At 43.9% G+C, this 72,089-nt stretch overlaps 2 protein-coding genes and 1 pseudogene across 2 annotated transcripts; 1 reads left to right on the forward strand and 2 right to left on the reverse strand.

Moving 5' to 3' along the window:
- Positions 1–1,708: 1,708 nt before the first annotated feature.
- On the reverse strand, positions 1,709–15,469 carry Sft2d2 (SFT2 domain containing 2). The gene is given in 9 exon segments (XM_051147757.1): positions 1,709–2,071; positions 2,904–2,933; positions 4,650–4,708; positions 4,795–4,830; positions 5,863–5,944; positions 8,659–8,678; positions 8,680–8,745; positions 8,908–8,994; positions 15,303–15,469. Coding segments are annotated over 9 exon segments (483 nt in total). The 5' UTR covers positions 15,366–15,469; the 3' UTR covers positions 1,709–2,031.
- Positions 15,470–24,654: 9,185 nt separating this feature from the next.
- Positions 24,655–49,368, reverse strand: Tiprl (TOR signaling pathway regulator). The gene is made up of 7 exons (XM_051147758.1): positions 49,135–49,368; positions 39,510–39,689; positions 38,580–38,679; positions 31,680–31,811; positions 29,810–29,905; positions 26,361–26,423; positions 24,655–25,197 (listed from the first exon to the last, which is right to left on the reverse strand). The coding sequence occupies exons 1-7, from the start codon at positions 49,236–49,238 to the stop codon at positions 25,057–25,059; spliced, it is 816 nt and encodes a 271-aa protein (XP_051003715.1). The 5' UTR covers positions 49,239–49,368; the 3' UTR covers positions 24,655–25,056.
- Positions 32,087–33,080, forward strand: LOC127190890 (malate dehydrogenase, cytoplasmic-like; annotated as a pseudogene).
- Positions 49,369–72,089: the final 22,721 nt, after the last annotated feature.

Genomic DNA, 72,089 nt, shown 5'->3' on the forward strand with positions numbered 1-72,089 from the left:
TTCACCCTTCTCCAAGACAAGATGCCTGGAGCTGGGGTCTGAGCAGCAGCCCCTCTCACAGCATCCCAACAGTCAGCCTGGAGGCCAAGAGGACCAGAGGCTACTCTCCTGGTCCAGAAGGTACAACGGTCCTCCGTATAGCAGCACTCCACAGACTGCAGGTCAGGGAAGGCAGCACTCAAGCCAGAGGCCCCACACACCTGGAAACAGAGCCTGATTGAGTACCACATTGCCCTCCACAATGGTTATTCGATAGGTTCCGTTACTCTGCAAATACCAGTGATGCCCCCTCACCAGGCAGTGAACTGCTTAAATGTGTCCAGACTCAAGCTGTTGAAGCAAACTGGCCACAGGCTGGAGGAACTAGGCCAAAGCCTCTGATCTAAGACTTGCTCTCCCACCTAGAGCCTCCTCTCTGATGGCCGCTGGTGGGAGCTTCTTCAACACCTCAACAGCACGGACAGAATCTGGAAAGGCTGAGCTGCCCTTTGCCCTAGTCCTGGTCAGCTTACCCATGCTTCTTTGTCTCAGAAGAAAAGACAGTTATCAGACACAGTTCAGCAACTGGCCACCACCAAAGAGATGAGTGCTCACTGCCTGTGGCCTGGAGGTGGCAAAGCAGCCGCCAGAGCAGAGCAGCTGGCCCTGCACAAAGAGCAAAGGGAAAACCTAGACTGCCAAGAACTCAAGCTGTCAAGACAGGTGCTGATGATGCCCAGGAAGCACAAAGCAGTGAACAGGGGATGGTGACCATGCAGCGGGAAGAAGCAATGCATGATGGGGGAGCAGGTAGAAGACAGCACAAGAGACATAGCGATTCTGGACTGAGAAAAGGTACAGGCCTGGATGATGAAAACAAGGAAGGAACAGGGTCACGAGACATGATGGCAGCTTTGGCCAGAGAGCCATGCCGGGAAACACAGCGTAATGACGGAGTCTGAGAGTAAGGCCCCCAGACTCTGGCTTGACCCTGTCACAGCTGAGCTTCAGGAAACCAATCTGAGGCTCAGGTCCTTGACTGCGGTGAGACAACAACCCTGTTCCCTCACACGGCTCTCACGAGGACGGGATGAGACCCACAACACAAGAACACTGTATGTGTGGTCAGGCATCAGGGTGAGACATGGCCACCTGCAGGCTAGTGTCTTTCCAGTGTCCAGCACAGGCTGAGTGCTTGCGTGGCACGCATGCCTACTTCCTGCTGGCCTCAAAAGAGATCTGTTTTACCACGGGCTTCCCTTGGCCCAACTCCAGCAGAGAACGGAATATGAAATCAATAAAAGTAAACATTTGTAAATAAGGAAGAAAAATAAACAGAGCAGGGACCGTGAAGGGTGCTTTCACTTTCTGGTGGCTCTCGGCCAAAAGGAAATAGTATTTAGGCCACTATTTCACTATCAGTCAACCAGTGTCCCAAGGTCACAAGACAGGGCATGGGAGCGTGAGGGCAAGAGAAAGAGTCCACACGGGACACGAGAAATACATCGTATAGCCAGTTGTGACTGAGAACGGCAGGAAGGGGCCACCCAGGGAAGGAGCACTGTGCCCAGGGCAGGCTCTCTGGGGTCTTAGAGGGGCAGAACCATTTGTTCTCAAACAGCAGGGAAGACGCCGTGTGGAGCAGTGACAATGGTTTCCTTGGTGAAAGGCAAATCTTCAAAATTCTGTACTTCCTGCTGCACCACTATGATCTCTGCCTGAGAAAATCAGTGGCTCACAAGCTTGAGGCTTGTCTGCTGCCATTAGACAAAGAACGCCCTGTGAGAACCTGGTGCGACACCCCTGTGAGGAAAACGGCTATGGCAAGAGTCGTCTATGTGCCCTAGACCCCCAGTGGTGCTACAGACATCAGGCTGTAGGACTCACGACTACTCCCACAGACAACCCTCAAAAAAATGTCAAAATTACAAGCAACAAGCAACACCTTGCTGCAAGTGAAAGGCACGCGTCCGTGAGACAGAGGTTTAGCGGGTATTTACAAAGCTGTCCACCAGCGTCCGCCCATGGTGCGCTCTGCAGACTGGCAGCGCGTTATGCAAGGCACACAGCGAAGCACTTCTTCACAGCATCCCTAGGAAGGAGAAACACAAAGATGAATGGGGCACTGTCACTCCAAAGGCTCCCAGTGGCAAAGACCTTCCGTCAGAGTTTCCCAGGGCACCACGCTGCTGAAGGGGCAAACAATGAGGTCAGATCAGCTACATCAAACCGTGGCACCAGCACGTCTTAGCAGTTTGCTCTTGGGCAAATTACTGGTCATGTTGGAGTTTTTTTTTAGATTAATTTAAATTAAAATTAAAATGCAGGCCAGTCACCCTGCAGACTGGTCATGTGGGGTAGTACATGACAGACTGCGGCATTTTCACATCAGCCAATCACAGAGCATGCTGACGTCATGAAGGTGTAATCATGGGGCTGTTCTTGGTTGCCAATAAGTAGCAGAAGTCTTTGAAGGACACCTCCAGGAACTCCCAAGCACAGGGAGTGTGTGCAGGCACTGAGCATCCCTAACAGGTTGCACTTACTGCCCAGGACTCCATAAGCCAGAGTGGGTGCTCAACAGACAGCTGACTGTCCACGCAAACCCCGTCTCTTCCACCACTACACCTGGCTGAGTAAGAGGGAACACCTAAGCTCTCACCCTCGCCCCACTCCAGGTTTGATACTGTTCTTGACGTATAGGAACTAAGGACTCGGGGGTGGGGGTTCCTGGCACATCACATGAGGTCAGATCTCTGTAAGTTCAAGGCCAGCCTGGTCTATAAAATGAGTCCAGGACTGCCAGGACTGTTACACAGAGGAAACCCTGTCATGAAAAGCCAAAATAAATAAATAAATGCCCTATGTAAACACATTATGGTTCACAAACCAAAGAATCCTTATGTCCAAACACGCAGTCTTACCTTGCAAATGGTATGAAGGAAAGGCTATACCTACAAAGAAAAACAAACCAATGATCAATGGAGGCGTGGTAAACCCCGTCAGGAGCACAAAGCTCCTGAGGCTCTGAGAGCACCCAGTGATTCACCCCGACCCGTGTGTCCGTGTGTACCCACACGTTACATAAACACTGTGCCCTTGTGGCAGAGAAGAGGGGAAAAGGCCCATATAACCATAACCGCTCTGACCGCAGCCTTGCTTGTGGTACTGCTCAACCACACGAGCCAGCAGTGACCACCTTTAATAAAACAGGAAGACTCCAGATGTCCATACGGCATCAGAGTCCTATTTACAGAAACTGCAATAAAATCCTCAACAGTTGTGTTCTAATGCATCATAAGTTCTCAAGAAAACTGAACTTCAACCCAGGTGAGATCAATTTTCTATCCTGCTCCCACTAATAAGAAAAAAAAAAAAGCTTCTATAGATGATGACGTACCCTGGAACAATGCTTCAGAACCCAAGCCACACTGCCTGTAAGAAAACTATGCAGCGCAGAGACACCTGCCCTGTGTGTTAGCCAGGATCTAAGTAGGTCAGACTTAAGACAAGCAAGTACCAACATCAGTTCAAAGGGAATATCATTTTCCTGAGCCCAGAAGAACCGAGATTCCTTGGAACTGGATTGAACAAGAGCCATGTACATGTAGGTACCAATTTCTGCACCCAGAAGAAGGCCAGAGTATAAACACAAGCTATCAAGCCAAGCCTTTGTCCACTGTTCTCCTATACACCTCCTCCTTCCCAGGTGCACAGGCTTATTTACTTGTGCACATGGTAAATTCTGAAAGACAGTTTGAGAGAGTATTTCTTCAGAAGCTCAAAGTTCTGAAGAGAAGATGGGATCATGTTTCTATTCTCAAGATCCATTTCTACTGCTTGGGTGGCTGGGAGAAGTTTATTTAGAATGCCCACTGGCCTCTCTTTTCTCTGTATCCTAGCAGACATTTTATGCCAAAGAGAATAGCCACACTGTATGGAAGCTATTTTGCCAGACATTATGGATTAAACTTTGAAAGCAACACAGACATACCTCAGATCAGATGCATACCACTACCTCCTTCCTTGGATATTATACTCAGGTTTAAATAACCAAGAATCTACAGTTCCATTCATGGCTTTAAAAAGCCATGTCTCTGGTCATCCTTTTATTATACTTGCCTTGATAATTTCCTACTATTTGCCCAAAATTGCCCAAAACTAGCTGGCCTCCATGAGTACAATACTGCTACATCCACATGGGTTTTCATTTCCTGGCCACTGCTCCCTCAGCGCAGCTGACAATGCCCTCTTTGTCTTTCCACGGAATGGTCATTCCATCACAATCACCGATTTTCTCCCCAGCACCCTGCTCTGGTGGTGTCTGTTTGACCCCTAGCAGCTTATTACAAGCCTCTATAATACTTTCACTGTTTAGGCACTTGCCGGACAGGAGTAGTTGAGTAATATTTGGGCATCTCACAAAGGACCGTGAGCTCAGCAAAAATTCTGTGGCCACAAAGGGGCGGGTGGCCTCTAGTGACCACTCAGGACCACTAATGCCATCTACTGGCAGTTGGCTGAGTCAACTGGCTTCTGGTACGTGAGCCACAACTCTTCAACTAAAGAGCTTCCAGGTTTTCCTGACTCTCCCACCCACAACACACGTGCTTTCCCTCCATTAGTCAGAGGCAGAGCTGGGGATGGGGAGGGACACTGACGTCACTTACCACGTCAAGGCCAAAGACTGCAAAATGCAGAAGATGAGTGCAAGTCCATTTTTACGCCACTAAAGAAAAATGGCACAGTTAGTAGGAAGTGTGTGACAAGGGATATAAGCCAAAAAGGTCACAGAAGACTTTAGTTCACACTTACCCAAAAGGCAGAACACAGGGTAAGTGCAAAACACAACTAGAAGAAAAGAGGAAACAGGAGTGAATTACAGAGTGTGGTTCAAAGTGCTCAACCCATCAATACAACCATGTCAGGAAAAGAAATCCACCTCAACAATAAAAATGGATGTGGATTGGAAAAGAAAGAAAGAAAGATAGATAGAAAGATAGATAGATAGATAGATAGATAGATAGATAGATAGATAGATATGCTTCTTCATTTAAAATTTCCCTAAATGTTGGCAAATAAAAACACCTTTCTGGACCAGTCACTCAATCAGCAACCTTTTCATTCAAGACACAAAAGTCAGCTGAGCACAAACCCGTGTGACGGAGCCCTGGTCAGTTCCAGCCTCTGGAGGATAAAGGTGTGTGAGACAAAGGCCAGCCGGGACATCAGCCTCACAGGCAGACAGAAAGCCTGTATCTGGTTACCTGTCATCTGTCGCCTGTCACCTGACACCGCCCTCTGTCCTTTCTTAGAGAGTCTTTCCACAACAGACTTGTCAGGCCATCTACATCTGACGCTGGGGGAAAATAAACAGTAGGTGCTCCAGCTACTGACCAATCCTTTCCCGTCACTCACCTACAATTCCTTAACCAGCGTGCCCTAAACATTCTCTGTGTCCAGGACTATACTGTGAGAAACATAAATAGCAAACATAACCATGGCTTTAGACAACACTCTTGTATGAATGATGAGAGATGTAGAAAACTAATCTAAAATTACAAGTATGCCAATCAAGATCAAAATCTCACAATACTGATTATTATGCTAGGAATCTAGAGAATGGGGTCTGGAAAGATTATGACAGCTATATGAGTAACTGGGTGGAAAAAAAGAAAAAGATAGTCTGTGTTGATGGGGCAGAAATAAAACCATCCAGCCATACATGGTAGTACACCAAGACCCAACTTAAATAGAAAAAGTAAAACTGTGCAGCTTGGTGGTAGAGCATCTGCCTGGTATGTATGGGAGTGGGCTTAATTCCCAGGGTGGAAAAGGAAAGGCTCCCATCTACAAAGCCTAGGGGGAAAGGCCAGTCCTTACCAGCATCAGGATTGTGGCAATCAGACGCGTAGGCTCAAACATGCGCTTCAGCTGCTTCACGGGACCCATGAGGAAGACGGTACTAAGAGGCAAACACACAAGCCATTAGGGCATAACAGAGCCACAGGAGGCATGCAGCCACCTCCCCAGGGGCTCCTGTGGCGGTAACAGGGAATAGCATCAGTACCAACAGCTCTTGCCCAGCACTGGAGTTACAGGGCTTTTGTGCAGGGCTCTCACTGAATCCATCAAGGACCTATGAAGTAGGGACAATTAAAACCAAGGTCACCCCATCACTAATATGAGAGCAGGGCCATACTTGCATGTGTGTCCGATTGTAAAGGCACTCTCTCTACACCACTGTGTACCACCCTCCTTGCCTGCCTACCCATAGAAGCAAAGCAACAGCTCAGACTTAAAAAAACAAAAAACACGACTTAAAGGTTCAGACTGGTTACATTACAAAGAACACTTCTTTCATACCCCCAGGAATGTTAATGATAAGAGTAACATCCGCTACAGCCGAAAGCTTGCTAAATGCCAGGTGTTAGATACAGTGCTCATCTCATCCCTCAACAACTAGGAGACGGGTGTTTCTGTACCTACTTCAGAGATGTGAAAATGAGAGGTTAGTTCACCAGTCTGAGATCACATAGAGCTAGAGTTCAGGTCGCATCTACCCTAAGGGCACCCGTAGCGTGAGTGTGTGTGTGACGGAAACATGAGAGCTAGCTAACGGAAGAGAGTGGTCACAAGGGAAGCCGAGACACAGGCCCCACACATCAAGTACAGGTACCAGGCTTCAGTCATACTTCCCGGATCCCAAACAAGTGCCCAAGCAACAAACAGCGGACATTCCTTACAGATGACGCTCCATCCAAGTGTCAGCAGATGACATTAACTAAGGAGCACTCAATAAAAGCCATAGATTTTGCTGTTGCTGTTGTTGCTGTTTATAATATGTCTACCTCTCTTTGAAGTTAAGCTGTTTTCTGAGCTCAAGTGTCCAAGCTCAGAGACTTCTTTCCCTAACAGCATAAGAAGCAGATGCAAGGCACACGTGTGTAAATAGATTCTGTGTGAAGTAAAACTCTTCATAACACCAAGAAATAACAATGTGCCCCTTCACTGCTTCCCTCCGTTGCACTATGGAGTCTGTCCCATTACGAACTGCTAAAGAGCTGGTATTAGTGGCACACCCTTATAATCCCAGCACTCAGCGAGGCAGACACAGGTGATCTCTGTGAGTTCAAAGGCAGCTTGGTCTACAAAGTGAGTCCAGGACAGCCAAGGCTACACAGAGAAATCCCGTCTTGAAAAACCAATGAGATAAAATAAAAAACTGCTAAAGAGCTCTTTTGGAGTAAGCAGCATATCTGCATAATTCTGCCCACTGTAGACTATACATTTAATCCACACTGTAGGCCCAAAGCAAACCCACAAAGCCAGTATCTGAGAAAGTTTCAAGAGCAACATCCCTGAGGGCCAGCATCTTACTAAAAAACTCAAAGCTTGAGAAGGTAAGACCAGCTGGATGTGGTGGAACACCTTTAATCCCAGCACTCAGGGAGGCAGAGACAGGCAGATCTCTGTGAATTTTCAGGCCAGCCAAATCTAAGTAGTGAGTTCTGGGGGAGGGAGGGCAAGGGGGAATGGGAGAGGAGGGGAAGGAGAAGGGAGGAGAGGAGAGGAGGGGAGGGGAGAGGAGGGGAGGGGAGAGGAGAGGAGAGGAGAGGAGAGGAGAGGAGAGGAGAGGAGAGGAGAGGAGAGGAGATACATTCCAGCATCTACTTAACTCTGCTAGGCAGAAACAGTGCTGGGGTTTGGGGACAAGTGAGGTACAAATGCAGGCAGCACTTGTCAAGTGTTTTAGACAGTGTTAATAAAAATATAGACAGAACAGAAGGAGCCCCAGAGGAAGAGGAGGAGGAGGTGGTGATGGTGGTCACCAGTTCCAGGAAGGAGGCGGTAATCAGCAAAGCTTCACTCACACAGGGACAAGGAAGGAAGCCAGGTAAGGACAGACAACAGCAACTGAGTAATTACGGCTGAGCAACTATGACATGCAGGAAAACTTGGACTCCTGGACCCCCTTCTCTACAGGACTCTGAAGCTATTTACAGAAGCATGGGGGAGAGACAGGGAAGGGGAAGGAAAGATGGCCCCGTCAAGTCCCTGAAGTCCATTCTGATAGGGCCAGACCAACCTTTCCCACCAGGGGCAGGACTGTTATTATCTGCGCAGGTGTAGTTGAAGCATCAGAGTGAACAAGGTCAACCCAGGGTATCTGCGCCCTTGAAGTGAGCTGAATGGCTGATCATCAGATGCTCTGCCACAGGAGCCCCATGTCAAGCCCAGGATGGTCTGGCACACATAATAACCAGTTACCAGCCTCCCAGCCACTCGTCTCGTCTGGAAAGCCCTTTGAGGCGCAGCAGGTGCATCTCAGTCTCTGAGGGCAATGCAACCAACATGGGAGGGCTGGCCATACCGTGTGCCTTGGAGGAAATCATCCCAAGGCTTCATGCATAGTTCCCTCACAGGTGAAATGCTGGTGACACAGCTCCTGCTTACTCCCAGGGGTGTCACAGGGATAAACTAAGAATTAAGATGTTTTAAAACAAGAGGATGTGAATGTGATACATGCCAACCAACCACCTTTCTCTTCCTTCTTTCCAAATCCTTAAAAATATGGCTCATCCTTCTCCCCCACTCCCTCAAATATGATGGACATTTTATCATCTAATAAATAACAAGGTTGAAAAAAAAAAAAGAGAGAGAAAAGGAAAAGGTTACCTCCCAATTGATGCGATGTTTACCCAGGGTGTAAAACACCGCGAAGAGGCTGAGTCCCTTCCTGGGCACCCACAGCAGAAAAGTACCCTAGAAGGGGAATCACAGGACATGTGCACGTGAGCTCAGGCACCCCCCCTCCAGAGGCACACAGCTGCCCTCCCTGCCTCCTGTCTCCCTCCCCCTTATCCACTCAAAGAGAAAAGTGTAGCAGAGAATTAGGAAAAGGCAGCGGATGGACGGGAATCTTACCAGCAGCGAGCAGAGGATTCCTATGGCAAAACACGCGACGAAGCCTTTTATCCTGGTGCCCCAGCTTAGCGACGAAGCCTCCGCAACCTGCAGTTTCAAAACAACAATTACATACGTACATGTGTGCACATTTATTTCAGACAAAGAAAACTCAGAATTAATTTAGAAACGGTCTTAAGGGCCAAGAGACATGGTGCTTAGAGATGGTGAGCAAACCTGATGATCTGAGGTCCATCCCTGGAGACGACATACAGTTAGTAAAGGAGGAGTCCTACAGGTTGACCCCTGACCCCGCATGAATGCTGTCCACCTGCACTCATAAACACATACATTATGACGGGCGGATCTGGGCCCAGGGGTCCTGCTCAAACTGTGACACCAGCCAAGGACAACACGTGCAGTAAACTTCGAACCCCTACCCAGATCTAGCCAACGGACAGGACATTCTCCACCATTGAGTGGAGAGTGGGGACTGACTTTCACACAAACTCTGGTGACCCATATTTGACCATGTCCCCAGAAGAGGAGGACTGGTGGCACTCAGAGGAAGGATAGCAGGCTACCAAAAAGAGACTTGATACCCTATGAGCATATACAGGGGGAAGAGGTCCCCCTCAGTCACAGTCATAGGGGAGGGGAGTAAGGGGAAAACGGGAGGGAGGAATGGGAGGATACAAGGGATGGGCTAACAATTAAGATGTAATATGAATAAATTAATAAAACATTTTTAAAAAGCAAACACATAACCAAAAAAAACTAAGGAAGGGAAGGAAGGAGAAAGGGAGGGAGGGGAGAAAGAAAGGAAGGCAGCAGGCAGGAAGGAAGAAAGGAAAGAAGGAAGATTGTCAACCTACACAGGAAGGAAGGGAGTCTGGAACTTTACACACTCACTGCTACACAAAGCCGTCACATCCAGCTCTTAGTAGCGCTATAAACTCCTATCCAGACTGGACTCTTGCCTCCAGCAGCTTACAAAAGTTTACCGCGTCCCAGGTGGGGCGTCCCAGGTGGCGCATCCCCAAGGGGTAGAGACATCCTGCTTCAAGCACAGGCAGGGAGGCTAACCTTAGCACACCCCTTACTAAGTCCAGGCAGGGCAAGACTACATCTGGAAGGGCGGGCTCTGCCAGGCAGGGCCTGGATCGCTGGAGAAGTTGAAGGCCAGGGCTTGAGACTCAGGCAGTTTGGTCCATTGGCCATGGTCTTATCTCTCCTACCAACTGCAGAAGTTGCTGCAACATTTCAGGGACCTCAGAAGGAGAAGGTCCTCCCACTCACCGGGATGCACCCCTATTCTTACTCACATCGTGCTAGCAGCAGCCCAAATCACCTCCAGTCAGCCCGAGCCTAGCTAATTAATCACCACTCACTCATCTTGATTCTCCACCATTCTCAGTGTGATCGATGCTCCAACGGTTCCTAGAAAACTCCACTCTCAATGGCTTTTCCCATGTGCCAGAGGCCTTCCTGTGTTGTCCATAAGATGCAAGAGGGCTTATTGCCCACAGATGGACACAGGAAGCTGCCACTAAGAGACGAGCCAGGTCAGCATGTACACACCCAAGCTCCCCTCATGAAGGCAGCGCAGCCGCACAAGGAAGGTAAAGCTGCCCACAACATTGCCACCCACCTTCTGGAGGAAGGCAGGGGAGCAGGACCACTCCCTCAGCTCTGACTGGCCCTGGCTCAATGACCTGTTTCCAACCTGTCAAACTGGAAACTGGAAGAGAAGACCAAGAGGCTCCCCGGGTGTGACAGGTACTGTGCAGAAAGGTTTAATCTCCACCCAGAAGATAGATAATTAGGTGATCAAAAAAGGGCTCTCCCTCTACCTCCATGGAGTCACAGGTACTGACGGTGAAACACACACACACACACACACACACACACACACACACACACACACACCATCTGCGGAAACTGGTACACAGTATGACCCTGAAGAGAAAGCACATTTAGGGATGGGAGGGGCTAAGGGTAGCTCAGTGGTACAGTACTTGCCTAGCATGAACAAGACTTATGGTTCCATCTCCAGTACCTCAAAAAAGGGGCGTGCAACATAATCCTTAACTGCATTCCAAATATTTGTCCTTATCCCACAGATAAGTGTAGTCTTCACCGCGTATCAAGGAAACTTCTCTTTTCAACAGACAGAGACCACTACAGAGAACCACAACCAATCAAAATGCAGAGCTGTGGAGCCCAGTTCCAACTGATACCTCTGCAACACAACTCCAGCTCCTAAGGGTCAGGGGTCATTGTGGAGAGGAGGCAGAACAGCTGTAAGAGCCAGGGGAACAAGGAGCTTGCAGTAAGATTGCCTTCCAGAAGTGTCAGAAGCTACACCCTTGCAGTCTCACTAATGTAGCTGCCTAAATATGACCTGAACAAGGTCACCACCAATAGACATGCTAATGTGGAAGGGGAAAAACCTCAGAGTCCTCAACCTAGGCAACCACAGGCACCTTTGGAATGCTGGGAGCAGGAGAAGCATCTTCCCCAGGAAGCACACCAATTGGTTATCGAATACTAAATGGTCAGCCCTGTAAACACACACATACAAGTAACATTATACAGGCTGAGCAGGTGGCATTTATGGAGTTAGTAACACACTCACACCAACAACAACAATAACAACAAAAGAAAGAAGCCAGAATTTGAAAGAAAACAAGGGGGTGGGGAATATATGAGAGGGTTTGGAGGGAAGAAAGGGAAGGGGGAAATGATGTAATTATAATCTATCTCTCTTTGTATATGTGTGTGTGTGTATATATATATATATGTATGTGTATATACATATGCAATATATCATTCCATATACCTAATGTATATAACCCATTATATATATAAAGAGGAGGCATGCAACACAATGTTAGGGCCTGACAGCTAAGCCCCACGTTTCCAAGCTTCTTGTCTACCTTGAAGAGTCTGTTCCTTCAACTTCCCTGGCTCTAAAGTGACTGTGGTTTTCTGCCACCAGGCATTCCCGGGCCCTAGACAGTTAAGTTAGACCTCGGCTCATTAACCCATGTAACTTCCCACCAGAAGCAGAAGAAAATGAACAGCTCCCATGCTTCCCAACCATGCATGCACTTTGCCTCGGTGGAAGCAACCAAGCCAGGCAAAGGAAGAAGATAACGCAGCAGCGGCTAAGTGGCCTGAGTATCACCAGCATCCACAGCCATGCTCAGAAAGTTCAGTCTTTTCCTATTTAGGAGGATAAACTGTGAAGTGTCAACGCTGAAGCGGCCTTAGCCTGAGCAAGGCAAAAAGATTCTTGCCTTTGTAGACACTAAAATCACTGGCAAGAGACAGCCCTCTTTGTCAGGATACTGGTGAGTCTTTCACTTGTCATGCAGGAGACCAGAGCTCAATTCCTGGCCAACTGGGACACCAGCAATGGCTCTTTAGATAGGTGGTTGTAGTGGCAATGGTGGGCAATCCCAGCACTCGGGAGGCAGAGGTGGATTTCTGAGTTCAAAGCCAGCCTAGTCTAAAGAGCAAGTTCCAGAACCTCTGGGACTATACACAGAAACCCTGTCTCTGAAAATAAAATAATAAAATAAAATCACTGGCAAGAGAAAGCATTTCTGCCCAAAAGTATGGTTCTGCTTTCTATGTTCAGACAAGAGTAAGGCTTAGGTGCAACAAATGTCTCAAGAACCCCATCTAAATGCTACCTTGTCTTTAGTGGGGAGGGGACACAGGGAGCAGGGATAATTTACTATGTTTCCACTCTATGTGTGTTCTGTCACTTAGTCAGGGAAAGCGGAGAAAGCTTTGGTTCCACTTCTTCTAAGCCGACTACATGAAAGGAAAGTACTTTTGTCAATTTATGAAAGCGAATTCAGTTGATGGAAAATCTTTGTCTAAGCTGTAGTTTCTGGAGACTCTTCGAGCACAGAGCTTCCCCGGCCCCAAAAATCAAAACAGTTAAAACAGTACCTGGATAGAATTTGTAGGAGTGTACCCACAAGCTATCTGACTGGCTGCCACACACAAAGACCCCTTTGACTCCAGGCTGGAGAAGTGAGTGCAACTATTGCCAAGAGCTATAGCTAAGATCTGTCCAGGGAGGTGGGGCTGGCAACCAGGTGAGAAAGGAATGCTGTTTTATCCCTGCACATTTTGATTAACACACCCTGCAACCTTCCTGGCCCCAAGAACCCTTTCCAGAAAGCACAAAGCCTCCTCTTTCAGAAAGGACGACTCCACTGAAACCAGGACTTAGGTGCTTTTAAAAGGATAAGGTGTCGATGACAAGACTCACACCACAAGGCTGTTTGTGATTAGGAGTTTTGCCAACTTTACAGCTACCTAGGAGGGGAAAAGGACAGACAGAAAGAAGGACACACGCTTTTATGGTTGGCATTAAAATAAGTTATAAAAAAAAATAAACACTTTTTAAAAAAATCTTTCTGGTAACCTCTTACAGGTTATATAGCTGAAAAAGACTTGAAGGCAACTCCATCCAGCTAACCACACAAACAGGAAATTTCACCACAGAATCCCTCAGTTTTTCCAGGCTCAGGACCATGGAAGGTGTGACCACATCAGTACTTGAAAGGAGGCGGGGCCTAGTCAAACAGTACCAAGCCAAAATATCCCCCAGGAGGAACCCTATTGGCTACAAAATATTTCCTGGAGCTCAAGACCTGGAAATGCCACACAATGACACCCTTCAGCAAGAATCTTACTAGGAAAAAGGAAACTGAGAATGTTTTCAAACAAGAGTGAAGGCCACAATTTTTTTAAAAAGACAGATGCAATATATGTCTGAGCTTAAGCAGAGATTAAAACCCCTTCACTGCATCCAACACAGGCACTCACCTTTTGGGGGGAGGAGGGACACTCCTCCGCATTTGTTTTCAAAAGGTGCTACTCTACCTAACTGCTACAAATGAACAACACCCCACTGCACTGCACCCTCAGCCAGTCTCCCCTAAGGCCCTCCCCCCCAAGTTTATATAACAGCCTGTTACTTCTATGGAATTTACCTTTATATGACAAAGAGGGCCGACTAAGTGTTGGGGCTCCCTTAGGCTTCACCTTATACAAGAGTTCACAAGAGGCCAGAAAAAAAATTTTTTTAATGAAAAAATAAAATAAAATAAAAGCATGAAAATTGCTGATTTGAACTTTAATGGCTGTGATGAGATTCGAAGGTTGCAGGCCCAGACCCAGATTGCAATTAGCCTTGGGCTATCTTTAGCCCTCACTAAGCAGCAGTTTCTTGCCCACCTGTGTCTGATACAACAGTGACTAACCTAGCTGTAACTAATAGGTAAACATCTTGGAATTTTATTGTTAACAAAACCCTAGCTTCCAAAAACCAAAGGTTTGAGAGTGCGGTCTGATAGCATCTCTGACTTACACCTCAGAGGACAACTCCTCTGCGCTGTAACCGCCTACTTAGTGCTCCCACAGATACATCTGAAAGGCACTTTGACTTATTACTTTTGATTTAATACTTTGTTCTGTTACTGTAAAAAGTTATCAAACTGTTATCATATTGGAACTTTTGTTTTGCAGTAACCTGAACCTGTTTCAGGTCCACTGTCACCCGTATTTACGTTCAAAATAAATTCTTATCCCCTTTGAGGTGCAACTGTGTTTTTGCAAAGCCAAAACTCAGAACAAATATCTACCACAAAAGTGAATGAGAGCAGAAAATGGGGGAAACCACGAGAAACTTATGTAAGTATTAAAGAGGAACTCCAGTTTCCCAGGGGGAAGGGCCGTATCATCTCGTTCGACACCCCACCCTTGTTTCACAGAAGGGGAAACCGGGGCTAAGGGTTCATCACGTAAAACTTTATTCTGTCTTCAAGAAAGAAAATGTAAACAAACTCCGAAAGCACTTAAAATAAGGCATTCAAAGTAGCTCTGGAGCACAGGGCCTTGCTGGAAAGTTTCAGCACCATCAAAGCCCAACAAACACGCTGGTAGTCTCAGGGGGTACTGAGAATCTATAGTCTAGGAAGGAACCTTGGAGACTCAGAGACCTGTTCCTGTACCCAGGCGTTCGCAAGAGTTTTACAACTACAAAGCCGTGTGCATAAGGTCGGGTCTGGATCTCACACCCCACAAACTAAACCAGTGTGCGATCCGGCCACCAAGGCCGCCGGCCTTGCCCGGCTCCAAAGAGTTCTCTCCCGCCGGTCCAGCTGAGGCCGCGGGACCCACACTCCCACGCTCACAGATTTCTGGGATCCTGCTGCAGAACCCCAAGTCCTTCGGAGGGTATGTTGGGGAGGGTTCGGAAGCCAAGCCACGCCTTCCTCAAAGTGCCCGCGCTGCCACCTGTGGCAGTGTCCCGGCAGAGCTCAGCGTCGCGGGCGGGAGGAGAGCAGGGCAGCTTTCCAAGAAATCCCGGTTTCCCCCGCTGCGCTCACCTCGGACAGACCGCTGCGGTCCTCGGTGTCCTGGCCGCTCAGCACCTTCTTTAGCTTGTCCATGTCCGGCCCCCGGCCGCCGTCTGTCGCCTTCGCTCAGCCGACCGCTCTTCCGGGTGCCCGGCCGCCGCCCCTCCGCCAACCACGGCGCGCCCCGCCCAGGCACCTGCCCACCTGCCCGCCCGGCATGCCCCGCGTCAGCCACGCCCCCTGCGCGAATCCTAGTGGTCACCTGGGGCAGGGCTGGACAAGTTGGGGTGAAGTCTGCGGGTGTTGCCTAACACCAAACTGGCTGTGCGCCCGGGCTTCACGGATTCATTCCAGCGCCCAGCACCATGCGCCAGGGCCTGAAAGAACGCAGCGGAAGCCCTGCGCCGATTTACCCACGGATGGTGAAGTTAATCCGCTGGTGGTTGTGTGTACACCGCAGATCTTGGGGGGAAAAAAAAGTTTACAAAACGAGTTCAAGATGGCCACGGCTATGTAGAGAAACCGTCTCGAAAAACCAAAAGGAGTTTAAAAATAGCCGGTGGTTGTGGCGCACGCCTTTAATCCCAGCACTTAGTAGGCAGAGATAAAAGGATCTCGGTTAGTTCGAGACCATCCTGGTCTACAGAGTGAGTTCCAGAACAGCCAAGGCTACGCAGAGAAACCCTGTCTCAGAGAGAAATAAACCCAGACTAAGTGGAACAAATCAGTGTGCAACAGGCTGTAGTATGCAAATGTGTGTGTATCAGTAAAAGTAGCAGTGCCTATGTAATTCCTAGGGGAAATAGCTCAGGAGGTATGACTTGGACAACGCCTGAGAACAGGTGACAGCTGGTTGAGGGTCAGATAGTTCTGTGTTTGATGAATGCAGTTCGTATCAGTCTGTAGCAGTACTGAGGCTCTGTAGCAGAGTCAATGTGAAGTCGTGGGATTCTCCAGGCAGGGCAGAAAATTGCACGCTGGTTGCTGGGGAAATCTGGAACACCTGTAGTAAAATTAAATAGGCTCAGAAAAACATGGAGCCGGGGGTGGGGGGGGGGCGGTGTAGCTCAATGAGAGAATGCTTGCCTGGCTCATGCAAGGCTTTGTGTTCTGTCCCTGCTTCCCCACAGGGGGAGGGGTCCGGGGGAGAGGGAAGAAGGCATGGAAAGAACTGGAGAAGCCCCCACGTGAAGACTGCACATACCTCCTCTGTACTCACTCCAACGCTTGCTGGAGAGCAAGGATGCAAAGGGCAGGATCCACACTTTCCAAGAAAGTTAGGCCTCTTAGGAATTACTAATCAGCCGAGCCGAGTGGCGCACGGCTGTAATCCCAGCACTCGGGAGGCAGAGGCAGGCGGATTTCTGTGAGCTTGAGGCCAGCCTGGTCTACAAAGTGAGTCCAGGACAGTCAGGGCTACACAGAGAAACCCTGTCTCGAAGAAAAAGAAGGAGGAGGAGGAAGAGGAGAGACAGAGAGAGAGAAGAGAAGAGAAGAGAAGAGAAGAGAAGAGAAGAGAAGAGAAGAGAAGAGAAGAGAAGAGAAGAAAGAAGAAGGAAAGAAAGAAAGAAAGAAAAGGCGAGAAAGAACTAATCAAGTAGAGAAAGTGTTGTCCACAGAACCCTATGCACACCAGTCAGGGCACTCCTGCGTCACCTCCTCTGTGACCTTGTGAGTTTTCCAGCATACTTCCTTTACTTGTGCAAATACATAAGGTAGACCTTTAAGATCACGTGATGCTGCTCTTGCCTGGATGCCCCTCACCTCCCTTGTGCTCTAGTGAAGTTCTTACAGCTCTTCGGAAATGTCAAACATGAGAATGCGTGTAAAGCCCACCCATTGGAGGCAGGAGGATCTCGACACTGTAACTCCAGCTCTGTCATTTGTCACCTACGTAGCCTTGAGCAAGTAGCTTATTAGCCTTTCTGATCCCTGGCTGTTAGCCTCTGTAAAGTGAGCATGACGACTTCCAAAAGTGACCGTGGAGAGTGAACATGACTAGGTGGAAGGAGCATGTAGTTAGCATTTAGTAGAAGCCGCCTGTACCCTAACACCTCCGATGCCATTCCCCACCCACCTGTTTGATGGGCTTGGCCCATAGGGAATGGCACTATTAGGAGGCGTGGCCCTACTGGAGTAGGTATGGCCTTGTTGGGGGAAGTGGGTCACTGTGGGGCGGGCTTTGAGGCTCCTGTGCTCAGGCTCCACCCTGTGTGGCACACAGCCTCTCACCTCCTGCTCCAGCACCATGTCTGCCTGCATGCTGCCATGTTTTTCTCACTATGATTATGATGATAATGGACTAAAGGTCTGAAACTGTAAGCCCCCCCCATTATGTTTTCATTCATAAGATTTGCCATGGTCCGTGGTGTGTCTTCACAGCAATAAAACCCCGAGACACCACCCAACCCTGAGGCGGGCTTTCCTCTGTGCTTCCATAGCACTTTCATGTACATTTACATACTGGGCTCAATATTATCATACATGTTCAAGGTTTGTTTTCCTCTGAGGTGTGAGGTCTTCACAAATAACATCTGGGAGACAGGACACTTAACAAATGCTTTTGAGTAAATGGATTAAAAGCCTCACTCCTCTTTTGTGGCCCTTAAAGTTAACAGCCAGCAAGTAGAATAGAGCTTCAGATGACTGTGATAAGGCAGCAGGCAAGGCTTGCTTTTGTTAGCTGAGTGAAAAGCATGGACCACCCTCCTCTCCCATCTCTATTCACTGTAGTCACAGAAATAAGGGTTTGGCTAGAAAAGCCATCTTCTTAACCTCACTCCATGGCCTAAGATCACCAGGGCCCTTACAGTAGGGCAGGGCAGGGCAGGGCTCTGCTCTTGGGCAATGCCTCAGGAAACTTGCAAATTGCAAATACACACACACACACACACACACACAATGGTTTGATGAACACATCTCACACTCAACACCTGGGCAGTACAGCCCCTACCATGACACACCCTTCTGTGAATAACTGGCCCCAACAAGTGATTCTGTCTTACATCCTTGAAAGAGAAGGCAACTCCATCCAGTGCACTGGAGACTGAGGCCTGTGCCACAAGCAGCGCAGGAAATGGGTACATCCATATCCTACCGATATGGGCTTTACCTAAGTGTGGGCAGGTCCCTCCTCCCAGATACCTTGAGTGCAGTAGATCCTTGCACAGCAGTACTGCAGTTCCCTGAAGTACTCTCAGATTGCTGTGCTCACAACACTTCACACAAAGGTTAAGGGATAGTGGACTCTGTGACATTGTTCTTAACTGTGTGTGCATGGAGGTTTAGGCATACATAACTCACAAGACTCATGGCGCTGACTTACAGCACTGAACACTAGACTGAATTGCAAAAAGCATCTGTGCCAAAATAGCCAACAAAATTGCAGTTTCAAAGGGTCAAAACTTTCAGCTCTATTATTATTATTATTATTATTATTATTATTATTATTATTATTATTATCATTAGTAGTAGTCGTATATTATTATTATTATTACTGATAGCAATTTATTAGCATGGGTTACACACATTACATTTCTTACCTTCATCTTCCATTGAGAATTTAGAATATGTTAGGAAAATTTCTTAAGATATAAAATATTATTTTACTTTGAAATGGAGTTTATCATTACAGTAATCTATTCTAATTTTGAACCGATCGAATTCATCCATCTCTGATAGTTTGCCAATTTTCGATCATATAAAAGCCGTAGCTTTATGTGCGTTTGTTGATGTTGGAAGATGAAGCATAATTTAATGATTATATTGCTAGCTACCTTTTTAATTTTTAAATACTTAAAAATGATATATGGGCTTCCAGGCCCTGAAAATTCTTAGTGCTACGAATTACTCTAAGTGACCCAGGCAAAGCACACCAAGTTATCCCAGAGGAAATACAAATCATTAAAAATACAGAATTTTCCATTTCAAAACAAGAAAAACGCCATTTGGTGGTAGTGGTGCACACCTTTAGTCTCAGCACATGGGAGGCAGAGGCAGGTGTATCTCTGTGAGTTCAAGACTAGCCTGGTCTGCAGAGTGTGTTCTGGAACAGCCAGGGCTACACAGAAAAAACCTGCCTGGAAAAAACAAAAACAACAAAACAACAGCAAGCAGCAACAACAACAAGAAAAGGAAAACGTGCTTTGTGTCAATGTATGTGTGCAGTCTTTGTGTTCAAGCATTGAACTGTTTTTATGAATTCACAGATTTCAGCACTGAAAAAAGAAGAAGCAAAGGCAGAGAAAGACTGCTTGTGTATGTGAATTCATAAAAATAGTGATGCTCAGATATCTTTATTTATACATATAGTTTTCAACTAAGACAATTGATATCTTGACATGAGTTCTTCACTCACTGCTTGTAAGAATATCAAATGAAAAAGCCACTTGGGAAACCAAATTGGCTGTTCCCCCAAAAGTTAAAAAAATAGAAATACAGCATACTCAGATAATCAAGTTTATTCCTTCTCAAGTCTCTGATGGAGTTGAAGACCAGGTAGCTTAGTTTTTACAATGAAGCTTAGTTGTTTAGGAGTTAAGATGTTTTTAGGTCTAGATAGATGTTTTAAATTGATAATGACAATATGTGATGGAGATTGATTTACATTCAGAATTTTAGATGCACCAAGATAGGAAAGATGTTTTCTTCAAGGCTGTCACATACAAATAGCCAAAACACTAAGAATGTAACATTTTTATAACTCCTGATTGTGTCATGGTTCTTCTTGCTATAGTAATCTATTGTATATATGTGTAATAATATAAATGTATATGTAAAAAATAAAAAATGTTTAATAAAAAAAAGAAATACATGACTTGACAATACTAGCTACTCATATTTCTACCAAATATGAAAAAAATATAAATTCATTTTTCAAAGTGCACAAATGTTCACAGCAGCTTTATTAATAATGGCCAGTAAGTGATGGGTAAATAAAATGTAATATAACCACACGATATTATTGTTCCACAATAAACATAATAAAAGAAGGATGCCAGTAAGCAAATGAGGGAATGATTTTTCTGAGAAACCCTTGCATTTTATGAACCAGCCTTTGGCCCAGTCTGTGACCAATAGTGTGCTCTGAGGTCACTTAGAACCATGTACTCACTGTGATTACATACTGTGTGCTCACCCTGATCAGAACAACTGCCTTTTACCAAGAACTGAGTATTCAATCTTAGCACAGCTTATACACCCAACATAATTAACTCTTACAAGCTCAGCTGGTTGCATACCTTTGATCTTATACCAGGTTCTGTATCTCCCCTTCATAACCCATGCATGTCGCTGGCTCAGAACAGTGTGTGATAACTAGACAGCAGACAGTTTAAATCAACACCCCCTCCCCTTAAAAATGTTGATAACAACATGTGGGCATGGGTTGAGAACATGTTTGTGGCTTTGTGTGCTCTTGAGTCAAAGAGGCAGAAAAATCATTTCCTCCATTGTGAGATTCCTGTAGAAGACCAAGACAAGAGATCCCCCATCCATTGTGAGAAGAAAAGAAAGAGATCCCCATCCATTGTGAGACTCCTGTAGAAGGCCGCTAAGACAAGAGATCCCCATCCATTGCCCATGTCATGTTTGCTATTCAGCAAATAGAGAGTGGATGGCCTCTGCCGAACTTTTCAGAACAAAGGCATGAGGCTCACTCTTGGGAAAATGACACCATGGCTTAGTTTCTTCCTGGAAGGAAGCTATGTTAGGTGTGCTAGAAACGAAACTAAGTCGGGTCAAACTGTCTTCTAACCATGAAGGGACTCATGAACTCACTGCAGCCATGGCTGCCTGCACAAGATCAAGCCAGGCAACAGTCCAGCTTGGAGGTGGGAGGGACTCCTAAGCCCTCATCCCTAGCTGAGGAGCTGCTGACAGTGATGGCTGTCGGGGGAGGAGGGGGTCAGTTTTAAGGGTGTGGCCCTGTAGGCCAACCATACTCCAGTGGAAGCACCCACACCTATGAGTATATAGGCAACACTAAATGGATCCAGAGGTTAAAAGAAAAAAAAAAAAGACATGAAATTGGGGAGGAGTGGGTCCAGGAGGGCACTGAGGGAGCAAGTATGACCAAAACACACTATAGATGTACGAGATTCTCGAATAATAATAAATAAAAATAGAATTCAGTAAAAAGGGAAAAGAAATCGGTGCCTAGTTTCTAGGACAGGCCTTATCAGGACTGATGTTTTGCTGTTCAGGACACGTTTAACAGCAGTGAGAAATGACTAACTGGAAGCGCTCGCTGGTCTTGCTGTGTAACAGCGACTGCTCCATTGAGCAGCCCTCCCTCTCCAATCATCAAAATGACTGTCGTGTGGTCCCACAAACCCCAGCTATTTTTGATTTTTGTGGTCCTGGGAATTGAACCTATACCCTTAAGCACAGTCACACTCAACCACAGAGCAGCACGCCCAGCCCTTGGTTTTCTTTAGAAAGGGTCTCACCATGTAGTTCAAACCATCTTTGAAGAACCTGTATCCCATGGCGGTCCTAAACGCATGATCCTCCTGCCTCAGTCTCCTAGAAGTCAGAATTACATGCTTTCCAGCAGCCTACTTGTTTTAAAGTAATGCTTATTCCTGCCCCCCAACTTTAAGGGATCCCCAAATGCCTACTTCATTAAGAGACTTAAATTCACACTTGTTATTCCTCTAACAACAGACTGGCTCCCTTATTAGTGACCACTGGGCTCACTTTGGGGACAGGAAAGTTTTCTCTGTTGACCTTGGCTAGCCAGTCTCGGGCAGGCTTTGTAGCTGGTTTTCAGGGTGTGGCTTTCTCAACATTCCCACCTCATTCTGCAGTAACCAAGAACTCTACCTTAAATCAACGGTCTCAAGTGAGGGAGAACCCTATGGCCACCCTCCCACGCCCAGTGGCAGCAGTCCCCTAGTGTTCAGCATATGCAACTCTGGTCCACACTGCTTTTCAGTCCCTTCATCCAGGTCAGCCAAGTTTGGCTTCTCTTCCTTCTTTGGTAGGAATCACTCTTTGCCTGCCCAGAAAGCAATCTCCACACCTCCTCCAGGGGGACACAAGCTTTGTCAGATGTAATAGTAATACAAAAATAGGGGTTTGTAGCTTTTCCCCCACAGCATCCTAAGGCATTTATAGCCTTCAAAGAGAGGGCCTGAGGTGAACTGGCAGGGTTTTATACCTGTCCCCAGTTACTTCCTGCTTGCCTGGACTCCTTACCAAGGCTTGCATATGCTCTGCCCAGCCCGTTTCCAGGTGTAGGCCTTTGGCTCTAAGAGATACATCTGTAAGTGACAAAGTTAATAAGTCCCCTTAACTGAGACTTTCAGTTACTCAAAAACTGGCACACTAGTCCACACACAGCCTTTAAGAATTTGTAAAGATGATGCTATGCACTGAGCTACAGGCAGCTGAAGAGTGCTGAGAGCAGGTAACAGTAGGCTTCCCCAGGGAAGAACGCACTGATGGTTATCTAATGCCAAGTAGTCAGCCCTGAAAGCATACATACCAGGGACATTCTATAGCCTGGGCAGGTTGTAGGTTATGCTTTTAGCACCTACATAGACACATACACATGTACGTATGAATTTGAACAGAAAGCAAGGAGAGGTACCTGGGAGGGTTTGAGAAGAGGGAAGGTAAGCAGAAATGATGTATTATCTTTTTTGTTTGTTTGTTTTTTTGTTTTTCGAGACAGGGTTTCTCTGTGTAGCCTTGGCTGTTCTGGACTCACTTTGTAGACCAGACTGGCCTCAAACTCACAGCGATCCACCTGCCTCTGCCTCCCGAGTGCTGGGATTAAAGCCGTGCACTACCACGCCCGGCTATGATGTATTATCTTAAAAAAGTAAAATAATTAGCCAGGCATGGTGGTGCACGCCTATACACTTGGAAGGCAGAGGCAGGCAGATTGCTGTGAGTTAGAGGCCAGCCTGGTCTACAAACCAAGTCAAGGACAGCCAAGGCTGCACAGAGAAACTATCTGGAAAAACCAAAAATAGAAGAATTTAAAAAGAATGTGTAAAGTAAAATGTTTGCTAATGTTCCTTACATGCCTGTGGAGATGGTTGCTACTTTCGTCTGGGGCTCTGAAGAGGAAGCCACCCCTGTCCTCTTTCTCCCGGGGCCTTACCGGTCTTCGGGATTCACTTTGTCTTATAATCTCACCTTGAGCTATTCAATAAAAGTGGTTAATTCTGTAGATTGCCCAGCTTTTTTTGGTTCCTGGCTAAATTGGCAGTGACACTCCCCAGGCCTGCGGCGGCTTCTCCAGCAGAACTGAATAATAAAGTTGATTCCCCATTCTCAAGTTATTACTTCCATCACTGCGTCTACTGAAACCTGGAGTTGTTTTTGTATTCTCTGGTAGATGTTAATCTGCAAACATAGATCTAGGTCATACTCACAAATACCAAAATATAAAACAAGCCATCAAATCCTCTCACACTATAAATCACCTCTACATTACTTGTAACACTTGATACAGTGCAAGTGGTTGTTAAATCCTGTCGGTCAAGGAGCAGTGACAAGAAAAGCCTGTGCGTGGCCAGTATAAATGGAATAGTTTTTCAAGTCTTTTGATAATAGCTGGCTGAATCCATATGTGAAGCACCCACAGGTACAAAGCACAAACTGTGCTGTCTCTTCATTACGTAATTGCCCATACACAAACACCACAGTACTCAAAACTGAATGGAATCCTATACATGACATATATCCATGTTTCCTGGCTATTAAAGAGCCCACCAAAGTGTAAGGGACAGAGGGAGAGGAGGGGCAAGTGCTTTGAGGTAAACTTCGGGATGGTGTTCATAATTACCTACCAATTTCCATTTGTGGTGTGCATGGGAAAATGTGTCTGTAATACTGAACAGGCTCAATCCATGAAGAATCAACGAGAAAGATTTATCCTAAGCCACTCTTCAATTAGGCTCTAAGAAAAGCTGAAATAAATAGCAAAGTATGGATACATAATTCCTTATTATTTATTTTCCTCTTACAAAACACACTTGGACAAATAAATATAAAATGGTATATGTCATATTTAGAAACGGCCAAAGACACACTTGGTACTCCTCCCAGGAAACACTAATAAAATCCTCAGAAAACACTCATCCTTCCCACCGCCTATCTTTTATTTTATTTTTTAAAAAGGTCAATTATTTTAATTCTCCACAATTCTTAACAATGAATTATCAAAATAAGCAATAGAACACTACTCAGAGACAAAGACATTTAAATGAAAAGTTTTAAAAATACATGTGTGCACAAACACACACAATATGATGTTGCCCAGAAACTCCAACTAATGAATAATAGCAAGACTGATTTGCTAGGTGACATGTCACAACTCTCCAGAAGTGCAAATAAACACCAGAAAGCCCACAGCCAAGCACCTGTACAGCACATCAACATGCAGTCAGAGTCCTATGAAGGTCACAGGCATCAGGGTCAGTGATGGAATTTACACGCCAGCCTCTTCATGGTGAGGACGATGCTTCACATGGATGCAGATCATGTCCCCCCTCATAAGACACATACACATCACTGCTGAGGTCACAATTTGTGAAAATTTAGGGATCCAACTTTAGCTCCGGAGCATATATCTCAGGAGTAGGAATTTGAAAACAGACAGTATAAATAGGAGTTGAGTGGAACCTGCCTGCAGCAATCTTTTATTTTCCTTTAAGGCTACAGAAAACCTGCACATAAGCAAGGAAATTAATTCTCATAATAAAAATACCCCTACAAATAGCCAAGATGTCCGTTCAGGTTCCACAGGGACAGTATGCTGCATCTCACTTTATTCCGAGGGTGTACTTTGTGAGTCTGCAGGGTTAGAATCAATTCTTTCTGGAAATAGTAGCTTCTCACAAACTGCCTCCTTGATTGGTAAATATTGTGATATTTCGTTAGGTTCCGTGAAGAGGGAAGGTGGAACATGCTAGGAAAAACATAAAATTGTATTAGTATATACTCTATTACAGCCTGGACAATTTCTGAAATATTCTAGTTCAAGCATTCACAAAGCACGCTAATTTCAAAATCAGGATGCCATATACATGGAAGGAGCAATTTCCCACTGCTGAGTAGTCCAACTCAGTGCCTTGTCATGTACAGTGCTCCCATCAGTGCTCGGAGTCACACATTTTCATCAAATCCCTCCCTGGGTCCTGTTACTTAAGTAACCTGAAAGCAAGTCTTCAGTTAGAGCCCAGTACATACTCCGACAGGAACTGAGCAACTGCTCCAACCCAAGTGGATCTACATTCAGACAGTAAGAACTACAGAGAAAACAAATACTTTAGAAAGGTGCTACCTTCTAAACACTCATTATAAAAACCAAAATACTAAGGAAGGGCTTCACAAATTCCAGGAGAGCAAAAAATACATGAAAATTATGCCAGAAAACACAGGCCATGGTATTGGTACACAATGACCAGTTTGGGGAAGAAAAAAAAGTATAAAAATATATACATACAAATAACATTATACAGACTAAGTAGGTTGTATCTACATGTTTAAAAGCAAACACACACAACAACAACTACTGAGGGAAAAAGAGACCAAGAATTTGAAAGAGAGTAAGGGGAGGCACATGGGAAGCCCTGGAGGGAGGAAAGGGAAATGTATGGAACTATAATCTCAAAAAGTGAAAAAGTGTCAAGGTGCCAAGTCATAGGAACATCCAATGGCACTAGCTGCAGCTATGGGCACAGATCATCACATCTCCAGTCTCAGATTCTTCAGAATGAACAGTGGAAAGTAGATGACAGCTAAGAACCCAGCAACTCCAGATGCCCTGGTGCTTGAGACAAGCTCAGAAGAGACTCACCCTACAGAGTCCTAAGGATGAGCACATTTACAAATATAAACTTAGAACAAATGGGGTGGGGGACTAGTGGAATACCACACTTAAAATGAATCATTAAAACTCAATGTCTATACAAGAGAACGAAGAGGCAAGTGGATCTCTGTGACTTTGAGGTCAGCCTGGTCTATAAAGCAAGCCCAGAATAGCCAAGACTACATATAGAAACCCTGCCTCGAAAAATCAAAACAGAAAACAAAGTCCAACATTTAAACACTTAAAATTTAAGTATTTACCATTAAGTTAGCAATTTTGCTCTCTCGTGATGTATATTCTCGTAACATGTAGGTCTTGTCAGCCTATATTCAAGAATAAAAAATTACAATCTATTTTTATATTGTTTTTACAAAATTCTCCCTATAAAATACTGTCTACATTTCAGAACTGGCTGTAAGGAAAGCATAAAGTCTGATGAAAATAATTGACTCTACAATGAGAAATGCTTTTAATTATCAACAATTCTGAAATATTGTTTCCTATCCCTATAAACACATTAACTACAGAAATAACTCCAAATACACACAGGTAACCAGACTTGATTATTAGCATGTTAAGCACATCCACACATAAGCAAAGGCTATACGTTGATGGGATAGATTCATGTATAATAATACAAGAGATATTTACAGGCTTTGAGTTTGAAATGAAATCTTTTTCTTAAGCTATCTTGTATTTTCACTGGATCCTTTTGTTCCAAAATAAATAAATAAATTTTTAAATTTTTTTCCTATTCCTACAAACATCTTCCCCAATTCCTAACTTAAAAAAAAAAAAAAAAAAAATCACCCTTTGTCAGGCAGTGGTGGTGCATGCCTTTTAAACCACAGCACTAGGAAGGCAGAAACAGGCACTGAGTTCCAGGCCAGCCTGGTCCACAGAGTAAGCTCCAGGACAGCCGGGGCTACACAGAGGAACACTGTCTGGAAAAAAACAAAACAAAACAACCGCTTTTCTGTACTCAGTTTTTCAAATTTAAGACTTGACAGAGTTTCTCTGTGTAGCCCTCACTGTTTCGAACTCACTCTGTAGACCAGGCTGGCCCCAAACTCAGGCTTTTAAGACTTTCAAGGCGAGATTAAAGAACTGCATTTTGCCAGGTATGATGGCGAATGCCTTTACTTCCAGCACACTAGGAAGGCAGAGGCAGGCCGATCTACATAGTAAGTTCCATCTAAGACAGACAGAGACATATGATGAGACACTGTCTCAAAAACAAACAAAAAAGAAGAAAAAAAGAATGAATTGCAATTTATTATAATTTGCTTTTTAGATAATCATTTTTCAATATAAAAAATCTGCAAAATTATACTTCTCTAAGGTTTCAGTCTTTTATATCACTAAGAAACAAGAGAAAAATTAGTGTTCGCCATAAAGATTCAATAATGTAAAAGTATAAATAAGAAAAAAGAACATATTAAAGTAGCTACTTCTGGTAATGCAGCCTTTCGTATCTCAAACCCTACACAAATCCAGCCCTGTGAGAATCCCCTCTCCAAGTTAGCTCAGTTTACTCTCTACCATCAATGTTGATGCGTGTCTATTTTCCTGCTACTGCTGTATGGATAGAAACAGATTAATCAAACTTATTAAGTTCCTTCATGTTATATAAACAGCACTGCTGTGAATAGTTAAGTATCTGATCAACTACATGGTAACTATTTGTAAGCTTCTGCATAGGAGAACTTTTTAGGATAAATTTATTTTAAAAACTACAATTAAGTTTAGATATTGTACTTCTGCGATTGAGCAGAAAGAAAAGTGCAATACTTTGGCTTTGCTCATACAAATGGAAAAGCTGCCAGATGCCTTTAGTCCCAGCAGGAACAGCAGCTCTGAGACCAGCCTCAAGTATTTACTCATTTCTAGAACAGCCAGGAAGAGAACAAGAGGAGAGAAAGGGGACGTGGGGGACAAAATGTCTAATAAAGGTGTTGGGGGGAGCCAGGTGTGGTGGCACACACCTATAATCCCAGCACTCAGGGAGGTAGAGGCAGGCAGATCTCCATGAGTTCAAGGCCAGGCTGGTCTGCACAGAGAAACTGTCTTGGGGAAAAAAAAAAAAAACTTGGGAGAAAATGTCAATCTAACCCAATCCAAGCTGGTTCAAATCCAGCTCTGCCACTTACTTACTGTGTACCTTAAGTGAGCTTTTTGACTTAGTTACCACAATATGATTTCATGGGCTAATATGACCATGATTAATAGTTCTGGTGTCTCATAGAAGAATGTTAATTTAGAACATGGCTGCTCTGGTAAGAGATCACATCCAAAGATCTTCTAGGTCTGTGTGATCCAACTTTAATACAAACATGTAATGCAGGAGACAGAAGCAAGCAGATCTGAGTTCAAGGCCAGCCTGGTATAGAGAAAGTTTCAGGTTAAGAAAAGCTTAGGTCCCAGCATGGTGGTACACACCTTTGATCCCTAAATATGAGAGTAAAGTTAGTTTATAGAAGGAAGCACCCATGTTTGAAAGTGATGTCTAATTGAGTGGCAGAAAAAGTGACAAAATCAGAGAAAGATTTGACAGAACAGGATACGCCCAACTCCCAAGAGAAGAGAGAGAGGGAAGGGTAGCTACTTCAGGGGCAGTGCAGAGGGAGGAGGCAGTTTTGCCAGGACAGCAATAGAGAGAGGGGTTGCAGAGAGAGAACTCAGGCGCAGACTGAATGAGCCAGAGAATGAAAAGGATTGCAACAGTTATATTGAGGCCAGGCAGAGAGAGAAGCCAGATTGAATAAATTAGCTGGGAGAGGAGTCTGAACAGCTGAGTTGAACCAGCCAGCCCAGAGCTCAATAAGACAAGACAGGTTGAGCCTGTTAAGCAGTAAGTCTCAAAACATTTTCGGCCTAGGTTAGATTGTATGGAGGCTAGAAACTTCCAGGACTAGGCGTAGGTTAATCCTCTGAGACAACACCTGAACCAGGGGAATAAAAGCTCAGTGTCTCCTTTAATTCTTCATCTATTTGATCCCAACTCTGAACTTAAGTTCGGAAAAGACAGATGTTCTAAAGATACTGAAAAAATTCCTATGACTCAATTTAAACCCATGCCCCCTTTTTCACACTCACTTAAAGCAAAAACCTGCATGTTAACAGTTACTTTAGGCAGAAGGCAGAGCTTTCCACCTTAGAAGAACTACCAAGTAATCATGTAACACAAACTTCAGGTGGCAGCACATGAGAGATTTCTTATTCTGTCTGTTTTTGTAGACAGGGTTTCTTTGTGTAGCCTCGGCCGTCCTAGAGTTAGCTCTTACAGACAGGGATGGCCTCAAACTCAGTGATCCACCTGCCTCTACCTGCCAAGTGCTGGGGTTAAAGGCATGTGCCACCACCATCAGGCCCTTAAATGGGATTTCTAACATCAGGGCATTATATAGCAATACTATGGGCATGGGTTAAAAGCTAAGGGACAGTTTTCCTTAAACACAAATTAAATACATACAAAAGTTTTAGTCAAAGCACTCATACCCAGGAAGTAATTTTCATTAAAAAAAAAAAAAAACTTTGATTACCACAACTTTGAAAAACAAAACAAACAAACCAATAGCAGACAGTGCTTGACAATGTGCGGTCAGTAAACTTGAAACACCCATATAACAAGAAGCATCACTTAGTTTCAAATTCTTAAGCGACGGTGAAACAACAAGCAACTAGTACATCAGTACACGAGCACCGGTACCTCATGGTAGAGCCTTGTGTCGTTCATTCTGATGAGCACCCCATCAATTCTCAGGAAAAACCGCAGCAGCAGAAAGAAGCTGGAAGGCATTACTCTCTGGGAGTGAAAACAGTGCACCATAGGTGTTAGCGAGAATTAAATACTGTCTTTCTTTCTTTCTTTCTTTCTTTCTTTCTTTCTTTGTTTTGTTTTTGTTTGTTTTGTTTTGTTTTGGAGACAGGGTTTCTCTGTGTTAGCCTTGGCTATCCTGGACTCGCTTTATAGACCAGGCTGGCCTCGAACTCACAGGGATCCACCTGCCTCTGCCTCCCGAGTGCTGGGATTAAAGGCGTGTGCCACCACGCCCGGCTCAATACTTTATTTCTTTACTAAGGGAAAAAAGCTCAATCCACAGTAAAGATGGTTTATGTCTATATCCTGAAGGCCCAGAGCAGATGGAAACACCTGTCTAATGCTCTGTCTGACACACCTGACCTACTCATCGCCTTAGCTCAGCCACAGGAGGAGGCAGGGAGCGGGCGTCTCCAGCCACAGCTGACCAGCCAAAGGTCACTGCCTGGCACCATGGGTTTCATACCACACATCGATAACATGGAAAAGATACATAAGTATTCAGAATCCAAAGCATAGTTAAGAATGAGAGTTTATCACTTTCACACTAGCACAAAGCCAAAATAACAACAGGCTAACACATTTCAAGTCAGGAACCAACTAGATTAGAGAGGTCCTCTGCCCTCACTCCAACTAGCCTCACAGCCTTCAACAGGCTATTAGCATGGCTTTAGTTTCCTAAGATAGAAGGGAAATGAGTAAAAATGTTTGTGAGGAAAGCAGACACAAACAGGTATCTGGATCCCTGGGGCTCAGCAGCGTAGCACACTTGGCTAGTTCCAGGCCAGAGGGAGAGTCCCGAGAAGAAGAGGTGGACGGCACCTGAGGAGCAGCACTCGGGGTCCTTTGGCCTCCACTTGTGCATGTACACACACGCAGGCGCACATCTGTGCACTCACACTGAATCAGCAGTAAAGAAACTGTGTCTAACTGCTACACAACTATTTATCTTTTTTTTTTTTCCTTTTTGCTGTTGTTTTCGAGATAGGGTTTCTCTGTGTAGCATCGACTACCTTAGAACTTGCTCTGTAGACCAGGATGACCTCAAACTCAAGAGATCTGCCTGCCTCAGCCTCCTTATTCATCATTTCTTATAGACAAGTTCCACAAAGAGCATATGAACAGAAGTAACCTGTCTTCTAATGATAGAGAACAGTATAAAAGGAAATGACAATTTATACTTGTGATTTTTATTTTCCATTTATATGCTAAGAGTCGATCTGGTAATTTTATGATATACTAAAAATCCTAACACAGGGGTCATTATGCTGGAGAGATGGTTCAGTGTTTAAGAGCACTTGTTGCTCCTGCAGGGCACACAGGTGCAGTTCCCCACACCCACACTGTAGCTCACAACCATCAGTTCCAGGGGGTGCGATGTTCTCTTCTGACCTCCAAGGACACCAGGCATGCATGTGGTGCATGAAAGCAAACATTCATATACATAAAATAAATCTAAAAATAAATACATAAGGCATCCAACATGGTACCTGCAGATTCTACAAATATACGTTTTAATTAAGAAATGAGAATTAAGCCAGTTTTCATTCATTCAAGTTAAATAATAAGCAAATAACCTACATAGTAACCAGACAGGCATATTTTTTTAAAAAGACTAACATATCCTTATTTTTCATCCACTTCACCAGGGCTATTCACTAAGATGTGCTCTAGACTCAAAAGAATTTCGCAGAGCACCAAGTCAGCCAACGGCCAAACAGCAGGAGAAGGGTGTCAAGTCAGCAACCACAGTACTCACAATCTTCACACTCAGGCTGGAGACTCCATGGTCATGCAATTCATCTTCAAACAGGAGAACTTCTTCAAAAAATTTAATCTGTTCTCTGGCTTTCAATTTCTCTGTATCTATATGGTCTGTTGTAGGTACAACCTGAAACACACAGTTTTCGATGGGGACTTTACTGGAAGGGCTGGGGTTGCAACAGAGTTTTCATCATTTTCTTTGCATGGCATCAGCATACAGTTCTAAATCTGGATGGATGTCTTTAGTCAACACTGAAGATCAGCCTTTGCCTCCACTCTGAAAATCTGAAAAACACTATAGATAACAGGTATTCTGACAAAAACAAGGTCCAAATGCACCCTCTTTCAGAATAAATTTAAGTGTTCTGTTGTAAAGATGAGAGACAAGCAGGACTTCTGGAGATGGCCTTTGCAGGTACAGAAATAATGCAGTTCCCAGTAACGTCTGAACCCGAGGCCTTGTGACGGGAGCAGCTGGTCAGGTCGCATAGTCACTGTTGTACAGTATTGGAAACGGATCTGTCTTTGGTAAAGGCCAGCCCGTCATTAGATATCACCCCATGATGGGCATTCGGAACAGTGTCCTGATGGAACGCCAAGACTGTGCCCTTCCCCTTCTGAAAGATGTCATTGCAAAAGACAAAGAGGTTGCCTTCAAAGACCCGAATGTGGCTGTCCTTGTGGGCTCCATGCCAAGAAGGGAAGGCATGGAGAGGAAAGACCTCCTGAAAGCCAATGTGAAAATCTTCAAGTCCCAGGGAGAAATATGCCAAGAAATCAGTTAAGGTCAGTGTGGGAAACTCAGCCAACACAAACTGCCTAAAGGCCTCCAAGTCAGCCCCATTGATCCCCAAATAGAACTTCAGTTGCCTGACTTGCTTGGACCACAACCGAGCAAAATTTCAAGTTGCTCTTAAGCTTGTTGTACCTGCTAATAATGTGAAGAATGTCATTCATTATCTGGGGACCACTCATCAGCTCAGGATCCAGACGTCAAACATGCTAAGGTGAAATTGGTGGGCATGAAGCCCTAAAAGATGACAGCGGGCCCAAGGAGAGTTCCTCACGACTGTGCAGCAGTGTGGTGCTGCCGTCACCAAGGCTCAGAAACTGTCCAGTGCAATGTCTGCTGCTAAAGCCATCTCGACCCACATCAGAGACACCTGGTTTGGAAGCCCAGAGGGAGAGTTCGTGTCGATGGGCGGGCGTTATCTCTGATTGCAACTCCTATGGTGTCCCTGATGACCCACTCTACTCTTTCCCAGTGGTGATCAAGAACAAGCCGTGGAAGTTTGTGGAAGGCCTCCCTATGAACGATTTCTCAAGTGAGAAAATGGACCTTACTGCAAAGGCAGAAGAAAAAGAAACTGCTTTTGAATTTCTTTCGTCTGCATGACTAGACAATCATGTTGATGTCAATAGGTATCCCAAGGCTAAGGAATCAAAATGCCATCTTTGAGCCTAGTACCAAACAATAGTAATGCTATACTTAAATTGTGAACAGCAACATATTTCAAATATTATGAACTTCGTAGTACAGATTTGTGAAAGTCGATCATGCTGTTAGTACTGAGATCTAAGTAAAAATATATTCAAGTGAAAAAAAAAAAGATGAGAAAATTCCCAACTGAAAATCTGCATAAGTTACAGCTACCATAAGTCTTGGTGCTTAAGTATATTCATATGTACTCATTTGGAACTGGAAAAATACATTTTTCCATTAAAATGACATATATCATAGGGATTGAGAAATAAAGTGCCTGCAGCAAAAACATGTCACCTGTGCTCATCCCCAGAACCCACATAAAGCTAGGCATGGTGGTTCCTGCATGAAAGCGCAGCAGTGACAGACTGTTACACAATGTTAAGATAGTTAACCCTTCTCAACTACATATACAAAGAAAGTGTTAAGCTGATAAATCTTAGAGCTAAAATATTAAGTCACAGTGGACGAGCAACCCTTCTAATGTGCTTGCAAAATGCATATTTTATTAAAAAAAGATCTAGTGCAACTAGGAAGTTGCCTTCCTAGTGGCCTTCCACGGCTACTGCCTTACAGAATCGTTTATTTAAGCAGGAAGAAACCAGCCATCTATAGGGACATGACTGCGGGACAGGTACCGTAGTGACATGTACCTACTTCATTAATCACAGTCTCAATGCCAGTGTCTTAGGATCAGCTCATAAACACCAAGCTGGACATGAAACCGGTCAGATTAGTGAGTGGCTTTTTCTTATGCAACTACAACTCAAGGAATAAAAATTAAACAACCAAAAAAGGCGACGACAATAAACCCAAACACATACAAGTTGCCTCCAGCAACTAAAAAGCAAGACTAGACAGCAAGGGACAGGCTGTCTGTTCAAATGATACGTGTTCTGAGAGTTTCACTCTCTACAGAAAATATGTTTTACTGGCATATACCTCCTACACATACAGATTCTCTGAAGAGTATTTTTAAGTGTATGCATGTTTTGCCTGCGTGTATGTAAATACACCATGTGTGTGGTACCCTTGGAGGACAGAAGAGGACAAACACCACTAGGAACTAAAGTTACAGATGGCTGTAAGCCGCCATGTGGGTGCTAGACGCCAAGCCTGGTCCTCTGTGGGAACAAATGCTCTTATCCACTGAGCCATCTCTCTGGCCCCTGAAGAATTTATGAGGAAGACTTGAGAATTTAAAATCTCAACCAATATATATGTACAAATTTAAAAAATAACAAAAAAGGCTGGGAGGTAGTGGTGATGCATACCTTTAATTCCAGCACTCAGGAGGCAGAGGATCTCTCTGACTTTAAGGCTAGTCTGGTCTACAGACTTAGATCCAGGACAGCCAGGGCAACACAGAATAACTGTCTCCAAAAAAAAAAAAAATTTTTTTTAATTAAAAAATAACCCTTCACAAATTCCTATGGAAGTGATCTACATATCATAAATACGCAAAACAGTAAGTTGTAGGCAGTGTGCTATCCAAAATTGTAGTGTAAGTTTGTGAACCCTACACTTCAACTATAAAATAAGGGTACCGGTACCACCCTGCAGGGTTATTTTGAGCACTAAAAAACAAAATTCTAATTATTTGTCTGAAAAACTTCACATTTAAAAAAGTTTTTTTAGACTTATTTGTTTATATGTATTAGTATGTATGCATGTATGTTCACCGCATGCATTCCTGGTGCCCACAGAGGTGTCCAAAGAGGACATCAGATCCCTTGGAACTAGAATTACAGATGATTGTGAGCGGACAGTGGGTGCTGGGAAATAAGCCTGGGTCCTCTGCAAGAGCAGTAAGTACTCTTAGTAGCTGAACCTTCTCTCTAGCCTCAGTCATTCCAATTGAAACACACATACACACATACACACATACACACACACACACACACACACACACACACGACAACAACAACAACAAAAAACTACACCATATTCATCAACTTTAGATCATAAAGCATCTTCTTTCATGTCTGGTAGTTCAATAAACACAGTGCCCTGCTATTTGAGACCATTTGCTGAGGTGTTAGCTGTGTAACAGACACTGCACTAAATATGTTACACAAGGGACGTCGTGCTGCCCATTTATCAAATTAAGACCACGCTGTGGGGAGATGACTCAATAAATTTGAACCCTGAAACCTACATAAAGCCAGACACAATAGTGCATGTCTGTAACGCTGGTGCTCCTAGGGCTGGAGACAGAAGGATTCCAGAAGCCTGCTGGACACTGAGCCTAGTGTGCACCAGTAAAACTCAGAAACCTTGTCTCAAACAAGATGGAAGACAAGAACCTACACCCAAGGATGGTCTGACCTACACACACACACACACACACACACACACACACACACACAGTCTATATTCTGACAAAGCCTGAGCACATCACTACCAGAGTGGGTGATCACACTGACGTTTATCAACAACACCTTAGAAGAGATATTAAACAACAGGACAAAGTGTCAGTAAGAGAGTACCAAATGCATAGTGTATCTCTTACTACCACCGGCCCTCTCTACTGCCTTGCTCCCGAGGCTACACTTACAGTTAGTGCAGCTTTTCCTAACTGAATCCATAAAGCAATCATCATCACTATTGCATGAGGTTTTTTTAAAAATCCAATCTCCTCATCTCTGGCAATGGAACATCAAATGACCTAAGCTCACTGCAAATGTCTTCAATCAGAAGAGACTATAGTCTACAAAGTTCTTAAGAGAATAAAAAGTGACCTCACTTCTCACTGGACTATACCAACAACACACAGCAAAGTTCAACATGTGTCTGATGAGATGAATAGATGAGCAAGGGTTTAGAGAGGGAGAAACTAGTAAGACCTGGTTCCCTCTCCTAAGACTAAAAAGCTGTGCCTAGGAAGCATTTCATACATGTCTCACATGCCCAGCTAACCACCAACTTTCATTGCCAATAACTTTTACTTCTAAAAAAATTTAACCTGCTAGGCAGTGGTGGCACACAACTTTGATCCCAGTACAGAGCAGACAGAGGCAGGTGGAGCCTGGTCTACTGAGGGAGTTCCAGAGTTGCACAGAGAAACCCTGGTTCCAGAAAAAAAAAAGAAAAGAAAAAGAAAAAGGTTATTTTTTTCTTAATCTGTGTGCTATGCGTCTGTGTGCCACAACACGTGTGTGGAAGTCTGGTTCTCTCTTGTCACCAAGCAAAAGTCATCAAACTTGCCAAAAAGTGCCTTTACTCACTGAGCCATCTCACCAGCCCTAAAATAACTTCTAAAGAAAATAGTTTGCACTGAAACAATTTTGTTCTTTATATCTGACAGACATACACTCTAAGCCACATTTGTTTCAGTTCAGTCTTACTATAAGACCTTAAAATGTAGCTAATGGCACTTGGGAGACAGAGGCAGGCAGTCCTTTGTGAGTTTGGGGCCAGCCTGGTCTATAAAATGAGTTCAGGACAGCCAGGGCTCTGTTATAGAGAGGAAACCCTATCTTGAAGAACAAAAACAAAAAAACCAACCAATGAAAAAAATGTGGCAGATGCAGCCCTACCAATCCTACAATCTCAGTGTCTTTTTGAGCAGAGATTATACAAATACAACTTGACGCTAACACCGCCCTCAAACTTGTGATTAGAACTTGCCTGTGAACTAGTCATATAAAAATTCTGCTATGGGCAGACATTATGATTTACTCAGTTTACTAGTAACAGTACCTTGATTAAATAATCTTTTCATTTTTCTTTTCTTTTCTTTTTCCTTTTTTGTTTGTTTGTTTTGTCTTGTTTTTTTGAGACAGGGTTTCTCTGGGTAGCCCTGGCTGTCCTGGACTCACTTCATAGACCAGGCTGGCCTCAACCTCAGAGATCTGCCTGCCTCTGGCCCCCAAGTGCTAGGATTAATGGCATGCACCACCATGCCCAGGTGATTAAATAACTCAGCTAAAGAGCCAGGTACAGTGATGTAGGCCTTCGATCTCAGAACCAGGGAGGCAGAGAGAGGCAAATCTCTGTGTGTTCAAGGCCAGCCTAGTCTACATAAAGTAGGCTATCCAAGGCTACATGAAACACTGTCTCAAAAAAAGGAAAGAGAAAGAGAAATGTTGGAATATGATCTGGTGTTTGGTATTTGTTAAGTGCTTGTCCAACCCCTGCCCCACGCCCTTCCCAAGATTCTCACTGCAGACTGTCGCTACCTCAAGTACTGCTGATTTACCTTGCCTCCCTGCCAGACAGGGTGGGAAGAAGGTAGGCGTGGCAAAGGTTTGCAGCCAAGAAGCAAACAGGTACTGGAGGAGGAAGAAGATTGTCATGGGTTGAAAGGAGCCATATGCGCACAGAGGAAGAAGTTCCACATGGAAAGAAATGGCCCAGATGAACACTTCAGCAAATATTTTATTATGGATGGAAGATAGCCCAAACAGAAATTATTAGAAGCAGATGACATTGGATGGAGACTGGAATATAATGGAAGGTACCTTAGGAACCCAGGTGATAAGGCTATTCTAAAATATATCAGGTGCCTGTGTTTTTATTATGAAAATGGGTTAAGGCTGGAGAGATGGCTCAGTGGTTAAGAGCACTGCCTGCTCTTCCAGAGATCCTGAGTTCAATTCCCAGCAACCACATGGTAGCTCACAACCATCTATAATGAGATCTGGTGCCCTCTTCTGCAGATAAAGCACTCATATACAATAAATACAACAAATAAATCTTTTTTTAAAAAAAAGAAAATGGGTTAAATAATTCCACCAGAATAATTATAAGCCTAATAATAATAAACATTTATCAGGCCTTAGTTTTAAGTTAACTACAACAAAGAAAGAGCAAATAAATAAACAAAAAGGTAATTCATCTATAATCATACCAAATTTATAATCAGTGCAAGCAAGATGTAAGTTCTTCAACGGATCTGTTTGTTCATGCGTAAAACTCTAAGCCATGGGCTAGCAGTTCCTATCTAAGTCACCCAATAATGCATTACCAAGGGCAGACCCTTCTTGGCCGGGATACTGCTAACATCAAGGCATAGGAAGCGCTTGCCAATCTTACTGTAAAGAATATTGTTCCCAGGCAGGACCGTGCGAGCCTATAGTTCTAGACATTCAGGAAGCCAAGGCAGGAGGAGCACCTGAGCCCAAAGGTTCAATGCCGGCCTCGGAAGACTCCCTCTCAAAAGAAAAAGAAAAAGAAAAAAAAGAACATGATTTTATCTTGTAATAGTCTTCTATTTTCCACTAATAAATGAATTAATAATTTACAACGATAATAAACAAAATCCTCTCACGTTAGGCTCTAAAGCCTGCCCCAACCAAAAATAAGCAGGATGAAAGTAGTGGGGCAAAGTAATAGCCACAGGCATAAGATCCAGTGCAAAGATTATCCAAGAAAACTAATGATGCATAAAAACAAAAGGTTCAGATTTACCTTTAACTTAAGAGATTCTCCAAGTAATGTTCCTTTATAATCTGTTGTATAGGTCCAGTCATATGGTTTAATAACTTCTTTGGAGTGTTCACCCTCCGTCCTCGAATACCGAAACAAAAAGGATGAAAGTTAGAATATATATTATCAGTGTTCATATGAACACCAAATTATACATTGAATATGTAAAATAAAATACCCTACTAACACACATACAATATAAGGCGTCCTAGTAAAGGCATATACCATCATCCACTAGCAGAAAACCTTTCTTACTGCTTTCTGAACATTTACTATTACTTGTCATGTGGTGATGCAGTCTTTCAAGGTCATCTCACTATCTAAGATGTGATTTAATGCTTACATTTCTTTCTGTCCTCCAAAGCACATAGTATACAATAGGCACAAAGTAAATATTGCTGATTTAACTAGCAAAAAAAAAAACACAAAAAAAAACCAAAAACTTTTTCTTAGTTTTAAAACTCCACAAATAGTCAATGAAAATCACAAGAAATGTTTTTCTTTAAAAACAGAAACATTAGCCAGGTGTGGTGGCTCACGCCTTTAATCCCAGCACTTGGGAGGCAGAGGTGGGCAGATCGATGTGAGTCTGAGGCCAGCTTGGTCTACAAAGTGAGTCCAGGACAGCCAAGGCTACACAGAGAAACCCTGTCTTGGAAAAACAAAAACAAACAAACAAGCAAAACCCCAGAAACATTAAAGTCAATGTACTGACTGGACTAAAGGACACCTACACAGCCCAGCACAAGTGTATTTCAACTTAACGACTATTTCAAGCAGTGGTAAAATTAGCCTTTGTTTTATGGCTCAGAAAAATGAGTGAGACAGTTGGCAGGTTTAATTCTAATAAGACACACACATCCTTACTGAGTACTTCCTCGTTATGTGGGCTGTCACTGCCCCGGCTCTCACCTACTTTCCTGCCACTCTTCAGCACAAGCCACTTTAAGCATGCCTTGGTAGCTGTTTACGCATCTCAGTGCATCTGTAGCATTGAACTCGATTCCAAAGCCAGAGCCATGCTGGATCCTCAGAACGTTGTCTCCAAACATCATTTCAGGGAGGGATGGCAGATGCAGCTCATCAGCTAGTCTACACATAAGCAAAGGTCAGGAGGTCACTCTGTGCTCACCACACTCACTTCTGTCTCCTTTTCATCCCACCTAATTCCAACTTTACAGAATGAGTTAAACAGTACATGACTTAATAAACATGACGTTAAGAAAATCTATACAATAATTTCATCAGCTATTCATTCATCATCATCATCATCATCATATCTTTATGGCACTAAACTAGGTAAGACAGACAGTGTGAAGTGTGAACATGGAAAGAAAGAAAAACAAATCCAAAGTGAGGAACAGGATTTAAGATAATGATGATCAATTTCAATTTTGCTACTTGTAAACTTTGATCTTCAAAACCATTATGTGAGCTAAGAAAAGCCCAGAGCTCAAGAGTATGTATGTAACTGCTAGTGTGTGTCACACCAGGCCTTTACCCAATGTGCTAGGCTGTGTTCTTTACACAGGCCTCGCATGGGCAGCTTTATTGGAATATATACAAAACAGCCAGCATCACAACGTGTTTAGCTATCATGGATGGTATTGTTATTGCTTTGATACTTAAAAAGTTGTCAAGAAAAATTGAGATGTTTTTGTTGTTGCTGCTGTTTAAATTGGGATTTCTGGTTTTAAAAAAAAAGAAAGAAAGAAACGAAAGAAAGAAAGAAAGAAAGAAAGAAAGCTGCCCTAACAACACAAGGCCTGCTTTGTTACAAAGCACAAACGGGTTGGTGCTAAGAACAAGTTGCCAGCCTCTACGTGAGGCACGACCTGCCCAGTTTGCTGGTCCTTGTGAAAACTGGGTTTGACAGCTACCAATTACAACCAACATGGAACAATAAATGTAAGGAAGCAATAGTGACACATATATCATGGTGGCAACCAACAGCTCTCTAACTGGCCTTACGGCCCATTCAACAAAAGAAAATCATGCCTGGTACTAGAAACCTTGCCAAGTACCTGAGACTAGTGAGGTTATAGGTATTAAAGGACCAACTGCCACCACCACTTTGCTAAGCCAGCATAACTCACATAACACACACACACACCATCATCACCACCAACAACAACAAATTAAAGAAAAAGAGGCCATGAATTTGAGAGAGCAAGTGGAGGGTGACATGGGAGAGGTCAGCCAAAAGGAAGAAGGAAAATGATACAATTATAGTTAGTTTCAACAAATTAAAAAGTGTATTTTTTTTTTAAGCTGGGTTTATAGTCCCAGTTAAAAGACTTCTCATTTTTTGTGTGTTTGAGATTGAATTTAGGGCCTTGCTCCTGACAGGCACATACCCTGTCACCTAGCAGCAATCTTACTTTCTGTTAAGGCAGTTAGTTATTCACTTCTGGAAAAACAAGCTGTAAGTGCATAGGCTGCCACGCTTTATGACCCAATCACCCTGGTTACCACCTGAATGTCCAATTCAGGGATGAAAGTTCAACATCTTAACCAAAGGCAATTTATCCACAGGCTAGCTAGAAACCCTGGAAACTTGGCCCAATATGCTTATTCTGGGTTGAATAATGACCAATTATTACTGATTCTCTCCTTTGTGAAATCTGAGTGAACAGTCACAAAACGCACAGTTCAGGAGACACAGCATGAACTGGAGTGATGAGGCAGAGAGTGGAAAAGCGACATTGCTAAGTAACCAAAAGAGAAGCAGTGAAGGGAGCACGTCAAAGACACTAGCAAAGAAGCAAAGATAGCACAGCCTTCCACAGAAACTGCCCAAATCCTTCTAGACGAACAGATGGGCAGGTTTTCCAGAGTGGTTATGTGTCCATCCCATTTCCGAATCTTCTACCATCCTACCTAAAATAACGCCTCCTGCACCCCTTCTTTTTCTTTTTTTTTTTTTTTTTTTTCATTTATTATTTTCTGTATGAGTGCTCTATCTGCATGTACACCTGCCTGCCAGAAGAGGGCATCAGATCCCAGTATAGATGGTTATGAACCACCATGTGGTTGCTGGGAATTGAACTCAGAACCTCTGGAAGAGCAGACAGTGCTCTTAACCACTGAGCCATCTCTCCAGCCCCCCCTTCTTTTTCTTTTTCATTTTCTTTTACTTTTTTTTTTTTTTTTTTTTTTGAGACAGGGTTTCTCTGTATAGGCCTGGTTGTCGTGGAACTCACTCTGGAGATCACACTGGCTTTGAACTCACAGAGATCTTCCTGCCTCTGCCTCCCGAGTGCTGAGGTTAAAGACACATGCTACCACCCTCAGCTACCTTGCTTTGTTTTTTACTTATCTCTTACCAATAGCTGGCATGAGAAGACACAGAGAATATGTGTATATGTAAGAAACATATAATACATATATAACATATAAAATATAATTATATATTCTACATATATAGTTATAGATGTAATATATAATTATATATATATAATTATATTCTTAACATTTCAAAAGACAAGTCTCACCTAGGTGTGATGGTACACACCTTTAGTCCTAGCACTCAAGAGGCAGAGGCAGATCTCTGTTAATGAAGCCAGCGCGGTCTACAAAGCAAGCTCTAGATCAACCAGAGCTACACAGTGAGACTCTTTCTCAAAACATAAACAAAAAAACAAGCAACAACAACAAAAATACCATGAATCTGGACATGGTGACGCACACCTGTAACCCCAGCACTCAGGAGGCAGAGGCAAGCAGATCTCTGTGACTTTGAGACCAGCCTGGTCTACACAGTGAGTCAACCAGAACTACACAGTGAAATCTTGTCTAAAAACAACAAATAAACAGCCGATCAAAACCTGCAGTGTCTGCATCTCACAATCTGAATGTATAACTAACACAAATGTTCCAAACAAGTACATTTTTTCAGGCACCAGGTAAACCACATCTTACCGATTTTGGAAACTTTTAAAATGTTCCAAAGGCTTCCTTGTGGGTTTTTTAAAATATAAACCTATTTACTGGCCATTGCTTTTATACCAGATTTTACAGTAAGGTATGCAATATACAATTGGGTAACATTTTGCTCATTATTTTATTGATTTTCCTGGCTTCTGTTGAACCACTAATACAAAAGATTGATCATACATAATATAAGAAATGAGAGTAAAGAAAGAACATGCAGTCAAGTGTTTAAATGGTTAGAGCTAGGGCTAGAGAGAGAGCTCGCAAGCAAAAACTACAAAAGCTGCTCATTCACCTATGGCAGTAGTTCCCAAGCCTTCTACTATCTGACAGGGTCTCCTGAGTCAACACCTTCTAACCAGCGGCGCAGGTGCCAGGAGCCACTCACAGGCACTCTATGAACTATGAAGGTCTTCTCACTCTAACATAAAAACTTCTTTGTCTTATGAAGACATGGATCAGCCGAATCTCAGCACTCAGGAGGCAGAGACGGGCGGATCTCTGCGATTCTGAAGCCAGCCTGGTTTACAGAACAAGTTCTAGGGCAGTCGGGGCTACACAGAGCAACCCTGTGTAGAAAAAAAATCAAAAATCAAAAATCAGAAGGAACGAAGGAAAAAAGGAAGGAAGGAAAGAAGAGGCAGGCAGGCAAACAGGCAGGCAGATGGACAAAAAGAAATGGTTCACAAAGAGACTCTCAAAGTGTGTACTTAACAAAGTGTTTGAGTTGTTAATTAAAATACACCACAGTTTGTCCAGTGTCTGGGTAGGGAGATTCTTGACAAAGATATATTTTTTTTCTTCAAAAAATCTGCTGATAAACTGTTATATTTCCATAAGCACAGATATAGATAAGGCTTCCGATACAGCTGCTTTGAAATGATCTAATTTAAGTTGTTGACTTTTCTGTGTCCCTAAGCAAGCAGCATAAATCTTACTTCACCACTTCCTGGCAGTGACGGGCAGTGCCAGTTAAAATTAGTGTGCAGCTGTTCCAGGATAAAGGCTCTGTCCCTGAGGTACCCTTACCTCTTCGTTTGGTTTCTAATCTACTAAAGGCTAGAAAAACAAACAAGTACATTTCTTAACACTGTATAACAATTACAAAAAAAAGGACAAGAAATAACAATTCAACTGTTAGGGCAAAAGGAATACAATGAACTTTGTTCTTCCTTCCAACTCTAGTGTGGTTGTAATCACATGGTGCAATAATTTAAATTTGCTGAGTAAAATTCCCAGGGAGGCTAAATAGAGCACAGGGTCTATATTTACCTGCCCCATACAGCATATAAGCTGGCTGCATTCCTTCCTTCCTTCCTTCCTTCCTTCCTTCCTTCCTTCCTTCCTTTCTGGTTTTTCAAGACAGGGGTTCTCCGTAGCCCTGGCTGTCCTGGAACTCTCTTTGTAGACGAGGCTGTCCTTGAACTCACAGAGATCTGACTGCCTCTGCCTCAAGAACGAGGATTACAGGCTTGAGCCACCACTGACCAGCATCATACAGGCGTTCTTTTCCTTTTTCCTTGCTAAAACTTCTAGACTCTTGAACAGTAGTTAAAATGACTAGGTAAGGGGGCTGGAGAGATGGCTCAGCGGTTAAGAGCACTGACTGCTCTTCTAAAGGTCCTGAGTTCAACTCCCACCAACCACATGGTGGCTCACAACCATCTATAATGAGATCTGGTGCCCTCTTCTTGTGAGCAGGTGTACATGCAGGCAAAACAATGTATATATAATAAATAAATCTTTTTTTAAAATGACTAGGTAAGGTAAAATAATACCAAAGAGAAAATATTCTTGCGAGTTGTGGCAATGCCTTTAATTTCAGTTCTCTGAGTTCAAGGCCAGCCTGGTCTACAAAGTGAGACCCTGTCTCAAAAAAAGATATAAAAAATATACTCTTACAAGAAAATAGAAGGGGAGTGGTGAGAATAAAAAGATTAGCAGGGGGGCCGGAGAGATGGCTCAGTGATTAAGAGCCCTGTCTGTTTTTCAAAGGTCCTGAGTTCAATTCCCAGCAACCCACAGGGTGGCTCACAACCACCTACACTGAGATCTGGTGCTCTCTTCTGGCATGCAAACTCACAGTGCAGGCAGAACACTGTATAAATAATAAATAAATCTTTTAAAAAAAAAAAAAGCTGGGCAGTGTTGGTACACGCCTTTAATCCCATCACTTAGGAGGCAGAGACAGGTGGATCCCTATGAGTTCGAGGCCAGCCTGGTCTACAAAGCGAGTCCAGGACAGTCAAGGCTACACAGAGAAACCCTGTCTCAAAAAAACAAAAACAAACAAAACAACAACAACAACAAAAGATTAGCAGGAATCAGAGGGGAGCAAGAGCCTACTAAGGGAAGTATGAATGTGATCCAATTACACTATGTACACAGAGAAAAATGTCATCGTAAAACCCATTATACAATATATGCTAATAAGACATTTTAAAGGATAAAGTCTTATATAAACTCAAGAAAATATCTATGCACAATTATAATCTTTCCAATAGCTTTAAATTTATTTCCAATTAGACACACTAAACAAGTCTTTGTGTATATATCAAAATCAGTAACTTTTAAAACCCTGTATGATCAAATAAAATAAGCTGGGTTTAGAGGGAAGAAACACAGCTCCTTGTGGAAACATCTAGCTCATTTCTGGGTCATCAAAGGCCCATAACGGTTTTTAAAAAAGGGTTTAAATATCACCTAGGAGATGACCTAATACACTGCACTCCCATGTTCTGATAAGCTTTGTGTTTTTACATGACTGTATCAATAATAACTATGAAGGAAAGATAAAGACAAGCCTGTCACTTGTAAGGAAGAAAACCAACTCTTCTGGTAAAAGTTTCAACTTCTTAGAAATTTCAAAATTGGTTAAGAAAAGAAGCAACAGCAGTTAAGAAGAAAGGTAGAAATTAACATCTGCTTACAAGGTTGTACTTACATTCCATGCTGGGGCCACAATCACACCTATTTACAGGGCTCTCTAGGACACTTACATTTCACCCTGGGGCCACAATCACACCGATTTACAGGGCTCTCTAGGACTCTTGCACTCCACCCTGGGGCCACAATCAAACAAAACATTCTAAGAATTTGATCAGATTTATACTTTTGACTCAAATTACTAGCTGTGGGATCTATACAAAAACAAACAAACAAACAAACAAAAACCCCACATACAGGGAAAAGGTTGGACCATACATACTATGTACTTTTTCTCAAGATTTATTTACTTATTATGTATTCAGTATTCTGTCCACATGCCAGAAGAGGGCACCAGATCTCATTATAGATGGTTGTGAGCCACGACACGGTTGTTGGGAATTGAACTCAGGACCTTTGGAAGAGTAATCAATGCTCTTAACGTCTGAGCCATCTCTCCAGTCTCCATATACTAATACTTTTTAACTTCAGTTATAACAGTGAAAAAGAATACTGTGAGTGTCCAATTAAAAATAAATGGTTATATGTGAGAAGAGAAAAAAAAAACTACTTTCTTTTCTTCTCTGTGTAGCCCTAACTGCCCTTGAACTCAGAGACCGCCTGCCTCTGCCTCCCAAGTGCTGGGATTAAAGGCATTAGCCACCACAGCTCAGCTCCTACCAGGACACCACGGATATATAGAAAGACCTTGTCTCAAAATTACCAATAAATAAGCCAGGTATGGTGGTGCACACCTTTAGTCCCAGTACTTAGGCAAGCAGATCTCTGTGAGTTGAGGCTAGCCTGATCTACACAGCTCTGGACAGCCAGGGCTATGTAGAGATCCTATCTCAAACAAACAAAAAACAAAAACCAATTAAAGGTTATATAAACTTGTAACCATATGATGAAATATTATAAAACAACTAAAAGTGTTTAGAGAAGATAAGAAAGCATTTTATGATGTATATTAAGACAAAAACTGGGTGCATACTCTATTTCAGCTGTTGGTGACTAAAGTTTCTAAGCTACATGTTTTAGGATAGTTAATAACAGTAAGATGGCACATTTTCACCATAAATTTAGGTAAAGTTATTCTTTACTATCAGGGGATGGAAAACATGAATGCCCAAAAGATTAAATACATTTAAAGATTGATATCCACAAGATGACTCTGTAAAATATAGGTTTTTAGGAGACCGAGGTCGGGGCGGGCGGGCAGCCGCGTGATGGCCTGCATAGCCGTCCCTGTCCCCAGGCTGCACACTACGTCCTCACACAGAACCTTGAGAACCAGGCGCTGGCGAGGTTTTACTGCCACACCGAGAAGACCATCGTGAGGCGGCTGGTCCTGCGGCAGCCGAAAGGGACAGCGCTGGACAGTACAGACCTGTCTGACATGCCATCACAGCCAGCGGTTCCTCAATGACCCCAAGCACCTGCTCTGGGGTGACCGCCCTGAAGCGCAGCTAGAGAATCAGGCAGATTTCAAACCACCAGAGCCTCTGCCAAACGCAGCCCCCCTCCTTAAGGAGAACGCACAGCCTCAGCCTTCAAACACCAGTGATGAGTTCACTCTATTTTCCAGATAAATGTGAATCCTGTTTGAAAAAAAAAATATATATATATATAGGTTTTTAACTACTTTCTTGAATTAGACCAACTGTGAAATAATAAATGTAACTCCATGGGTTTCACCTATTTATCTGGAAAAATCTAGTAGTCATGCAAAATATTCCAGTCACATTGGTAAAAGGATCACCCATATTAAAGTAGATTGCTTCAACTGCTCTATCTCCAGCTCTATCATTGGTAATATCTACTTGCTTCCGGCTCTATCAGTGGTGTTATCCATTTGCTAAAGGTTAGGCATGACATTAGAAGCGAGGTATTGCGGACTTGTTTAAGATCCAGGGAATCCAGCGCCCTCTTCTGCCCACCACCCCCAAGCACCAGGTCCACATGCAATGCAGCAAAAACACTCATGCACATACGATAAAAATAAATCTATTAAGAATATATTCTGGAGCCGGGCATGGTGGCGCACACCTTTAGTCCCAGCACTCGGGAGGCAGAGGCAGGCGGATCGCTGTGAGTTCGAGGCCAGCCTGGTCTACAAAGTGAGTCCAGGATGGTCAAGGCTACACAGAGAAACCCTGTCTCGAAAAAAAACCAAAAAAAAAAAAAAAAAAAAGAATATATTCTGAGCTGGGCATGGTGGCGCACACCTTTAGTCCCAGCACTCGGGAGGCAGAGGCAGGCGGATCGCTGTGAATTCGAGGCCAGCCTGGTCTACAAAGTGAGTCTAGGACAGCCAAGGCTACACAGAGAAACCCTGTCTTGAATAAACCAAAAGAATATATTCTGAATTTATAACATTTGAAAAAAAAAACTTGTTTAAAAAAGACAGGAATTTTTTTAAAGATTTATTTATTATGTATGCAGTATTGTGCCTACATGTGAGACAGTGGGCCAGAAGAGGGTACCAGATCTCATTATAGATGGTTATGAGCCACCACGTGATTGCTGGGAATTGAACTCAGTATCTTTGGAAGAACAGCCAGTGCTCTTAACCTCTGAGCCATCTCTCCAGCCCAAGACAGGAATTTTTACATATGTAAAATTTAAATCTCTAAATAGGGTCCTGTCATCACGCTGAGCCTCCTTTTTCTTTTTTTCTTTTCTTTTTTTTTTTTTTTTTTTAAACCCATCAGCTGGCCATCAAACAGGCACCTAAAGTTAGCCTCTATCGTCTCTTTTCCGCTTACTGGCCTCCTCTCCAGCCTCCGACTTCTGTAACACCTCCAAGAAACCTTTCAGACACAAGCATAATGTACGTCGCCACTCTGGGTAAAACTACACCTGGTGGCCATCATTTAAAATTCAAAGTCCTTAGCAAGAAAGAGAACTCTCTGCCAGGCCGCGCCCCCCAAATTGCCAAGATACAACTGAGGCACCCCCAAACTCTTCAGAGCTCACGCTGACCTGCTGGCTTTCCAAGTCCACCCAGTTCCCAGACTTCATCAAGATTCTGTCCAGCTGCACTAACAACTCCGCCCAACACACACACACACACACACACACACACACACACACACACACACTCACTCAAATCGCCCCATCGTCATCCTAAACAACCACACAATATAACGCTCTCTCACGAATTTATTAATTCCTTGGGACTCAAATCTTTCATCTTTCATATCTCGAGTGCTTATCACAGCACCTGATATGCTAAAAGGAAAAAATAAAAACGAAAGCTGAAATCATTACGAGTACGAATTTTCATCCTAAACACTCACACAGTAATGTAACGGTCTCACAAACTGTGAGGTCTGGGGGACTTAATGGTTCATGTTCCGAACCTCAAACGAGCTCGACAAGCTAAACATAAACACCATCTCTGTCGTTGCCCCCCAAGGAAACAGGGCACCCGCGCCGAGAAAGGTGGCGCGGGCTTAGGTAGGAAGAAAAGGGCGGCGAGGGGAAAATCCACAACAGTCGCACTCAGCTCAACCCCGCCATGCGACAGTTCCAGCAAGCAGAGGTCGCGAGCTGCGGACGCGAGCATTTACTGAAGTTGTCAATCAACGGTCGGGGCAGAGGAACAGAATCTGAGGCCCCGAGAACCGCGTGAGGCTGCACCGAGCCCGCCCGACCCCCTGGCCCGCAGCCTCACTTTTCCACATCCGCAGACTTCATGATGTGCGTCTTGGCCGCCGTCAGCTTCCAAGGTCCGAAGGAGAAGTCCTGGTGGCTGCTCTGAAAGCCGTGGATCATCATGGCAGAAGCGGAGCCGCAGGGCCACTCGGGGAAAGCGCCTGCAGCAGCGGTCACAGTGAGGCCCTCCCTGCAGCTCCGCTGCTGGGCGCGTCCGTTACCATCTCGGCCCCGCCCCCTGCCGCCGCGCCCTGGGCTCTCCTTTCCGCTGTCTCTTCCGCCCCACATGGTTTTGCTTCCGGGAGCAGCCACCGGCACTGCGTGACTCGCGTCTTACGTGAGGACGCTAAGGGGCGGGACTTAGGCGTCGGCGTGTCTCCAAGGAGACACCCTGAATTTGTTCGGGTGATGTCACCCCAGAGTGGTTGTGCGAATGCTTCTCGGCCTTCCCTTTGCAGACTTCTCCAAGCAGTGTCCACACCTCTTGTGCTTAGGAGGTGGCTGATGTCCCTAGCGTTTAAGAGGCCCAGTGCCAACTGTGGCCTTCGAGCCAATGGTTCCACTGCGCATCTCAGTGGAAGAGCACTTCCCATGCCAGCCATCCAGGCCCAGTATTCAGTTCTTTATTAGTACCGCGAAAAGAGCTGACAAATTTTCCTTAAAATATTTTGAGACTTTGCTACCTGCACACCGGTGTAGAAACAACACTGAAAGCCTGCTGCCCCCTCTGTGCTTGCAGTGCAATTGTGTGTATCTTTGTGCAAAACACAACTAATTATTTTAGGCTTCAGCTGCCTCAAAATGAGACGGTTTAATATTAGAGCATCTTTCAAAACTGTCTACCATCTCAATTCCAACAACCCCCTTTTATTCCAACCCATCATGCTCTCAATGTTTCATCGACTCAAGCCACTAAGCACTTCCTCCATGATTCCCAATTCGGTTCCTGCCTTGACTTCCTGGCGGTGTAAGCCAAATAAAGCTTTTCCTCTACAGGTATTTTCTGTATGTGTTTCTGTCCCAGGAACCTGTAATCAATTTCCCCCACCCAAGGCCTCTGGCTTAATTCATTCTCTTGTGTTCTGCACTTGCCCAGTTACTCTGTTCACACTGACTCTGCAAAGTAGGGTATCTCAGCATCTCCATGGAATAAAAACTTCCAAGAATAGTAGAATACTGCCTACCTTCATCACTGGTCTACATGGGTTGGCCACTGAAGAAGCCCTTCACAAGGAGGCTGGAGCCTTTCCACTAATGTTCCACTGTAAATCTCAACATTATCTGAGCTTCTAGAAGACCTGAGACGAAGGAGAATGAGCAAATCATATGTAATAAAATCCATTCTAACGGTTTTGTTTTTAAAAGTCCCATATATCCTCAGCTGACCTTCAATTCACTAGGATAGCTAAGGACACGGTAAATGCTGGGGTTACAGGTGTATATCACTAAGCCAGCTCCATTCCAGCATTCTTTCTATATGAAGTCTTCCTTTGAATTTTTCTACATTAAGCCAAGAAAAAAATGTGGAGAGTCTCTGTGATGGCCAACCTGTAGAGGCACATGGCTTCTCTGGCACGAGATCACATCCAAAGACCTCCTAGGTCTGTGTGATCAGGCTGGAATGCAGACATGCCAGGCTATAGTGGTTCACATCTTTAATCCTAGGAGACAGAGGCAAGCAGATCTCTAAGTTCAAGGCCCGCCTGGTATAGAGCAAATTTTAGGTAAAGAAAAGCTTACGTCCAGGTGTGGTGGTACACGCCTTTAATCCCAAACAATGAAGATGAAGTTAGTTTGTAAAAGGAAGCACCCATGTTTGAAAATGATGTCTAATTGGCTGGCAGGAAAAGTGGCGAAATCAGAGAAAGATTTGACAGAATAGGATATGCCCAATTCTCAAGAGAACAGAGAGGAAAGGGAAGCTGCTTAAAGGAGTAGCACAGAGAAGGAGTGGGAAGAGGAGACAGTTTCACCAGAAGAATTTTAGGTTGAAGAAAGAATGAGAAGGAGCCAGAAGATTAGAACATATTGCCAAAGTCGGTATGAGGCCAAGCCAGTTTGAATCAGTCAGCTTGGAGAGGAGTTTGGGCCAAAAGAACCGAGTTAAACCATCCATCCAGAGCTCAGAAAGAACAAGAAAGGGTGAGCTAATTCAGCAGTAAGTCTCAGAGGCTGAAAACACTCTAGGCCTAGATTAGATGAATGTGGGGTAGAAGCTTCCAGGACTAGGCCTAGGTTAGTCAGGTGAATAAAAGTTACTCTTATACCAACCAAGTCTACATAGCAAATTCCAAGACATCCGGTGTTGGGAGCGAGCAAAAGAAGCTTTTCAAAGTACTATCATTTTGTTTTCAGACTCTTCTTAATCATAGGGATGAGGGACGTAAAGCGTCACCGTGCTGCCCCCATGCTGCCCCATTCTGCTGGGAGCCCCCTACCCTGGATTCTCCCTAGTCACAGGAAAAACCTGTGTTGGTCCATAGTTAAGATTTAAAAAAAAAAAAAATGCTGTTGTTAGCATAGCCTTGATGGGAAAGCTCACTTCCCTTCACATGCATTCCCTGTTTCCTATTGCTTTTGCCCACATCCTGAGCAGGCCCAGCATTCAAGGACAACTCTCTTGCTGGCAGGGTCAAACAAGTTCATGTTCCCGGGACCAGAGACATACTCCTCTCTTGAGGGATAAAAAAAACTCCCTTGCCTGACCCCTTGGGCAAGGCTACAACCCTCCACCCGCCACTGCTTTGTGTTCCCATCCTTTGAAAATTGTACAGTCTCCCTTTTGGGGCCCAGGTTCAGATCCCAAACTGGCTGTCTCCCTGAGCTCAGAAAGTAAAGCTTTCATTTTAAGCTTCTGTATTGAAAGTGAGTTTTCTCGGCTTCCCCCCCCCCCCCCCGGCCCCCGCACTGCCCCCAACCCAACACCAGAACTATGTAGACACTGTCTCAACAAACAAACAAACAAACAAACATGTGTCTAGTTCTGTCAGCCTAGCTCATGGCTGTGTTTAGGTTTCAATCATCCTACTGAACGACAAAATAGCCTGCTACTCAACCTTAACTACCACATATCAGTTTGTGTTCAGTTTACTCTAAAATGACATCTCTCCATCTTTGAATCTGCAGTGCTGTATTTTATTTCCAATCCTGTTCTCTGGAATTGTACCAACAAAAATTAACAAAATGGTGTGTGTGTGTGTGTGTGTGTGTGTGTGTGCGCGCGCGCGCTTCCAGAGGCAATTTATTATGGAAAAAAGTCCCACCCTGAACATGAGTAGCACTGTCCAAAGAGCTCTTGGTCCAGACAGAAGTTGAAAAGGCAGAGACAGAAGCCCCTTGGCACAGCTACTCCACCTCTCTGCCTTCTCTCTGCCTGGAAGTGACTTGCTTCTGCCATAGGTCCATAAGGACTCCAGCAGACTGTGGTCCTCCGAAACTGTGAGCCAAGATAACTCTTTCCTCCTTTAAATTGTTTCTCTTGGGTATATGGCACAGTGATGGAAAAATGCAAGTAACAGGGATCCGAGGAGAACTGGCACCCTCTTAACAGATTGGATATCCCAGTGAAGGCATCCCAAAGTCTCCAGGTGTGTCAGAACCAACCACCTAAGAAAAGGCGGTGGAAGATTCAGCATCAGGGAATTTGGTCTTCCCAAATCTTACTACTTCAAGTCTACATTTTACTCTCTTGGCCTAATAAATGGCATACATCCACCTAAGAGTTCACGATATAGAAAAATGAAATCTGAAATCTCTCATGCACGCGCACATACATATATTCCACAGTTTTATGACACTAGGGCGAGAATATTCTCTTATTTACTTAATGGTGCCCGTGACTGTTTTGTTTTGTTTTTAATGTGTGCAACAGGCTATTATGTGTATTACTAGTCTGTTCGCAAACACTAATGACCTTGCAATGCCTTCACTCTGATCAGCCATCTCACTTTATTATTCTATTTCTTTCATGTCTTTATAAAGTCTATTCTGTTGTTGGGCAGGGTGGCGCAGGCCTTTAATCCCAGCCCATGGGATGCAGAGGCAGGTAGATCTCTGTGAATTTGAGGCCATTCTGGTCTACAGAGCAAGTTCTAGAACAGCCAGGGCTATACAGAGAAACCCTTTCTCAAAAATTAAAAAAAAAAAAAAGAGGGACAGAGGGGAGGACATCCTATTGGGACTCTAGATGAGAGAAGCATGGGAGAATGGCAAAGTAGAAGGATCCAGAGGGTCCTAGAAACCTACAAGTAGAACATTATGATAGGCAGATTTGGGCCCAGGGGTCCCGCTCAAACTAAGGCACCAGCCAAGGACAATACAGGTGGTAAACTTTAAACCCCTACCCAGATTTAGCCAATGGTCAGAACAGTCTCCACACTTGAGTGGAGAGTGGGATATGACTTTCTCACGTACTCTGGTGCCTCACATTTGACCATGTCCCCTGGAGGGGGAGACCTGGTGGCACTCAGAGGAAGGACAGCAGGTTACCGAGAAGAGACTTGATACCCTATGAGCATATACAGGGGGAGGTAATCCCCCTCAGGAACAGTCATAGGGGAGGGGAATAAGGGGAAAAGGAGAGGGAGGGAAGAATGGGAGGACACAAGGGATGGGATAACCATTGAGATGTAACAAGAATAAATTAATAATAAAAAATTTAAAACAAAGAGAAAGAAAATCTACTTTCCTTGTTTGTATTATTTGTGTCAAGCCTTTTTTTTTTTTTTTTTTTTAACTCTCAAAAGAAATTGTTGCCACAACACAGGGTAGAAGAAGCAGTTGCTGGAGGGATCAGCAGGGCCCTGGGAACAAAACAGTGAAACAGCTTGCTGGGAACTGTGGGAACTGACCTGCAGCATAGAAAGTTTTACAGGAATTAAATGTGTAAAAGAGGCCACACTGCTCCTCAGTGTAATGATAATAAATACAGAAACACACACACACACCACAAATATGCCCTCTAAGGGAGTATCTTAATGGAACTACTTTTTGGTTGAGACTAAGCGAAACCATGTCCAACTAGCTTTAGTGTTTCGTGGAGGAGTTTGTATTCAAGAATTTAGAATTATCTCATGGCATGTGTGGAAAAAGAGAATAACCAGGCCTATGGAAGGAAGGGCCTAAGAGCTGGAAAGCCTGCTGGTCAATCTCCTCACCCCATCCCCCGCCCCACCCCTGTCCCCCTTGAGACAGATTTTCTCTGTGTAGACAGAGTTTCTCTGTGTAGACAGAGTTTCTCTGTGTACCCTTGGTTGTTGCAGACTCAATTTGTTCTCCTTCCCCCTCCTTCTCCCCCTTCCCTTCCCTCTCCCCCTCCCCTCCCTCTCTTCTAGTACAATCTTGCCAGCCAGCTCCTGGCAAATTCCTAGCAAAGAGAGTCTGGTCATCTGAGCTGGAGTCAGAGATCCACCTGCCTCTGCCTTCCCAATGCAAATCCAGGAGAGCTGCTGGGTAGCAGGAGGCAGGGCTACCTGATTACCTCCTTATGCTGTTGCCAGCTCAAGCTGTGATTGGTTCTCCTAGAACACCTCTGCAGTCAACAGCATCATTTGTGTTGTTATTTGGTATTACTTTACTGTTTGTTTGTTCTGTCTTGGTTTTGTTTTGAGACAGGAGTTCACTGTGGAGCCCTGATTATCCTGGAACCCACTCTGTAGACCAGGCTGGCCTTAAACTGAAAGATTTGCCTGCCTCTGCCTCCTGAGTGATGGGATTAAAGGCATGGGACACACACACACACACACACACACACACACACACACACACCTCCACCCCATGCCGGCTAATTAAACTTGTGACTGTGTAAACGTTGTGACTCTTTGTTGCATATTTATAGTATTGTGTGCACATGAAGACAGATTTAAATGTGTGGCCTGGAACAGTAGCAAATGTACTGATGGAACTTGGGTAAATGGCCTATTTTAAAATCATTTATACAGAAAAACAGCTGCACTGTATCATTGTTGCCACAATTAATGTCAGGGGATGAGGCAACTATGAACACTTTATAGAGAGTAGCCTTATTTTAGTATAAATGGCATTTATTTGAGCTCTTAGGAAAATATAAACACCTAAAAGACTGATTCAAATGTTATTTTGAGGTTGTGAGGAAAATCATTGGCTTTAATCCCTTGTAAAACACATGTATTTTTAAATGAATTGTATAGAAATAGCCTCTAAGGATAGACTTTTGTATGTGTATTTTAATCCAGGCCATCAAAATACTAAGCTATAAAACTTGAGTAGATAAGCAAACTATTGTCAAGGAAACGTTTATATGCTGATGTCTGAAGATAACAGTGAATCTCATGAACCCAGGATTAATAAAACAGCCAACGGGGAAACAGATTCAAACCAAAGCAACCAGAACAATCCTAGGAATTCCTGTTGGTTCTGTCCAGATGCTACACAATTAAAATATTTTCCTTTTTTTTTTTTTTTTTTTTTTTTTTTTTTTTTTTGTGGGGGTGTGGGTACTGAGGGAACTGGGACAGTTTATAAACAAAGAGCTTGAAGGGACAAACATTCAGAAACCATAAACTTAAGTTTAAAACTTGGACACAAACAAGTGAAGATAGGAATGAGCTAAGAAAGGAAAAGTTCAGAGAGCTAGGACTGAAATCTAAGTGAGTTCCCACGGTGGGGTTAGGCCTGCCCTTGGATAAAGAGAGTCAGGAGGCCAGGCATGCTGGAGTGGATGTGAGCCTGGAGGTAGAATCCCATCACTGTGGTGTGAGCTCCGTGACTGACTGAGGTGAAAAGCAAAAGAAGAGGAGAGAAAAATAAACTAAGAAAGGAGGAGGAGGAGGGGGAGGAGGAGGAGTAGGAGGAGGAAAGGATCCCAAGGGGTCTCATGTGATGAGATCAGTCAGGCCAGGCTGAGAAGAATTAGGCTATTAGGCTTTAGCAAGTGGACCCATCAACAGTTACCTTGAAATGGCAAAAAGGCCAAAACAGGCTCTTGGAGAGGGGAACTTCTGCAGGTAAGGGGACTAAAGTTAGGCTACCTGGGTTCCAATATTGCCTTTGTAATTGCTGACTATGACATGGTTTCTACCATACTTCATTCACCAGATACAACAAAGACTAGAAGAACACATCTATAATTAAATAGGCAGTCCTATAAGTTGATGGGTATAATGGTTTTCTTCTGCTACGCGTGCGCGTGCGCGTGCGTGTGTGTGTGTGTGTTATTGATTAGTGGGTAGTGAATATTGAACCTCATTTGTTTTAAGATTTATTTATTTATTATGTTTACCATGTTCTGTCTGCATGTAGGCCTGCAGGCCAGAAGATGGCACCAGATCTCATTACAGATGGTTGTGAGCCACCATGTGGTTGCTGGGAATTGAACTCAGGGCCTTTGGAAGAGCAGGCAGTGCTCTTAACCTCTGAGCCATCTCTCCAGCTCTGAACCTCATTTGAATAAATAACTGCAAACAATTTTAACATAGGTATTTCTGAAGACTCAATTATTTCAAAATTTCAGTGATGAAACTTCCTAATAATGGCCTTTAATTTATTTTGTTGTTGTTTTGTTTTCTTGTTTTGTTTGTTTGTTTGTTTTGGGGGGTTTTTTTTGAGACAGGGTTTCTCTGTGTAACACTGGCTGTCCTGAACTCTCTTTGTAGACCAGGCTGGCCTGGAATTCACAGAGATCCACCTGTTTCTGCCTCCCAAGTGCTGGGATTAAGGGAGTGCACCACCATGCCAGGCTATTTTTAAAATATAATTTGGAAAGAGTTTTAAATTAGATTCACTTTTTGTGCTCAAACTCTGGTAAGAGAAAGGAATGGGCACCAACAAACTTCTAAATGTCTAGAACAGTCAGATCCCAACTTTTCTCTCAGAATTCCCATAATGCTTGGCTTCTATAAGGGCAAAGAGCATCTGTAACTCACATACAGAGAAACATGGGCTGGATTGACATAAACACAGATTTGATGACCCAGAGCTAAAAATACTTTATCTGGTTTTCCATGTCAGAATATGAAGGGCAATCAATAAAATCTTTCCCTTGGGGCTAGAGTGATGGCTCAGCAGTTGGGGCTGCTGACTGCTCTTCTAGAGGACCTGGGTTCAAATCACAGCACCCATATGACAGCTCACAACTATCTGGAACTCAAAGATCTGGCACCCTCACACAGACATACAGGCAAAACACCAATGCACATAAAATAAAGATAAATAAAATCCTTCCCTTTACATTTTCAGTATGGCTTCACATGCCAAAGGTGCCATGGACCCAAACCACAGCTCTAAAGGGCCAGTTTTGCATAGCTGGACCACTGTGATGCCCAGAATCCTCTCTTTCCTGATTTCCATCTACTGCCACATCTGTCCAAGTCCTCTGTCCCAACTTCAAACAACATCCAACCCTCCACTTATTTCCTCACTAAGGTAAATCTGTTGCCAAAATTCTCCCAAAACTGCTCTTTAATGTAGCAGAGGCAGTTTTCTTACTTATATTTATCTTCTTAAACTCTTTTGGGGTTGCGGATTATGTAACAGTTACTTACCAGCAATTCGAGGGAACAGACAGACGAGTGTTTGAATGGGCTGGGGTTAAAAGTCCCACGGGGTCAAGGCAGCCCATGGCATATGGACACAGCCCCTCAGGAAAAGTCTAGAAATAATCTAGCTGGCATGCTTTGTGGAAGGAATACTACATGAAAAGAAGAAAAAGAGCCATGCAGGCCACACATCCCGCTACAAGATCTTAGGAGAGCCACAGGTCTTAGGACTGAAAGCAGAGCTCTAACTGCACAGTAGTAGAGGGAGAAGGCAGCTCCTGGTGCACAGAAAGTGATTGTGCCATGCAAGCAAAGGCATGACAGCATTAGGCATGGAAAGAGAAAAGACAGATTCATTTCTGTAGAGACTCTTTGCCATAGGACAAACATGGGAGGGACTTAGACAATGATCTGAGATTCTCATCTTCTACTCTGCATGACCCTTTTGCCTTTATTTATTTATTTATTTATTTATTTAGCTTGCCTGCTTGGTGTATGTTGAAACATGAAGATGCATGCTCACTGTTGGGGGATCAGGGAACAACTTGAGGGAGTCAGTTCTCTCCTTCCATCATGCGCATCCCAGGAATCGAACTCTGGTCACCAGGCTTGGTAGCAGGTGCCTTTACTTGCGGAGCCATATCACACAACTTCCTCCTAGTCTCAAGCTCCTCAGAGCCTCAAAACACTTGAAGGAGTTTATGTTCCTTAGGACTACAGAGTTTAGTGGAAGCAAAGATCCCCTTTAATGTCTTCTTTGTGTGAGTTTCCCTTTCCACAACCTTTTTGTCCCCAAATATTCACATTCATGCTGAGTGTGGTGACTAGTGCAGGGGAGGGCAGATCTCTATAAGTTCGAGGCCAACCTGTTCTACAAATGAGATCCAGGTCAGCCAACGCTACATAGTGAGACTCTGTCTTAAGACACATCAGAGGTTAAGAGCACTGGCTGCTCTTCCAAAGGTCATGAGTTCAATTCCCAGCAACCACATGGTGGCTCACAACCATCTATAACGAGATCTGGTGCCCTCTTCTGGCCTGTAGTTGTTACACGCAGGCAGAACACTGTACATAATAAAGAAATAAATCTTTAATAAAAAGAAAAGAAAAGACACACAACACACATACAGCATACAGGCAGCTCACACCTTCTAGAGGAAAAGAGGACACAGAAGAAAGACTCATATGATTTCAGGAGCTAAAAGCAGACATTAACTCCATCTAAGCTTGTCTTTAAAAGTGTAGTATCCCTGACTGTTCCTTGTGGCACTCCTGAAAATACGATGGACTCATTAGTGAAACAGAAAGAGAAGCCATCCATTTCAGATGCTCGCATGGCTTTGGGGAAATGTATTGGCCGTCTCAAGTTGCAGAACAAAAAGTAGGCCCAGATTATATTGGGCTCTATTATGACATAAACATGAAAACAATTATTTTTTCTAATAGAGCTAGAACTAATTGATTTTTTTATCCCTCCAATTTGGTTTAATAAAGATTTTCTAATAAAGGCACAATTAGTAAGTTATTTCAGCTGTAGTATCACATTGTTCTCCCATCTCTTTCCAATTAACTGTCCCCCTAAGAAATGGCGCTGTTCTCCCCCTAAAAGCACATCTGCTGCTAAATCCTCTGGGAGCTATAGTGGTTCCTCCCTAAACAACTGTCAGGGTGTTGGAAACCAAGGGTGCTTACTCAAGCTTGGCCACAAACCAGATCTGTCAAGATGTGTCAGGGTGTATAAGCCTCTTCCCTCCCTGAACACTAATAAAATCTCCGAGGGCTAGCTGAGGTTATTTCAAGGACAGTTATGCAAAACAAAACCAAACTGTGTGTGGTAACATGAGGAGCCTGAGTCAGTAGAGCTGCTGCTTTTTGGCTTTGAAAAAACCTATTTCTGTATTATAATAGAACAAGTAGCCATCTTGACTATGAATTGAACTTTGAAAAGACACAATGTGCACTTGATCCCTGCCCCCTCAGGGCTCTGGAAAGCCAGCAAGTTCAGCTGCTGTTTCACTGAAGTCTAAAGACTAATTCAACTGGATGGTAGTGGTGCATTTTTATCCCAGAACACAGGGAGGCAGAGGCAGTTGGATCTCTGAGTTCAAGGCCAGTTTGGACTACAAAGACAGTCAGGGCTACACAGGGAAACTCTGTGTTGAAAACAAACAAACACAAAACAAAACAGAATGATGTTCAATCCAAGGTGGGTGCTTCATCTAGAAGCCCATTACATTCAGACTCCATTCATAATCAGCCATCTCACAAAGACTATATTGTTCTAGACGGTCCTGAACAGGAACCAGGCTTCCCTGGGTGTCTGAACCAGGTTGGTGCTAGATAGAGGATAGAGGAGGGGAGAGATGGGTCATAAGGCCCAGGAGCAGCCATTTTAAAACTATTACCTGGGGGCCACTCAAGGTAAATGCAAGGAAAGAGGAGTGGCCTGCCTAAATCAGTTCAGGACAGCAGCCATTATTCCCTCTCTATTTAAAGTGCAAATAATACTGCTTTCATTGTTGCTCGAGACAGGGCCTTTCTGTGTAGCCTTGGCTGTCCTGGAATTTCCTATGTAGACCAGGCTGGCCTCGACTTCATGGAGATCTGCTTGCCTCTGCCTCACAAGTGCTGGGATTAAAGGTGTGAAGTACCACGCTTGGCTCAATGCAGATAATATTGTAAAGGCTGGATATGGGAGTGCACAAAATCCAGTATTTGAGAGTCTGATGAAGACGGATGAAGAGTTCCAGGCCAGTCTAATCTGCATGGTAAAACCCTGACTTAAAACAAAAATAAAGAACAAAGCACCAAGCCCAGCACAGTGGCTCATGCACTCAGGAAACAGAAGCAGGTGGATCTCTGTGAGCTGGAGGCTAGCCTGGTCTACATAGTGTGTTCCAGGACAGCCAGGACTATATGATAAACCCTGTCTAAGCCGGGCAGTGGTGGCACATGCCTTTCATTCCAGCACTTGGGAGTCAGAGGCAGGTGGATCTTTGGGAGTTCAGGGCTAGCCTGGTATACAAAGCGAGTCCAGGACAGTCAAGGCTACACAGAAAAACCCCATCTCAAAAAACAAAACAAACAAAAACAAACAAACAAACAAACAAAAAAGATAAGCCCTGTCTAAAAAAAACAAAACAAAACAAAACAAAACAAAACAAAAAATACCAGGCATAGTAGTACATGCCTGTGATACCAGCACTTGGAAGGTGACAGCAGGAGGCTCAGAAGTTCAGGGTCGTTCTCAGAGGTTTGCTTGGGTGACATAAAAGACATTACTTCTGACCTTGGGTAGTGGACAGTGCGGTGTTTTGGAAATGAGACGTGTACATATAGGAAAAAAAAACATAGAACAATCCACAGGTATCAACCTCTGTGAGGGCAAATTATCCACCTCCCTGTGTGTGCCAGCCACTTAGAAATGCCAGATGTGTGATCAGGGACAGAACAAGGTGCATGCCTCAGAGGCTGGAAGAGGGGTGTGGCCTAGTGTCAGAAAAGGAAGGAAGCGGACAATGCCTGTGTTAAGGCAAAGCAGGAGGAAAAAGAAGAAGCAGCAGCCTTCCGGTGCTAATCTGCCATATTCAGAGGCTGAGAGCTGAGGCTGCTCACAGTGACAGCGGCCACTGCAGGCAGTCATAGACATTGATAGGGACACAGGCTCACTCACTCTTCCAGTGCACTGTGTGTTACAGATGAGGAAGCTATGACTATGGGAACTGAATTGAACGAGCCCTCCAATACCACTTAGCAACAAATTACATAAAGGGAAAAGAAATGGCGGACACTTGCAATTATACAATGTACATACTATGTATTGAAAGCTAATTAAAGTCAACTCAAAGCCCCAGACAAATCAAACAGGAGTCCCTCATCCCTTCCTTATACAAAGGTACAAGGAGTCTAGACCTTCAGAAGCGAGGACATGAGCACGTCTCTCTGACCTGGGCACCATATCTCTCTGACCTGGGTCCCATGTTCAGCAAGAGGTGCCACATCACAGCCTGGAGGGCTCTGTGACCTACGCACAGCATCCTGGGAGTTTCCATCACTCCCTCAGGACCTGACACCTTCCCAGGCTCTCAGCTTCTGGACACATCAGAGGTGGCAAGGAGGGAAGCAGGTGCTAGGAAGAGCTGTCTCTGCACATGCACTTGAATGTGCACAACTTTTGTGGAGTCAGATCTCTCCTTCTACCTTTAAGTAGGCTCAGGGCTTAAACTAGATCTCCAGACTTGCCGGCAAGGGCCTTTGTCTGCCGAGCCACCCCATCAGCTCTCTTTGCTTTGAAACATGGTCTCACCCTATAGTCCAGCCTTAGACTTGTGTTCCTCCCGCTTCAGCCTTCCAAGTACTAAGATAGCAGGCCTGTGTCAGAAGCCTGGCTCCTGTTTACCAATTCTTGTGAGAAGGACTGTAAGCTGTAAGCTTTGTCACAGGTGAAAGCAATCTTGGTGGGCTTTACCCTTGGACACACTGTGGATACCTTGAGATAGACTGGGTGGAGCCATCCTGGGCCTGGAATTCAGGAAGCGGACCAGACCTGGGGACTCCACCTGGACTATTGTTTTTCTAATTGACCCTCAATGGGAGAAGGAGACGCCCTTCAAACGTGACACAGGCAGGCGGAGAGGAGAGAGCAGCAGCAGGTTCAGCCTGGGCTAGAGCTCACATGGATCAGCGAACAGGCGAGACCAGCACGTAGGCCAGAGACACCTAGGGACATGTCCCATGGAACGGATACCAGAGGTTCACTCTTGTTTCCCTTTAACTTTTTTTTCCTCTTGTGTAAGCTAGTTGGGTTGTATAATAAAGTTTAATTGTTAAGAAACAGAGCCTACAGTTTCTCACGTGCTTGTTCGGTGAGGGCTATGTGAAGACAGTCAGCTATAAGGTGGGTACCGCTGTTACCTCTACTTTCTAGTCAACGGTTACTCAAGAGCTCAGAGAGTTCAGATCTCTTTCTTAAGATCACAAGTGACAGATTCAGGACTCACGCTGAGGACAGCACACCAAACCAGTTTCTTTCCCACTAGTACCCAGGCCAGCCATATCTTCCTTTCCTTTCTTGATACATTAAAGCAAAAGGCTCTATACAATTATAGTTTGTGCATTAGAAAAATCTCAGAAGAAATTTGTTTTTTGTCTCATAAAAATCAATTTTCACTTGCCTTTGTCACCTTCTAGAACATTCCACTTGTATACTTAATTTATATGCATTTAACCCACTTTAACCCACTATCATAGCTTGAACTTAAAGTCTACATTTTAAACTGCAATATACTATTAGAATATTTTTAAGTATTTTAATAGTGCATATTAGCTGTACAAAATAATAGGTTTCATTATAACATTTTCATCCACACATATAAAGTATTTGATCACATTTACTTTCCCATTATCTACAATTATTTCCCCCTGCTGCTTATTTATTTCCCAATAATCCCTTTTCTACTTTCATATCTCCCCCCCCCTTTAGATTTCACATATGAGATGAAATATGCTATATTTTGTCTTTCTAGGTCTGGCCTATTTTTCTTAACATGACGATCTCTCCTTCTGTCCATTTTCCTGTGACAACCATGGTTTAATTCTCCATTGTGTATATATGAGATAGGTAAGGGACCCATTGCTCCCTAGAGCACTGGGCCTACATAGGCGTTTTAATTTAGCACATGTAGTCTGGTGCTTTCCAACGGCTAAGCCAGTATATACTTTCCCCTAGTGTCTGAGGGTGTGATGTTCTACTTCTAAATGTTAGTCTGAAAGCTAAATATGGGGGCACATGCCTATAATCCTAGCACTTGGAGGCTGAGACAGAAGGAGCGTGCATTTGAGGATAGCCTAGTCTATACCATGAGACCTTGTTTCAAAAAAGCCTTGAACCCAAAATTTAAAAATGCAAACAAACACACAAAACGTGCTATTCCGTGGACAAGCTATTCATAGAAACACGTTTAGCAGGTGTCAGGCCCAGCCATGATGGCCACTTCAAAGCTCTATGCGAAATTTTAATAGGTTTACTTCACGCAGGGTATGTGAAGAAAGGAGTAAGGGCCACGGTCCAGTAGAACCATGGAACCCCTCACCAAAGGCTTCCAATTTAAACATTTCATCTCATCATCCAACAGCATTGTGTGAGGAGCAAAGTCAACCTAGAAAAACATCATTCAATATACATCCGACCTATCTCCTGTTCGCGTCACTGGTAAGCGCTATCTTGGGCTGGAGAGATGGCTCCGTGATTCAGAGCATTTGCTGTTCTTGAGAGGATCTGGTTTGAGTCGCAGCACCCACGTGGTTATTCACAACCCTTTTTCCTTCTTTTCTCTGTATTCGCCTCTCTCTTTCTAGTTCTCATCTGCTGCTTTGCTTCCTCCTGCCTCCATTTCCCTTCAACGTTCCCAGATCCCTGCTTCCCATGGGAGCCTTTTTTGCTCACTGTCCAGGCACCTAATCCACCCCAACCTCCAAGGGATAAAATGTAGATTCTGCAGATCCAACTTTGGCCACTAGGGGCCCTCTGCTCCCTTGGCCTGAGAGAAGAGAGAAAGAAAAAACCCAAACCAATCGAACAAAAAACCCTTTTCGTCGCTATTTTCTCCCAACTAAAGGCAAATAAAGAGAACTAAAGAGAAGGTCCGCTAAACAGCCAACAACGCTTTAGAGTTTAAGATGAAGAAAGCCTGTTCAACGTGTCCACTGACACAGCTGATGGGTCGCAGCCTGGTCCTTTGGCAATCCCGGGAAAACTAAAACTCACTGCCTTTCAGCACTTCCTTTCTCCAGCGTCTCTCTAGGAGTGGCCGCATCACCCCCAGAAGATTTTCCAACCCGCTCCATGAACCCCTCTTCTATCCCTCCCATCATCCCTTTCAATTCCACCTCCAACCCCCTCCTCTGCTTCGGCCCTGATCTCTTTCCCCTGCACTGGCTGGGCTGCCTGCAACCTGGCTGGGTTTCCTTAGCCCTCCAGGAGGTTTCGCTGAGAGCAGAGTAGAGGCGTCTTCAACCCTTCCCTAGGCAGTACCAATCCATCTTCATTCTCAGTCTCCATCACACAGTAGTAAGCTGGGGGCCAGAGTCACGGTTCAAATCCAGATCTTCTGACTTAGCCTGCGGCCGGCCATTTATAGCACAATCCCTCCTTTAAAGGGCAGGTGAGATGGTTTAGCAGGTCAAGGCGCTTCTTACTGTTAGCTATGCTCACTCCATTTCGTAAGGTTCCTCCATTTTGGTTGGCCAGTAACAATTACTAAAACTAGTTTGCTTTCCTAAACAAAAGTAAAATGTTTTCCTAAATTCTTGTCCTCCCTGCCCTAAAGTAGCCAGAGCTGCTTTACCATCATCTGACATTTTATTTTACCCACTAGGAACATTGTTTCCCTGTCTACCTCTAACTGTACCAAAAAGGAAAAAACAAACAAACAAGCAGACAAACACCTCAGACCTCTTTCCCTTCCTCCTTTGTAAGCTCTGTTGGGCTCTCTGAGTTGCAGAGCTGTTTCCTCCTCGGGGTTTTTCCTGAATAAGACATGTGCTGTTGTAGAGTTGCATGTCTCCTTGTCCGATTTTTCCTTTTTTCTTTTTGGCTTTTTGAGACAGGGTTTCTCTATGTAGCCTTGACTGTCTTGGACTCGCTTTGTAGACCAGGCTGGCCTCGAACTCACAGTGATCCACCTGCCTCTGCCTCCCCAGTGCTGGGATTAAAGGCGTGTGCCACCACGCCCGGCTCCAACTTTTCCTTCTTGATGACCTTATAGAAACCAAGCCTGAGGACCTGGGCTTCAACATCAGGATTCCCGTGGCAGAAAAAGAGAAGCCACGTGCATGCGTTACGGTCTCGATTTCTACATGCCGCGATGGCACATGTAAGCCTCTTCCCCCAATACACGTACACAAATAACCCCCCCCCCGCCCCCGCCTCACCCAGACAGGGTTTCTCTGTGTCTTCCTGGCTGTCCTGGACTCACTTCGTAGACCAGGTTGGCCTTGAACTCACAGAAATCCGCCTGCCTCTGCCTGCCTGAGTGCTGGGGTTACAGCATACACAAATAAATAAGAGGGTGGTGCATGAAGTAATATTTTAAAAGTCAATGGTGATAATAGAAACCTGTGAATTTCCAGTCAGTGAGAAGGGTGCAGCGGATAAAGGAGCTAGCCACCAAGCCTGGCAACCTGAGTGTGATCTCCAGAGCCCACATGGTAGGAGAGGACCAACTCCTGCAAGTTGCCCTCTGACCTCTCTCTAAACATGTAAACACACTAAATAAATATTTTTAAAGGGTTAGACAAAATTGTTACTTTGACATGTTAATTGGATTGGGATATAGAGTTCTAAAGCTGAACAATGCCTATGGGAAAATATATTTATACCTTTTCAGGTGTTCAGGGCTTTATTGGAAAAAGATTCTTTTATGCATGTATATATGCCATGAAAATAGAAGTGAAATTGGGGGAAAATGGGAGGAATGGGAGAGGGAAGGTAAGAGGTACGGGAGGAAATATACTCAATGTAAAATATGTACTTGTATGAAAATGTCTTGTGATACAATACCATGAATAATGGATTTTTTTTTTCTTGGTTTTTCAAGACAGAGTTTCTCTGTGTAGCCTTGGTTGTCCTGGACTCACTTTGTAGACGAGGCTGGCCTCAAACTCACAGCGATCCGCCTGCCTCTGCCTCCCGAGTGCTGGGATTAAAGGCGTGCGCCACCACGCCCATCTTGAATAATGGATTTTTAAAAGTGAAACATCCTTATATTAAGTCCAATTCTATGATTTTTCTCCATCCTGCAGAATCCTGGTTCAAAAGACTCTTATTTTTAACTGGAGAGGTTACTCTCCTAAGTCAGCAATTATTATCTGAAGTTTTTGTTAGGCAAATATCTGAGACAAATCAACTTAGAGAAGAAAAGGTCCTTTTGGGTCTCAGTTTTGGAGTTTTCAGTTCATAACCAACTTGCCAGCCACTTCCACTGCTTTGAGTCTTTCAGGACATCATGGTGGGAGCATGCGCATATGGTGGATGAAGCCATCATTTCATAGCAGCTGAGAAGTCAAAAGAAAAAGAGACTCTGTACCACAGGCTCCTTTGAGGCCGAGCCCCAAGTGATCTAAGACACTGCACACACACACACACAGTAGATATCACTTCTTTTGCTTTGATTTGTTCTTGAGATGAGGCCCCAAACATAGACTCATGTGAACCCCCCTCCTCAGCACCCCAAGTAGTTGGGACTACAGGAATGTGCCCCTAATGTCAGGCCCATTCTTATAAAGCTTCCACCTTCCATTGGTGCTAAGCTGGGTACTGAGCCTTCAATACACGAACCTATGGGGGGCAGGTTACACTCAAAGAATGTTAAAACAGATTCTTTTCTTTCTTTCTTTTTAACTTTTCAGCATCTATCTCTTATTGCCAAACTTACACTAGAATACTCCCTACTGGGATGAGAGATGGCTCAGTAGTCAAAAATATTTGCTGCCATGGGAGAGGACCTAAGTCCAGCAACTCAGAAACTCACAATTGTTTGTAACTCCAGCTCCAGGGGATCCTGGCCTCCATAGGAACACTTCTCTCCCTCTCCCTCCCCCCTCACCCCCCCCACCTCTCTTGCTCTCTCTCACACACACACACAATTATGCAAATAATTTTTTTTAAAAATAAAGGTAACATTTACGAATGCTTTCTAGATGTTGCTATGTGTCTTCCTATTGCATCTTGGTCTTCTTCTTCTTCTTCTTCTTCTTCTTCTTCTTCTTCTTCTTCTTCTTCTTCTTCTTCTTCTAAATATGCATCAACTACTCCTCTAATGATTTTAGTACACATGGTGATTTTTCCCAGAGTTTAAGCAAAACATGACAACTTGATATGTTGGTTTGTTTCTATGGTTTTACAAGGGGCCATTTTATAAGCAGTAAACCATAAGGCTCTTTAGGGGATGAGATGTCTTCACACAGCAAGGCTGGAAAGTTGCCTCGATCAGGAGACATAAGTCAGGGCTGCAATGAAGTTGAACCCACAGTATTAGAAGAAGCTGCCATCTTTCTCTACATTGGTCATTCTCCCTACAACATAACAGCTCTAGAATTTGTTGCCCATGGTGATAGTTTTATGTCAACTTGACACAAGCTAGAGTTATCTCTGAAAGGAGGGGAACTCAGTTGAGAAAAACACCTCCCTATGATCTGGCTGTAAGCATTTCCTTAATTAGTATATGATGGGGCGAGCCCAGCACGTTGTGGGTGGAGCCATCCCTGGGCAGGTGGTCCTGAGTTCCATACAAAAGCGGGCTGAGCAAGCCACAAGGAGCAAGCCAGTAAGCAGCACCCCTCCACTGCCTCTGTATCAGCTCCTGCCTTCAGGTTCCTGCCATGTTTGAGTTTCTGCTTGACATTCTTTGATGATGAACACTGATTTGGAAGTGTAATCCAAATAAATCCTTTCCTCCCCAAGTTGTTGGTTTTTTTTTTTTTTTTTTTTTTTTTTTTTGGTCATGGTGTTTCATCTCAGTAATGAAAACCTTAAGACAGTGCCTTAGTCAAGATCTGTGAGGCTATTCTTCCCCAAGTGTCCTTGCCTTTGTTTGAAAAGTACAAAAGCAGCCTAGTTTGAGCATCTCTTCAGCCTTGACTCTCTTGTAAAAGATTCCTCTGTACATAGAGGTTTAATAAAGCTTTAATGGTTTTTTTTCTTGTGAAGAAGCTCTTGAACTAAGTGGATTCTTAGAGCTAGCCAAAGAGCGTACATATGAACTAAGGCAGGAATAAGGAAGACCCGGCACTCTCCTATGTTGCCACAGCCATTATTTCTTAAAGGGTTGGGAGTGGTGAGTGTTGAATCCTAGTCCTTCTGCTGCATTTGTTTTCTGTGTTGTTGTTGTTGTTGTTGTTGTTGTTGGGTTTTCAAGACAGGGGCTCTCTTTGTGCAGCTCTGGCTGTCCTGGAACTTGATCTATAGACCAGGCTGGCCTCGAACTCAAAGACCCACCTGCCTGCCTCTACCTCCTGAGTGCTGGGATTAAAGACATGAGCCACCACAGCCCTATTGCTGCATTTATACTTGTGCTGGGGTCAAAAGGCACTTGCCCTTTACCCATGGAACTACATGTTGGAATGTTTCTATTAGGTATTTTTTTAAATGAGTCTCTATGGCTTTCAAACAGGAATACTATCCATTGTTACATTATGAAATGTAATTCCTATAGGAAAATGTAAACACATGTTTGAGTTGTTTATTTATTTACTAATTTCTCAGAGGCATGAGTTGGTTGCCTAGCAACAAGGAACAGTGACCAGTGGATTTTTATAAAGGCATAACGGACTTGTCTGTTATTGGAAACATTACCAATAAGTTGCCATTATTTTTGGTGCTTAAATTATCCCCTCAGATCAGCTCTTCTCTTCTTTTGAAATACCTTTTTTTTTTTTAATAACCTCTTTTTCTGGCACAAGAAGATGCTCCAGATTCATTTTCTAGACTTTCTGACCCAGAACCATGACAATCCATTTTGTATTAGTCTTAGTTACACTTGATTTTTTTTTAAAAAAAAATGATATTTGAACAGAATCTGTTGTAGAGGTGTCTACTTTGAGTTCATGTTATTTGTTTTGTTTTGAGACAGGGTAGTCCTGGCTGTCCTGGAGTCACTCTGTAGACCAGGCTGGCCTTGAACTCACAGAGATCCACCTGCCTCTGCCTCCCAAGTGCAGGGATTAAAAGGCTATATACCACTACACCCAGCCTGAGATCTCGTTACTTCTATGTTGCCATTTTCTCCAGCCTTTTAAATACAGAGCTAAGCTAATCCATTTAAGAAGAACTAAACAAACACAGTTTCATACTGACATTTTCAGTGTAAATGATGTTTTGCAGGTTTTGTCTGCTTGAATTTCATATTTGAACTTTTTTCTTCAGTTGGAAAAAAAAAGGCACAGGTTCCACAATGTAAACAGAATGTTTACTTTTTCCCCTCCTTTACGGTTTATGGAATTGTTTCAAAGAACCACAAGAAATTCATTTGTTCTGTCATTGCTTATGTTACCAACACAAGACAACTGAACATTAAATAGAAGTTTTTTGGTTTTTTTTTTTTTGTGTGTGTGTGTGTTTTTGTTTGTTCGTTGTTGTTGTTGTTGTTGTTTTGTCCTTAAGACATGCCACACTAGAGAACTAACTGTCACAATACTATGATCCAAAGTCACTTGAAATTCTTCCTGTCTGTTGTGGAGGCATATTCACAAAAATGTCCTGAAACCATGACTACCCTGATGATATTTTGCTCCTATAATGAAATTAGGTAATGTGTGTGTGAATAAAGAGAAATATTGTCCAAATGGGCCTGGCCCAATCACATGAGGACATAAAAGTAAAAAGTTTTCACTTATGGAAAGGACAATTATGGAGAATCCAGAGAGGTCAGAGTGAGACACACACACAGGCCTTTTCTGTGAGATACAAGAGTCCACTTGAGGAGGAACGAAGGTGGCCCCCAGGAGCAGAGCTGCTCCGACCAGTAACTGAAAAGGAAAAGGAGATGGCCCAGGCTCCTGAGGGCCAGGAGGGAAATTCTGCTAGGGCCTGGGGAGCTGGAAGCTGACTGCCCAAGGAGCCTCCAGCACCAGGAGAGCGCTGAGCCCACCTGGACTCCTCCCAACCCTGACGTCACAAGTAGACACTTCCAGCTGCTGAGTTGGCAGTGATTTCCGTGCATTGACGAAAAACTAGTGAAAAGTTCTTATGCCGTCAGGGGTGTCATAGTTACTGTTCTGTTGCTGAGAAGAGACACCGCGACCAAGGCAGCTCTTATAAAAGAAAGTATTTGGGGGCTTGCTCACAGTTTCCGGGATGTAGTCAGTTACCTTCATCATGGCGGGAAGCATGGCAGCAGGCTGGTGTGGTGCCAGGGAAGCAGCTGAGAGCCACATCTTCATCTGTGGGCAGAGGGGGAGGAGAAGACATTCTGGGTGTGGCATGAGCTTTTCAACCCTGAAAAACCCACCTCCCAGTGACACACTTCCTTCAACAAGGTCACACCTCCTGATCCCTTTAATCCTTTCAAATAATGTTACTCCTTGGTGACTGAGCATTCAAAGCAACAGCCTGTGGGCGGGGCCATTTTTATTGAACAATTACAAAGAGATACATTCCATTTTCAGAGGTCATTTTTCTTTTAGAGTTTACTTTTTTCAGTTTTGTAAAATGTAGACTTAAGTTTCAATTTAATATTCAGACATCAAATTCAAACATCAGAAATCTTGCTCGCCCCTCCCCCAGTCCCCAGTTCCCTCTTTTCCTTCTTATTTTTCCTTTTTTCCCATAGGAATCACCACTTTTTTTTTTTTTTTTTTTTTTTTTTTTGGTTTGTTTGTTTGGTTTTGTTGTTGTTGTTTGGTTTGTTTTATTTTGTTTTGTTTTTCCAGACAGAGTTTCTCTGTGTGGCCTTGGCTGTCCTAGACTTACTTGTAGACCAGGCTGGCCTTGAACTGACAGCGATCCACATGCCTCTGCCTTCCAAGTGCTGGGAATGAAGGAGTGTGCCACCACACCAAGCTTGGAATCACCACTTTTTAAAAGATTTTATTCCGTGTGTGTGTGTGTGTGTGTGTGTGTGTATGGGCATGTACACATGTGAGTGCAGAAACCAATGAAGTACAGAACAGGCCTTGGATCCTCTGGAACTGCAGCTACTGGTGGTTGTGTGTCAACTCAGTGTAAGTGCTGGGCACTGCAACCGCACTGCAATGCTGCAATGGGTCCTCTGTAAGAGTAATGAACCATCACTAATCTCTGGGACATTCTTCAGCCCTGGGATCCATCTTTCTTCTTCTTCTTCTTCTTCTTCTTCTTTTTTTTTCTTTTTTTTTTTTTTTTTTTTGGTTTTTCGAGATAGGGTCTCTCTGTATAGCCTTGGCTGTCCTGGACTCACTTTGTAGACCAGGCTAGCCTGGAACTCAGAGATCCACCTGCCTCTGTCTCCCGAGTGCTGGGATTAAAGGTGTGCGCCACCATGCCCGGCTCTCATTCTTTTTTGTTATGTTTCTTTTTCTTTTATTTTTAAGATAAATCTATCTGTCTGTCTATCTATCTATCTATCTATCTATCTATCTATCTATCTATCTGGTCCTGGCTGTCCTGGAACTAGCTCTGTGGACCAGGCTGGCCTCAAACTCAAAAATCCTCCTGCCTCTACCTCCCAAATTCTGGGACTAAAGATGTGAACCACCACATCCAGATAGTTATCTACTTTTACTTTACGTGTACAAGCATTTTGCCTGCGTGTGTGTATGTGAACCACTTGTGTGTCTAGTGCGTGCAGAGGTCAGAAGAGGGTGTCAGATTCCCTGAAACTGAGTTTCTCTGTGGGTGTTTGACACAGACTCTAGGTCCTCCAGAATGCAGTGAGTGTTCTTGACTGCTGAGCCATCTCTCTAGCCCCCTGTGTGCTCCGGTTCT

The sequence above is a fragment of the Acomys russatus genome, chromosome 6 (assembly GCF_903995435.1).
Source record: "Acomys russatus chromosome 6, mAcoRus1.1, whole genome shotgun sequence".
Lineage (NCBI taxonomy): Eukaryota > Metazoa > Chordata > Mammalia > Rodentia > Muridae > Acomys > Acomys russatus.

What these genes read in the sequence shown, in the direction of transcription:
- Tiprl (XM_051147758.1), bottom strand. Translation starts at nt 49,238, where the DNA reads ATGATGATCCACGGCTTTCAGAGCAGCCACCAGGACTTCTCCTTCGGA. An exon ending in GAGAATCTCTTAAGTTAAAG is followed by an intron (nt 31,812 to 38,579) that starts GTAAATCTGAAC and finishes TGTGTGTTTCAG; the next exon opens with GTTGTACCTACAACAGACCA. An exon ending in CCAGCCTGAGTGTGAAGATT is followed by an intron (nt 29,906 to 31,679) that starts GTGAGTACTGTG and finishes TTTCACTCCCAG; the next exon opens with AGAGTAATGCCTTCCAGCTT.